Source organism: Chiloscyllium plagiosum, unplaced genomic scaffold, assembly GCF_037043375.1.
Source record: "Chiloscyllium plagiosum isolate Xiang-an unplaced genomic scaffold, Cpla_swu_hap1 HiC_scaffold_6, whole genome shotgun sequence".
Classification (NCBI taxonomy): Eukaryota; Metazoa; Chordata; class Chondrichthyes; order Orectolobiformes; family Hemiscylliidae; genus Chiloscyllium; species Chiloscyllium plagiosum.
Genome location: NW_028270144.1, coordinates 125,825,024 through 125,885,971, shown reverse-complemented (window position 1 = coordinate 125,885,971; position 60,948 = coordinate 125,825,024). Strand labels below are relative to the sequence as shown.

The following is a 60,948-nucleotide window of genomic DNA, read 5'->3' as shown; positions in this document are numbered from 1 at the left end:
CGATAAAAACGTGGAATTAAAAAGAACTAATCTAATAGTAACCATTATCAATTGGTGTAAAAAATACACCTGGTTCACTTAGGGGAGGAAATCTATTGTCCTTATCTGTGTGACTCCACACCCAAGGCAATGTGGTTGAGTCTTAGCTGCCCTCTGTGTAATTAGGGATGGATAAGAAAATACTAGCCCAGCCAGCAATGCTCATATTCTATGAATGTCATTTTTTTTCAAAACTAAAGCACTGACTGCTCAGGAAAAGGTAGAAACAAAAACAGAAGTTGCTGGAAAAGCTCAGCAGGTCTGACAGCATCCGTGAAGATATATCAAAGTTAACGATTCATGTCAAGTGACCTTTACTCAGCACCTTGATCTGAAACATTAACTCTGATTTTCTTCACAGATGCTGCCAGACCTGCTGAGCTTTTCCAACAATTTCTGTTTTTGCTTCTAATCTATAACATCCACTGTTTTTTCAGTTTTTATTCAGGAAAAGATAGAGTTTGTCTATTCCAGAGTAAATTGTTAATGCTAGGATTTATCTTAATGATTGCCAATCATTCATTGAAGTGCTTGGAGAAGCCGTTTCATTGACAAGCACTCTGACTGGCCATAAAAATTAATATTTACAGGTATGGAGTTTTATTCTTTCAGGATTTAATTAGTTTGGAAAGCATTTTGTTAGGAAATGTTTGGTGTTACAGATTCAATGGGCTGAAGGGCCTCTTCTGTACCATATGGTTCCAGGAAAAATAAGTCCTTTTGCTTCTTTTATTTATCTATCTCTCATAATCCAATATTTCTTTCTCTCTCTTCATTTCACTTTTTAAGCACCACTGACAATGAGGTAAATTTAGTTAAATATTCTAATTTATATTCCATGGTAGAGGTCCAGTGCATCTCAATATCTATAAATCTGATTGTCAATCTATGCGCACATTTCCCAGGTCCTCTGCATAGAGCTTTGCACTAATGTGGTTTTCACAATACACTGAGTTCCAATGCAAATTTCTACTAAAAATATATACATGTAATGAGTGGCTGATGCATTCAGCCATCAAGACCATACAGTAGATGTTTGGCCTTCCCTGTTGGTTTCTTTCTATTTAGATAAACGTCAATATCTTGATTTCAGTGCTCTGGGGAGAATAGGACTTTATGGAGTATTACAAAATGCATACTACCAAAGCAAGACATTTGAATCCACTCCACACAAACCTTTTACACTTCATATCAACATCTGCTAAATCTTTTTTTCATCTAATCTTAACAATGAAGCCAACAATTTCTTTCTTCCTCATATATTTACTTAGCTTCCCTCTTTGCTTTTCACCTCAATCATTCCTTGTGATAGTAAGCTCCAAATTTTCTTATGCAGGGATGTTGAAGAAGATGGAATTGCTTTCTTTGGAAATGAGAAGTTTGAATCAGGGATTAGATAGAGGAATTCAAAATTGTAGCATGTTTTAATGGAGTAAATTAGGACATACAGTATCTGGGGGCAAGAGGATCAGTAACCATTCAACAGACATTTAAGATGCAACATCAGAACTTTCTGGAAAAAACTTTGTAGAGAGAAAGGAGAGTTAAGGTTTCAGGTCCTGTGAACCTTCTTCAGAACTGCGGTTTATTTTTGTTGTTTAGAAGTTTAAGAAATTGGCAAAAGAACCCGAGAAGCTGAGGACAATTTTTTTTTATGTCATGCATTGAAATAGTCTGAACCACCAGTAAGATTGGGTAAGCAATTAAAAAAGGAATAGGATACAAAGTTGAAAGCAAAAATGTTGTAAAACTGATAGAGGAAAAGAAAACAGTGTGTGAGGTGAATTGAATAGAACTTCCAAAGGCCAGCAAAGGCTCAAAGGGCAAGTGTCCTTATTCTCTGTTTGTTTGATTCTATGCATCAATAATTCTATACCATCGAATATTAGGACTAAAAAAGCAGAACTTGTTTGAAATGCCCAGTAGATATGTGGATACCAGATACATGTACAATGGTGCTGTTCAAATCTATTAACATATAAGGGTTACCACTTGTTTTCAGGAATATATGTTTCCTGCCTGTTCTCTGTTAGTACAGTAATCTTTACCGTGTTAAGGAAGAGCTGCATTTTATGACAACACGCTAAGCCACTGTTATAATTTAGTGGTGCTCCAGGCAGCAAACAGTTAAGTAGCTTGTTTCACTATCTACTGTTCTCTCCTCCCTTCCCCCCACCCTTCATTTCTGCAGCCACACAGCGTGTGCTGACGACGGGGAGGGAAAGACTGTCTTTGGATCCAACTCCGTCCCGAACATCCTGAGACTGAGGATGTTGGAGCCAGAGAGGGTGTGGTTCTCGCGAATGGACAAGTCTCGCTCAGCCTCTGGAAGCGAGAGGAGACAGACCACACTTTGAGTGGTTTCCTCCAGTTCTCACAGCTGTTTTTTTTTTGTTGTTGATGGGAGACATTTCACAGCAAAGAGATTCGTAGATGTGATATTATAAATAGGCGAGAGAACAAAAATCCAGGACGTGAGAGCGGTGTCATTCTTCCTGAGGGGGGTCTTTGACCAGGTTGGAGAGGACGCAGGAGAGTTTCAGGACCCTGGACAGCAGAGTGGCGGGGAGCTAGCGGGAGTTTCAGCACCTTGGACAGCGATGGCGTGGCCGTGCATTAGCCGGGCGTGTTGCATCGCTCGCTTCTGGAACCAGCTAGACAAGGCTGACATTGCCGTGCCTCTAGTTTTCACGAAATATTCCGAGGTTACCGATGGGGCTACTCCCCACCATCAAATCCGAGCCCCGGGCATCGATGCACAGCCTACAGGGGGCGACCAGGAATCGGTTGCCAAGACGACCGAGGTACCCTTTCTATTATTGTTTTCGACAAAAAAAAACCCTGAAAGAATTCATGTCGTTACATTCTGCACTACAATTCATATCTCTGTTTGGATATTTGCAGGTTAATGCGAATATCAGGTTAATTTCTGGTTCAGTCTGTGTGGTCCAGCACTGTTGTGTAACCCTTGGCAACACAGGAGAAAGTCCCTGAACATATCCTTTATCCACTAGCATCCACTAGTGTTCTCCTCCATCTCCACCGGCCTACAGTCTCCAGACAGCAGACGTGGCTGTCTTTCTACCTGCTATCTGTAGCTCTCGACCCCTCCCTCCTCCCTTGTTGTCGCGCCCTTTCAAGTACTTGCTTTCTGTTTATCCTATCCTGGCATTCTGTAAATTCTGGATATATGACCCAGTGACCCCCCTTTAGCCCCTTCCCTTCCCTAAAGATAGATTTTAAACATTTATTAAATGCAGTTGCTGGAAGTGGAACGTGAAGCAAAAACTGAATTAAACACTGGACCAATGGAAGCGTAAATAATACATGCAGGGTGACCTATAGACAGCTGGATAGACAGGGAAGTAGATATATAAACAGATAAAAGTCATTCATTCTCGGAATTGATTCTCCCCTTTTCCATTTATTTAGACAACAATAATTAATTGGATACAATTTAATGTAAAAGTGTGAAGCCTAATGAACATCCCTACCTAAAAGTGATTTCCATATTTAATTATTTTAATTTAGTTTATGAGAGATTGCAGTACAATCCTGTTGGTAATCAATGTAAAATATTCTATTAGATCTTTTTCTAAATTGTTTTTTTCAAGAATCTAGTAAGTTGGAGGAGAGTCCACCTAATGTAATTCAAAAGAACAGAGGGACACAAAAGCACACGTAGACAAATCAAACACACGCCCTTTTTCTTTCCAACATTGCTAATCCCCTTCACCTTCCCTTTTGTTTTTGTTTCCGACACAGTCTGCAAGTTGAACAGGGAATACTTCGATTGTATGAAAACCATAAATGTCTAATTTTATTTCAGGTCCCGATCCCACACCCCTTTTTTGATCAAGACTCACACAAACTGCGTCATACCACCTGAAATGCAGTGCCTATGCAGCGCCAATATAGAGTCTAGTAATACAGGAAGCTGTCAACAGCACTGCAGTAAAGACTAGGATCTCTTCAATTCCAAACCAGTTCAGTTAAAACATTTATTACTGGTACTTATACAACCTTAATGGAATGAGTGGTCTTTGTTGTTCAAGCTCATCAGGGTTGGATGATGATTTTTTGAAACAAGCAAGTGTTAAAATAAGCATCTTTGAACAAAAAAACTTGTCCTCAGCATTAGAGTTTGAAATGCAAACATGGTTGGAAATGTTTACTCTGTATTCCTTTGCACAGAACTGGCCAGATTAAATAAATTATAGATTCCGCCCTAAATCAATACTTGTCAGTTATGACTCTGTGGGGCACATGCTCACCCAAGTCAAAGGATTAGAGCCTCATTTCAACAATTGATGCACAAAAATGCAAGATGACACACCAGTGCAGTATTGAGAGGGATGCTGCATTGTTGGAGGTGCAGACTTTTGGATGAGAAGTTAAGCTGAAGCTTTATCTGGATGATCAATATTTATATATTATATAATATATTCCATAATATTATATAATATTATTATTTGGGAAATTGGGTTCTAAGGTGAAGATTTTATCTGTTTCAGTGCTGCAAAGGTGACTTATTTTTAAGGGTGAGAAAATGGTTTTTCTGGTAGTTGGTCAAAACAGCATTTCCAGAAAACCATGTGACTCAAGCTCAGTGTCTAGCAAAATTAGCTGGTGAGATAATCAGGGAAATTAACATGGAGGCAGTGGCATAATGCTGGTGTCACTGGACTAACGATTCAGAGGCAAAAGTGAGGACTGCAGATGCTGGAAACCAGAGTTTAGATTAGAGTGGTGCTGGAAAAGCACAGCAGGTCAGGCAGCATCCGAGGAGCAGGAAAATAGATGTTTCGGGCAAAAGCCCTTCATCAGGAATAGAGCCTCTATTCCTGATGAAGGGCTTTTGCCCGAATCGTTGATTTTCCTGCTCCTCAGATGCTGCCTGACCTGCTGTGCTTTTCCAGCACCACTCTAATCTAACAATTCAGAGCCCCATGCTAATGATCTAAGGAATGGGGTACAAATTCTATCATAATAGATGGTCAAATTTGCCATCAATATAGTAATCACAGTTCACTATCATTCACCAATGCACATGAGGGAATGAAATTCGCCATCTTTACCTGATCTGCTCTACATTTGACTCCAGATGTATAAAGACATTGGCACTTAACTGATCATGGACAATTAGGGATAAGCAATAACTGGATTGTGCAGTAATGTCCATGGCCAATGAATGAATTAAGGACAAGTAAGTTAAATTGAGTTTTTACAACTTACAGAGTTTTTACAACTTATATGGCCTAGACATATAAGTGACTATAAGAGCAGGCCATTGTATTATACAGCACAGAAACAAACCATTTGGTCCAACTTGTTCATGCTAACCTGACATCCCAGTCTGACTTAGTCCCATTTGCCAGTATTTGGCCCAAATGCCTCTAAATGCTTCCTATTCATGTACCTATCCAAATGCATTTTAAATGTTGTAATTGTACCAGCCTCCACCACTCCTTCTGGCAGTCCATTCCATATACACTCTCTGCATGAAAAAGTTATCCCTCAGGTCCTTTTTAAATCTTTCCCTTCTCCCTGAAACCTATGCCCTCGAGTTTTGGATTCCCCACCCCAGGAGAAAGACCTTGGCTATTCACTCTATCCATGCTCCTGATGATTTTATAAACCTCCATAAGGTCAGCCTTCATAGTTATAAAGAAACTGTCCCTATAACTCTTTCCCTCCGCATGGCAACATCCTTGTAAACCTTTTCTGCACCCTCTCAAGTTTTGCATTAAGGCTTGCCTCTATTTTTAAGATACACACTCCCTGCTCAGAGGCTAGGAATACTGCCATGAGTAACTCACCTCCCGACTGCCCACTTATCTACAATCTACAATGTTCAAGTCAGGAGTGTGATGGAATACTCCCCACTTGCCTGGAGGAGTGCAGCTCTAAACAGCACTCAATAAGTGTAATACCATCTAGGACAAAGCAGCCCTCTTGACTGTTTCCAGACCCACAAACATCCACTCCCTCCACCATCAACACTCAACAGCAGCAGTGCATACCATCGTGAAGATGCACTGCAGAAATTCACCAAAGATCCTCAGATAGGATCTTCCAAATCATGTCCACTCCCACCTTGAAGGACATGGGCAGTAGGTATATGAGAACATCACCAGCTGCAAGTTCCCCTCTAACCCATTCACCGTCTTGATGTGAAAATATATCGCTGTTCCTTCACTGTCACTGGATTAAAATCCTGAAATTCCTCCTTAATGGCACTTCACATCAATCTACAACACATGAGTTTCAGCAGTTCATGAAGGCAGCTCATCACTACTCTCTCAAGTACAACTAGGGATGGGCAATAAATGGCCATTCAGAAGTAAAGCCAAGCATATTAAAAAAAGGCAGAGGCATGATTAAGAAAAGATCCATAGCAGCAATGGGCAGTTTAGTTTTGAGACCATCGGAACTGGAATTAAGTCTTAAGGTATTTTAGCAGTTTACGTAGACAAGCTGGCCCATATTGTGAGATTTTCTTTGGGATCAGTGAGGAAATGTCAATGAGTTAAGCTGTGCCTGTGTATGTTTGAGAATCATGGTAATGGAGAGAATTATACCTGGTGAATATGCAGAACTTCACATAAGGAAATGTTTGTGACTTTGTCAAAGGGATTGACTGCCTGTAAAGTACACTGCTGTGGAAAAGGGTCAAGTCTTTCATTCTGATGTTTAAAGTAAGATCTTTCCAGGCTTTTTATGTGTATATTTGTGATATTTTCTCATGTGGAATACACTTTTAAATGTTCTTTTGTTGCCTTTTATGAATAAATTCAGTGACAGACCATCACAGTAACCAAATTGCAAATATAAAACCTATGATGGAACAAGTCTGAGCTCTGACTTGTCCAGTATTACCATCAATTGGGATCTTAATGTTTACCATCTCAGTTGAATGGAAAAGCTGCCATGTCATTACTTTGAAGAAGAGTAGTGGAGTTCTCCCTGTACCCTGGCTAATACTTACTATCAGTGAACATCACTAAATCATAGAATAGAGTCCCTACAGCATGGAAGTAGGCCATTCAGCTCATTGGGTTGACATTAACCCTCTGAAGGGCATCTCACCCTATCCCTGTAACCCTGCATCTCTCGTGGCTAACCCATCAAACCCTACACATCCCTGGACATTCTGAGCAATTTAGCTCAGCAATCCACCTAACCTGCACATCTTTAGACTATGTGAGGAAACCCACACACACAATAGACAATAGACAATAGGTGCAGAAGTTGGTCATTCTGCCCTTCGAGCCTGCACCACCATTCAATATGATCATGGCTGATCATCCTTAATCAGTATGCTGTTCCTGCCTTATCTCCATAACCCTTGATTCCACTATCTTTGAGAGCTCTATCCAACTCTTTCTTAAATGAATCCAGAGACTGGGCCTCCACTGCCCTCTGGGGCAGAGCATTCCTCACAGCCACCACTCTCTGGGTGAAGAGGTTTCTCCTCATCTCTGTCCTAAATGATCTACCCCTTATTTTTAAGCTGTGTCCTCTGGTTCGGCACTCACCCATCAGCGGAAACATGTTTTCTGCCTCCACAGTGTCCAATCCTTTAATAATCTTATATGTCTCAATCAGTTCACCTCTCAATCTTCTAAACTCAAGGGTATACAAGCCCTGTCGCTCCAGTCTTTCAGCGTAAGGTAGTCCCGCCATTCCAGGAATTGACCTCGTGAACCTACGCTGCACTCCCTCAATAGCCAGAATGTCTTTTCTCAAATTTGGAGACCAGAACTGCACACAATACTCCAGGTGTGGTCTCACCAGGGCCCTGTACAGCTGCAGAAGAACCTCTTTGCTTCTATACTCAATCTCTCTTGTTATGAAGGCTAGCATGCTATTAGCCTTCTTCACTGCCTGCTGTACCTGCATGCTTACCTTCATTGACTGGTGTATAAGAACACCCAGATCTCTTTGTACTGCCCCTTTACCTAAATTGATTCCATTTAGGTATTAATCTGCCTTCCTTTCTTGCCACCAAAGTGGATAACCAAACATTTATCCACATTAAACTGCATCTGCCATGTATCTGCCCACTCACCTAACCTGTCCAGGTCACCCTGTAATCTTCTAACATCCTCCTCACATTTCACCCTGCCACCCAACTTAGTATCATCAGCAAATTTGCTAATGTTATTTCTAATACCATCTTCTATATCATTAATATATATTGTAAAAAGCTGCGGTCCCAGCACTGATCCTTGCAGTACCCCACTGGTCACTGCCTGCCATTCTGAAATGGAGCCGTTTATCACTACTCTTTGTTTCCTGTCAGCCAACCAACTTTCAATCCAAGTTAGTACTTTGCCCCCAATACCATGCGCCCAAAGTTTGCTCACTAACCTCCTATGTGGGACTTTATCAAAAGCTTTCTGAAAGTCCAGGTACACTACATCTACTGGATCTCCCTCGTCCATCTTCAGAGTTACATCCTCAAAAAATTCCAGAAGATTAGTCAAGCATGATTTCCCCTTCATAAATCCATGCTGACTCTGACCTATCCTGTTACTACTATCAAGATGTGTCGTAATTTCATCCTTTATAATAGACTCCAGCATCTTTCCCACCACTGAGGTCAGACTAACTGGTCTATAATTTCCTGCTTTCTCTCTCCCACCTTTCTTAAAAAGTGGTACAACATTAGCCACCCTCCAATCCGCAGGAACTGATCCTGAATCTATTGAACTCTGGAAAATAATCACCAATGCATCCACGATTTCTCGAGCCACCTCCTTCAGTACCCTGGGATGTAGACCATCAGGCCCCGGGGACTTATCAACCTTCAGACCTAACAGTCTCTCAAACACCAATTCCTGGCAAATATAAATTCCCTTCAGTTCATGTCCTTCAGCCATTGTTGCCTCAGGGAGGTGGCTCGTGTCTTCCCCAGTGAACACAGATCTGAAGTACCATTCAATTCTTCTGCTATTTCTTTGTTCCCCGTAATATATTCCCCTGTTTTGTCTTCAAGGGCCCAATTTTTGTCCTAACCATTTTTTTGCCTTGCACATACCTAAAAAAGCTTTTACTATCCTCCTTTATATTTTTGGCCAATTTACCTTCGTACCTCATTTTTTCTCTGCGTATTTCCTTCTTACTAATTCTCTGCTGTTCTTTAAAAGCTTCCCAGTCTTCCGTTTTCCCACTTATCTTTGCTATGTTATACTTTTTCTCTTTTAACTTTATGTGTTTCTTAACTTCCCTCGTCAGCCACGGCCACCCCTGCCTCCTCCTAGGACCTTTCTTCCTTTTTGGAATGAACTGATCCTGCATCTTCTGCATTATACACAGACGCAGGGAGAATGTACAAACTCCACACAGACAGTCACCTGAGGCTGGAATTGAACCCAAGTCCCTGATGCTGTGAGGCCACCCACAGTGATTACCTGATCATTATTATTGTTTGCTAAAAGCTGCTGTGGCAACTTCCACGGCACCTTCAAAAGCACTTTCCAAACCCCTGACCTCCATTACCTAGATAATCCATGCCAGCAGTTGTACGGGAACATCAATCACAAGTTCCTCTCCAAGCCACAAATCATGGCAACTTGAAGTTCCTTCAGTTTAGCTGGGTCAAAATCCTGGAACTCTCTCTCTAACAGCACTGTGGGAGTACCTGCAACACAAAGACTGCAGTTCATGGAGGCAGCTCACCACCACCTTTTCAACGGTAATTAGGGATGGCTCATAAAAATAGGCACCTTGCCAGCAACATGTCCCTTGAACATATCTTTTAAAACTCTTACATTAAAAACCTAATAGAATTTCAAAAGAACTCCTTTGTTATTAAAGTGATTTGGAGCATCCAGAGATTATGAAAGGCAATACACATGTAAGCGTTCCTTCTAACAAGTTTGGGTTGTGTTTGGAAGAGGGAGCCAGGGTGAACTATAGTTGTATCAATTCATGGGAGCAATTTTAAGTGGTGAACACAAGGGAAATTTCCAGACCAGAAATGCTGTACAGGATTGCAAAATTATTGCATTTATATAGTGCCTGTCATGACCAAGAATGCCTCAAGTTGCTTTGGACACAATGAAGTGATATTGTTTTAATACAGGAAACATAGCAACCAATTTACATGCAGTCAACTCCCACAAACAACTATGTTGCAATGGTTAGATAATCTGATTTTATGATCCTGATTGTGGGATTAATTTGGCCAGGATACTGGAGAGAATTTCCTTGCTCTTCCCTTAAATACTGGTGTAGTGTCTTTTACGTTCATCTTGCATAGTATTGGTTTATTGTCTTATCCAAAAGACAGCACTTCCATCAATTCCCCAGGTACCACACATCAAGTGTTAACCTAGGTTGTCATGCTCAAGGACTATATCAAGACTTGCTGCCATAACTCTATGACTCAGAAACAACTGTGTCAGCAGTGGAGTTGTAACTGGCACACATACTGGAGTGAAGCCTAAGTTACTTTGCTGATTTTTCAGGAGCACGCACTCTCAGTCATGACCTTAGTGGAGCAGGCTTGAATGGGCTGAATGGTCTAATTCTGCTCTTAATTAAAACTAGTGGACTGGCGGCACAGTGGTTCAGTGGTTAGCACTGCTGCCTCACAGCACCGGGAACCTGGGTTTGATTCCTGCCTTGGGCAACTGTCTGTGTGGAGTTTGCACATTCTCCCCGTGTCTGCGTGGGTTTCCTCCGGGTGCTCCGGTTTCCTCCCACAATCCAAAGATGTGCAGATCAGGGGAATTGACCATGCTAAATTACTAAGTCAGGGGTAAATATAGGGTAGGGCAATGGGTCTAGGTGGGTTACTCCTCAGAGGGTCAGTATGGACTTGTTGGGCTGAAGGGCCTGTTTCCATACTGTTGGGAATAATCTAATCTAGTTAGTGAGCTCATAAATTACACTGACCTCAATCCTTTGAGGTGGCAAATTCCATCTCTGTTGGACTATGAGCCAGGCATTTCATCCAATTGTTCCATCATAGGTGATAGGGAATTGGTGGAATGGGGCAGCACTTCTGGCAATTGAGAACTGCCAGTTCATTCCCAAACAATGTCTTGCCTTCCTGAGCTGAGATGCCTCTCCAGGCCATGTGAAATGCAAGTCCTGCTGCGGAAGTCAGCCATCTGCACTCTCTGCGATGACATTCCCCACCTTCTGAGCGTTCATTTGATCTATCTTGTCTATACCTGACATATGCTTCCCTCTTTTTCCTAACCAAAACCTCAATTTCTTTAGTTATCCAGCATTCCCTACACTTACCAGTCTTTCCTTTCACCCTAACAGGAATATACTGACTCTGGACTCTCATTTCTGAAGGCTTCCCATTTTCCAGCCATTCCTTTACCTGCAAACATCTGCCTCCAATCAGCTTTCAAAAGTTCTTGCCTAATACCATCAAAATTGGCCTTCCTCCAATTTAAAACTTCAACTTTTAGATCTGGTCTATTCTTTTCCATCACTATTTTGAAACAAATAGAATTATGGTCACTGGCCCTAAAGTGCTTTCCCACTGACACCTCAGTCACCTGCCCTGCCTTATTTTCCAAGAGTAGGTCTAGTAGGTACATCCACATATTAAATCAGAAAATTTTCTTGTGTGTACTCTTAACACTATGGCAGTCACAGTCTATTTTGGAAAGTTAAAATCCCCTACCATAACCATCCTATTATTCTTACAGATAACTGAGATCTCCTTACAAATTTGTTTCTCAATTTTGCTCTAACTATTAGGGGGTCTATAATACAATCTCAATAAAGTGATCATCCCTTTCTTATTTCTCAGTTCAAACCAAATAACTTCACTGGATGTATTTCCGGGAATATCCTCCCTCAGCACAGCTGTAATGCTATCCCTTATCAAAAACGCCACTCCCCCTCCTCTCTTGCCTCCCTTTCTATCTTTCCTGTAGCACTTGTATCCTTGAACCTTAAGCTGCCAGTCCTGTACATCCCTGAAAGACGTTTCTGTAATTGCTATGATATCCCAGTCCCATGTTCCTAACCATGCCCTGAGTTCATCTGCCTTCTCTGTTAAGCGTCTTGCATTGAAGTAAATGCAGTTTAATATATCAGTCCTACCTTGTTCTCTGCATTGTCCCTCCCTGCCCTAACTGTTTGACTCGCTTCTTTTCTCAACTGTACCAGTCTCAGATTGATATCTTTCCTCACTATCTCCCCAGGTCCCACCTCCCCCCCCCTCCATCTTAATAGTTTAAATCTTCCTGCGCAGAAAGGTAAGATGTGACTCTGAATGAAGCATCATAAAATCCTAAGCTGTCTTAACAGTTTGTTGAGGAAATAATGGTTCCTCTCATGGGAGGATCTAAACTAGGCCTTACAGTTTAAAAATGAGGAGAAACTTATTTGGAACAGAGATTTAAAACATTAAGAATCACGGGCAGAGGAGACTTCAGTGTGAGATGAGAGGTTGAGTGAATACACTCTTGGAAATTTGGTTCCAAGTGCAAATTCAGTGCAAAAAGGAATAGAGGTGCTTTCCCTAATGATAATGCAAGAGTCAAACTCTCCAGAATAAGAGATGAGCAAGAGAGGATAAAAGGGATGAATTGTGAGGCAGAATAATGTTGCAAACCACAGCATGACATGAGGGGAAGGAGGCTGATTGCTGAATATTTCTAGTCTTTAAAGTAGATATAAAATCTTCAGCTTGTATTCAGGAGACCAGTCTCCAGGTCTCTCTTCATTTCTCTCTTTTCTTAAAAATAGCTGCTTACATTTCCGATTGAAATTGGTCACTTCTTATTTGACAAAATTAAAATATTACAGTAAAACATAAAAAGCAGGAAAACCAGTCATTAACTTCCACATTAAATTAAATCCAACAGAAGTGGCAGGATGGATGATGTGTTGCTACTGCAGTATGTGGAAGTTGCTGGACACCACATGATCCAAAGTAAATACGTTAGTAGAAAGTATTTGAAGCTCAAAGAACTTTGAATTTGAGTTACAAGGCTGAAGTCTGATCTGCACATTAGGGAAGGGTAATGTGTATATTTCATTCCAGAGGGCAGTCACACTTCTCAGACTAAGTAACTTAAAATTGTTCTGTGACTAGTGATGGTGGGGGGTGTAACAACAGATGAAATATGTACAAGGCCAAAAGGGGTTGATATTTAGGGATTTGGTAGGCCTCATCCATGGATCATAAATAACAAGAATCCAAATTCAGTGAGTAATAGGGAAGACAAAAGATGTTGGCCTTTATTTCAAATGGAGTATTAAAATAGGGGAGGTTTTGGTAAAATCATACGAGGCACTCAACAGAACACAGTGGGAATACTGTGAGTAGTTTTCAGCCCCTTGTCTAAGGAAAGATATACGGGTATTGGTGGCAGTCCAGAGAAGGTTCACTCGGCTGATCCCTGATATGGAGGAACTGTCTTATGAGAAGAGTTGAGTAGATTGAGTTTTCACTCATTGGAGTTTAGAAGAATGGGAAACAATCTTATTGAAACATACAGGATTTTTAGGGGACTTGACAGGCTAGGTGTGAAAAAGAGTCTAGGATCAGAGAGCAAAGTCTCAGTGTTAGGGGGAAAAATTAGACACAAAACCAAAAGGACTGTAGTTATGGAAAATCAGAAACAAAAACAGAAATTGCTGGAAAAGCTCAGCATGTCTGGCAGCATCTGTGGAGATTAAAGTTTTGAGTCCAGTGACCCTTCTTCGGAATAGTTCAGAACAGTTAACTCAATTGACCAATAGCAGGATACGATAGTGTAGTGGTAAGGTCACTGGACTGGGAAAATCCAGAGCCTATGGGCAGAGTTCAAATTTCACTACAGCAACTGGTGGAGCTTTAATTAAATCAGTGAATGTGGAATCACAAGCTTCTCTCAGTAATGGTGATCATGGAATTACATTTATAGGTGGCTCAGCGGTTAGCACTGCTGCCTCATGGTGCCAGGGACTTGGGTTCGATTCCACCGTTGGGCTATTGGCCGTGTGGAGTTTGCACATTCTCCCCGTGTCTGTCTGTCTGTCTGGGTATTCTAGTTTCCTTCCAGGTCCAAAGACGTGCAGATTAGGTGGATTGACCTTGGGAAATGCAGGGCCAAAGCAGTAGTGTAGGGGCATGGCTCTGGTTTGGATGCTTTTGGGAAGATTTGTGTGGACTTGATCAGCTGAAGGGCCTACTTCTGCACTGTAGAGATTCTATGAAAAGTAGACGGGAATGTGGATTTCAACATACAATCAAATCAGCCATGAATCTATTGAATGGTAAAGCAGACTCGAGGGGTGGAGTGGTGTCCTCCTGTTCCTTGTTCGTGTGCTTATAATGATCCCATGTTTTCTCTCAGAGAGCTTTCAAGACATTTCCTTCATGAATTAAACAGAGTTGGTAAAACCTTGTTGCTTCAGCAAGCTTCCTGCTTGACTCCATTTTTCAGCTCACAGGGTTGGACTCATTGCCTACTGTTCAGAAAGTCCCACTCGTGAAAAAACTCTAATCTGCCATCCTTATCTGGCCTACATGTGACTCCAGACCCACAGCAATGAGGTTGACTCCTAACTGTCCTCTGGGCAATTAGAGATGGACAAGAATTGCTGGCCTAGGCAGCAACGCCCTCATGCTGTGAATAAATAAAACTTATTTATACTTATTCTAGTGGGCAGCAGAGTGGCTCAGTGGTTAGCACTGCTGCCTCACAGCACTAGGGACCTGGGTTTGACTCCACTCTCGGTGACTGTCTGTGAGGTATTTGCACATTCTCCCCGTGTCTGCATGGGTTTCCTCCAGGTGTTCTAGTTTCCTCCCTCAGTCCAAAAAAGTGCAGATTAGATAGATTAGCCATGGTAAATACAGGGTTAAAGGGATAGGGTGGGGAGCTGGGTCTGGGTGGCATGCTCTTTGGAGAGTCAGTGGGGACTTGATGGGCCAAATAGCCTGCTTCCACACTGCAGGGATTCTACAAAACACCAGGTATCGACCATAACCTGTGTGGAGGGGCAACAGCTTCTTACGTTTTAAAATTTATTCACGGGATGAGGGTGTCGTTGTCTGGGCCAGCATTTATTATCCCTCCCCAGGGTCATTTAAGAGGCACCACATTGCAGTGGGTCTGGACTAAATTGTAGCATGGCAGTTTCCTTCCCGCAAGGCTGTTAGTGAACCAAATGGGCTTTTCCAACATTCGAAAATGGTTTCATTGTTATCATAAGACTCCTAACACCAGATTTATATTGAATTCAAATTCCACCTTCTGCGTGATGAGATTCAAACCCAGGTCCTCAGAACATTAGCTGGGTCTCTGGATTAATAGTCCAGTGATAATTTCACGAGGACATCACCTCCCCCAGTTCTGTTTTCTGTACTGCACTCCATCCATAATCTTATTTTCAGTGATAATCATCAAATACTCCACGATGCAGACATGAAGTAATTCACTGACAAGCTTCTCAAAGACAATTTCCAAGGATTACAGGAAGCATGGTCATTAATTCTTAAGTAATACATTGCATTCTTCCTCCCCTGCTCTCACTGAACCACATAGGGTTCCTGATGAAGGGCCTTTGCCCGAAACGTCGATTTTCCTGCTCCTCGGATGCTGCCTGACCTGTTGTGCTTTTCCAGCACCACTCTAATGTAAACTCTGGTTGCCAGCATCCACAGTCCTCACTTTTGCCACATAGGGTAACAGCTTAATGAGACGTGAATTCTTAACCCTTCTGATATTATGACATGATACTTAAGTTGGTCAATCCCCTTAATTAAACCCCGCTTGTCTCTTGTGGAATCTTCCTGGATTGGAAGCAAGGAAGTTTGGGAGGGGGTGGGGTTGCGGCAACTTAATAGCATGAAAAGTCACAAGTCAGATTCCCAGGGCAGGATGAACATTTTTAATTTGGTTTCCAGGATTTTAAAGATGGTGGTGAGGTGGGGGGGGAGACCTATCTGCATATCATGCATGATAAAAACCTTCTGAATAACACTCACCAGACCCAAAACATTAATTTTTATCTCTCATCACAGATGCTGCTTGACCTGCTGAGCTATCCCAGCAATGTCTGTTTTTATTGTAAATCATGCATGCTCAATAAAAGGTCAACTTGCCAAAATTAAGGCCCCCTTCCCAATTATGTTCTCCATGAGCAAGTAATATGGTCTTTCTGACTCCCAATTGCTTACAAGAGCTGTGCAAAGGGATCTTGTGGTGCATTGGTAATGTCCCTACCGCTGAGAAAGAATAGGTAAAAACAATGACTGCAGATGCTGGAAACCAGATTCTGGAGTAGAGTGGTGCTGGAAAAGCACAGCAGTTCAGGCAGCATCTGAGGAGCAGGAAAATCTGACGTTTCGGGCAAAAGTCCTTCATCTGAGAAAGAATGCCCGGATTCAGATCCTACCTGAGGCACGTAGTACCTAGCATTTAGAGTCATAGAGTCATAGAGATGTACAGCATCGAAATAGACCCTTTGGTCCATATAGACCAGATTTCTGAACATGTTGATTTGAAAAGACATACGCAGCAGGCAAGGTACTGTTACTTGAGTTTGGAGTGAATAGCCAGTGCTTTGACCTCCTTTGGGACAGCTCGTCTAACCCATGCACTGGTAGTCAAAGTTGCACAAGTCATGTTAAATCACATGGGTAGGGGAGGCTGGATTATTATGGGCATGAGTCCAGAGATTTGCCAAGGTTGGATATATGCCCGCCAATGGTGGCAGCCTCACTAGGAGAAGGTGTAAGGGTCAGTATGTTCAATAGCACTGTGACCTCCGAGAGTCTGAATGATGCTCCTGATTTGCAGGGAATGAATGCCTCTGTGGGTCCCTTCAAATGAGGTGCGAGGACCTTTGGCCCAGTGAGACAATAACGGAATAGTCATCCTCCCACCTGCATATCTAATGAGCTGAAAACATGAAAAAACTGATCTCACCCCCTGCACCAAATTGATGGGAACTTCCATCCCCACTATCTGTCCTACTCTGCAAAATACAAGGTTTGATACATAAATCATCTGAACCCTTCATTACATCCTAGCTTGGTCAATCTGTGCTGGGTTTAAAACCTTTCAAATCCTGGAGGAAAGAAAATGCTCGCCGTTCCATCGAACCTTACAATATACTACCTTCTCATTTCAAAGGACATAGACACAAAGGCAGGCCATTCAGCCCCCATGAACATGTTAAGTTATTCAATCAGATGACTGAGGGATAAATTTTTCACTGGGAGGTGGAACATAAACATTATTGTTTTTCAAAAGTTTGGGCTTTCAAGTATGGAACAAGCTGCCAGAGGAATTGTGGAGGCTGGTACAATTACAGCATTTAAAAGGCATCTGGAAGGGTATGTGAATAGTAAGGGTTTAGAGGGATATGGGCCAATTGCTGGCAAATGGGACTAGGTCAGATTGGGATGTCTGGTCAGCGTGGATGAGTTGGACTGAAGGGTCTGCTTCCGTACTGTATGACTCTATGGACTATATGATATCTGATCTGTATCTTAACTCAATCCCCTGTAAACCTAGCTTTCTTATCAAACAATACTCTATCACCTTTGGGTTTGAGTTAATTCCCAGTTCTGACAGCTGGTTCATGGTGTTTGAGTTCCAGATTTCCATAGCTCATTTTGTGAGTAAGTGCTGCTGAATGGTCAAGCTGTAATATTCGGTTTATCTCCCTTGACCATCATTGGATGAAGTACCTTTGCTCTGTCTACTTTATCAATCCCTTTAACTATCTCAAGCCTCAATCTTTTAACTTTGAAGGTGTGCAAGCCTGGTTCAGGCAATTGGTAAGGGAAGTGATTGCATACTGGTAATGTCACTCAGTTAGAAATTCAGAAATGAAAACAAAAATTACTGGAGAAACTCAGCAGGTCTGGCAGCATCTGTGGAGGGAAAGCAAAGATAATGTTTCAAATTCAATAACTCTTTCTCAGAGCTGCGATAGCATTAAGTTTAGGGTAAGAACACAATTCCAACATCTGCAATTCTTTGTTTTATTCTAGAGATCTAGAAGTCCAAGCTAACGCTGTGGTGTCACAAATTCAAATACCACTGTGGAAGACCACAGAATTAACCTCAATTCATAGCTAGCAGGGTTAGTAATGTTAAGGACTATTGTTCAGATCCTGGTTAATGTTATTATGAAACAAGTCAGATTCAAGACTATAATGTTGCTTGATAGATTATATTTTGCTTGCTTTGAATATGATGAAGTATTCTCTCACTGCAACATAAACATTATTGTTTTTCAAGTTTGGTTTTAACATTAAAACAGAAGATTATTAAGCAGAGGAAATTAAGATAAAATAGATTGGACCAAAGCTTTATATGATATGCTTTTGAAAATATTGAAATGCACAGTAGAAATATAATCCATAAACCCTAAATTTGGAGTTGCCAGTGTTGGACTGGTGTGGACAAGGTCAGAATTCACACGACACCAGGTTATAGTCCAACAGGTTTATTTGAAATCACAAGCTTTCGGACCCTTCACCTGATGAAGGAGCAGTGCACCGAAAGCTTGCGATTTCAAATAAACCTGTTGGACTATAACCTGGTGTCATGTGAATTCTGACCATAAATCCCAAAGGCAGTCTTGCATAGTGCTCGCACCAGAGAACAACATTTTTGTCTTCTAACACCTCAATAGGTATACATTAACTGTGACTTCAACTCCCAAAGATACTTGTAGCTGCTTCCTAGAGCATTCATACACCTGAGCTTAAACTTTCTCAGCTTCAAATAATCTCTTAAGGGCTTTATCTAGAGAATTATGGTCTGGAACTATTACTTGTGAACCTAAGGCTGTGTACTTTCTGAATTTCTCCTTTTCTCAGTAGCACTGTTGTATACATCCATTGTTATCCAAGATTTCTGCAAAGCTGCCCCAAGCTGAAGAAAAAGTCTAAGCCATTTTTTTAGCCATGGGTGTTTCCCCAAGTTTAAAAAAGATCCAGAAACATTGACTAGAAAACTTGTGGTACTACTCAGTGTACCTTGATCATTTGTAAATTCTCCTAATGTAAATAAAACACCATTAGTCCAGCAAAGCATGTCCACATTATGTTTTATAGATGCAACATAGAAAGCATCCTATCTGGATGCATCACAATGTGTTTGGCAACTCTCTTCCCAAGATCACAAGAAACTACAGAGAGTTGCCAAATACAGCCCAGTCCATCACACAAGCCAGCCTTCCATCCATTGACACCATCTATACTTCCTGCTGCCTCGGGAAAGCAGCCAGCATCATCAAAGACTCCTTCCACCCTGGTTTCACTCTCTTCCACCTTCTTCCATCAGGCAGAAGATAGAAAGCTTGAATACATTTATGAATAGATTCAAGAACAGCCTCTTCCCCGCTATTATCAAACTTTTGAATGGACCTCTCAAATTTTAACTTAATGTTGTCATCGCTCTCTGTGCACCTTCTCTACAGCTGTAATATTGTATTCTTCTCTCTGTTCTATCATCCTAATGCACTTCATACGGTATGATCCGCCTGCAATACATGCAAAACAAAACTTCTCACTGTACCTAGGTACATGTTACAATAATAAATCAAAGAAAATCAGACTATCACTCTCAAGCTGTTTTGAAAGAAATCACCATGTTAATCATTAAACCCTTCAGGCACACAGCAAAACCCATATGTCACTAATGCAAATGTAAAAATCCAAAATTAAAAATAAATTAAAAGATTTATAAATCACACATCCTATGTCATATTACCATTAATTGTTGTGTTTATTAAAAACCCTCTCATGTTCTTTAGGAAAGGAAATCCACCATCTTTACCTGGTCTGGCCTACATGTAACTCCAGACCAAGAACAATGTGGTTGACTGACGGCCTGAAACCTGACTACCTCTGAAGGTGGCCAATAAGTCACTTAGTACAGGAGACAATTAAGAATTCACAGGAATTGCTGAATTTGACATTGATGTTCACGTCCCAAGAAAAAGAAGCAAAATGTCCAGTCAGTCTTGCACTTTTAGCCTCAGTGAGAAACTAGTGAAATAAAGAACTGTAAAAAGCATGTTTGCTGTTGATGTGCCAATGCTGCCAATGAGCTAATCTATGTCTTTTTAAATTCTGGGACACACAGGCATCTGAAGCAGCGACCGAAGTTGTGTCAGCATCTGTGAGTGCCAAGACTGCATCGCGGCGGGAGTCGGTCATGCGGCAGGATTATCGCCCTTGGAAGGTGCGCCCGGAGCCCAGCTGTAAGCCCAAGCAGGAATACACACCAACGGACACACCCTTTGAGAAAGAGACACAGTACAAGAAGGATTTCAAAGCCTGGCCCATCCCCAAGAGGAGCGACCACCATCCCTGGATACCAAAGGGGGAGAGGGGCAGCCAGACACCAGTGCCCACCAGAGAAGAGCCATCAGGTTCAATGGCAACTCCTGTAGCACTGCCAGCAGTGGGTCATGATCCAGCAAAGGGCAAGGTGGCGGATGCTCTAAACAGGCAGATCAAAGAGGAGAGAGGGACCAGCACCTCTTACAGGTAACGGATCAAACCGCAGTGAGATTCCTTTCACTGTGGGCGTTCTCAGTCATTCCAAAAGGGTCTTGTGATGCAGGTAGTGTCCCTACTTCCAAATCAGGATGCCTGTGTTCAAGTCACGCCTGCTCCAGAGGCGTGCAATAAAACCCCATGGAAAGGTTGATTCAAAAATATCTGCAAGCACCAGGCGGTTATGCTTCAGTTATACAAGCTGAGACCAGCTCTGGAGTACTCAGTACAGTATAGGACATCTTCTTTCAGGAAGCAATGGGAATGCACTGGAAGCAGTTCAGTAAACCTTTACCAGGCTAATATCCAGAATGGGCGATTGTATTGTCTTGCATTATTGTTCAGGATCAGCTTATACCTGCTGGAATTTAGAAGAGAAGAAAACTTTTTTAAAACGTAAAATCCTGAGAGGTCTTGACTGGATGAGGGTGTTTATCCTGGTGGGAGAATTGGCCTCTAAATTGGCTGAGTAAGCCACTCAGTTCAAAGGACAATTGGGATGGGCAACACATGCTGGCCTTGCCAGTGACAGCCATTGCCTATGAAAGAGTAAAGGAAAGTAATTTAATCCTTTGAATGAAGTGACAGAATCTGTTTGACGTTAAGTGCGACAATAGCAAATTCTAACTCCATTCATCCACTTTGACTTAATTCCCTTCAGTAGTCCTGTCTATCAGATTGAGGGTTAAACAATGAAATCATGAGGACACCATTCATAAACCTGTGTTTTGTTTCCTAGAGCAAACCGAGAGGTGATCTAACTAAGGTGTGTGTGGAAAACGTGTTGAGAGGTCAGAGACAGAGAAGGCATTCACCTGGTGGAACTAGAAATCTAGATTGACACTCAGTGCAGTACTGAGGGAGTGCTGTACTGTCCGGCTGCTTTGTTAAACTGAGGAGAAGCTGGGCTTAAAATTAAAGTGAGGCCACTGTCCCTAGAGCACAGGAAATTAAGGGGAGTTTTAATGGGGCTGTTCAAAATGATGAGGAGTTTCAACACAGTAAATGAAGAGTAATTGATTCCATTGGTGTGAGACATGGTTATAAGAATAACACTGACATAAATAATTGGCAAAAGAACCAGAGGAAGTCAAAGAGAATGATTTGGATCATCAATTGGATGCTCGGAGCAGATTGCAACTTTGAAAAAGGTTTGCACAGTTCAGGGAAAGAGCAAGGAAGTGGAACTAACTGGACAGGTCTTGCAAAGAGCCAGCAGAGATGCAATGGGTCAAATGGCCTCCTCTGTGCTATACCAGAGGATCACAGAAGTGTTGCAGCACAGAAGGAGGCCATTCTGCCCATCGTGCTTGCACCAACTTGCTACATGGGTGTACATACGATTCAATGTTTCAGTGCATCTGCTGGATGTTTGAAAGGTGCCTCACTCTCCTTTCATCACTGAGGGATTAATATAAATGACAAACATGAAGGGATAAATGAGTTTTCCTTGACAGATGGTCCTTTGTAAATTACATTTTGAGCTGCTTCTACCGACTTAGCAGAGACTGATTGTCTGTCAATGTTGACCAGCTGGGCCCTAGTTATGAAATATGGGTCTGGATGCTGAGAATTCTACTCTGTGGGTAGTTCCCTCAGCTCAAAATGTTTGGGGGTTTGAGCTTCACTTCAAAGACTAGAAAATAAAACAAAATCCAGGCTGAGGATATGCTATACTGTCACCAATGTTGTCTTTCCAATCAGGCATTAAACTGAATAGACATCTCCTCTTTCAGGTCTGTGTAAAGGATCCCACTGCAACACTCAGAATAAAGTATAAAGGAGCTCTCCCTGGTATTGTAGCTGATATTTATCTCAACGCCACTAAAACAGTCATTATTGCATTGTTGGTTGTAGGGTCTTCCTGCATTGAATCAATCTAGTTTAAACCCATCTGCAGTAATTACATTCAATCCTGGGCACCATACCTTCTGAAGAGAAGGCTGCACAGATACAGGAGACTGTTAAACAAAGATGCTGGAAATCTGAAACTCAAGCAGAAAAGAGTGACCACTGAACCCAAAACTTTGACTTTACTTGTTCTCTCCACAGATGCTGCCTGACCTGCTGAGCTTCTCCAGTAATTTCTATGAGGGTGCAGGGGAATGTTACTGGAGTTTCTCAGAGTTATCTTATGAGGACAGATTGTGTAGTCTAGGCTTATATTCCATTAAGGTTGTACAATCGCTTGGCTAGTTTTTTTTATTCATTCATGAGATATGGATGTCACTGGCTGGGCTTTTATTGCTTGTCCCAAAGTTGTCCGTATGAAAGTGGGGCTGAGTTGCCTTCTTGAACCACTGCAGTCTACCTGCTGTGGGTTGACCCACAATGTCCTAAGAGAATTCCAGGATTTTGACCCTGCAATACTGAAGGAACAATGATATATTTCCAAGTCACGCTGGTGAGTGAATTGGATGCATACTTGCAGATGGTAGGTTTCCCATATCTCTGCTAGGCTTGTCCTTCAAGCTTGAAGTTGTCATGGGTTTGGAAGGTACTGTCTGAGGATCTTTGGTGAATTTCTGCAGTACACACTGCTGCAAATTGACTTTCGGTGGGGGAGGGAGTGGATGTTTGTGGGTATAGGGCCAATCAAGCGGGCTGCTTTGTACTGGATGGTGTCAAGCTTCTTGAGTGTTGTTGGAGCTGCACCCATCCAGACAAGTAGGGAGTATTCAATTGCACCCCTGACTTGTGCCTTGTAGATGGTGGAAAGACTTTGGGGAGTTAGGAGGTGAGTTACTCACTTATACTCTGACCTACTTTTGTTTATGTAGTGTGTCCAGTTGGATTCCTAGTCAATGGTAACTCCATAATGTTGATAGTGAAGGATTCAGTGATGGTAACATCATTGAATGCCAAGGAGCAATGGTTGGATTGTTTCTTACTGATGATGACTATAGCCTGGCATTGGTATGGTACAGTAATCCCAAGGCCCAGGCTAATGTTATGAGAGCTGGGGTTCAAATCCCATGTGGCAGATGCTGGAATTCTAATTCAATGAAGAAATCTTGGAATGGAAAATCATCATAGAGATTTGTTTCAAAAACTCATCTGGTTCACAAATGTCCTTCAGGAAGGGAAATTTGCCGTGGTTACCTGGTCTGGTCTATATGTCACTGCAGCCCCACAGCGAGGTGGTTGACTCTTAACTGCTAATCGAAGAGATTCAATCAGTTCCAGGACTGGGCAACAAATGTTGCCAATATCAGTGATGCACATCTCCCTTGAAAGAATAAAAAAGAATATATAGAGAAGATTAAGATCTAAGACATTAAGAATATTTTCAGTAAGAGTTCAGGCAAGGGACCAATGAAAGTTGGGTCCTTCAGGCTGCATTCCTCACTTGGTTAAAAATCACAAAATTTTACAGTACAGAAGGAGGCCATTCGGTCCATTGTGTCTGTACCGGCTCACGAAAGAGCTACTCAGTTAGTCCCATTTCTCTGTCTCCGTAACCCTCTAAATTCATTCCTTTCAAATCTAGACCCAGCTCTCTTTCTGAACCCTCTTATAGAATCTGCCCCACCACTCTCCCAGGCAGCGCATTCCAAATCCTAACAACAATCTGGGTAAAGAAATTTCTCCTTATCCCACCCTAGCTCTCTTGCTGATCCTTCTTTAATCTATCGAAATTGATCAAAATATTGAACACCTCACTAGGGTCTCCTCTGAATTTTCTCTGTTCCAAGAAGAATAAACCCAGTTTCTCTAATTTTGCCTTGTATTAATATCTCTTATCCCTGGAATCATTCTAGAAAATCTCCTTTGCACTCTCTCTGGGGTTTTATCATCCATAGTTCTGAGATGAGGACAGATTATTTTTCTTTGAGTTTACTGAACCTTTGGAATTCCTTAATACAGAGGGCATGTGGAAGCTGAGTCTTTGAGTATGTTTCAGATAGAGACTGATAGATTTCTGATCACTAGTGGGGTACAGGGTTATGGAGATGGAGTGGGTAAAACCATTGACATGTTCAATCAGCCATGATCATATGATCATATTGAGTGGCAGGGCAGGCTCAATGGACTGAATGGCCTACTTTTGTTCCTTTGATCACACAAGTTGTGGAAATCCAGAACTTTCTACCTCCAGAATATGTGTGTGTGTGTGTGTGTGTAGGGGGGTTGGGGTGATGCAGCAAACTACTGACAGTACAAGTCTGGGGGAATCATGGTAGCGCAGTGGTTAGCACTGCTGCCTCACAGCACCAGGGACCTGGGTTTGATTCCAGCCTCTGGCGACTGTCTGTATGGAGTTTGCACATTCTCCCTGTGTCTGTGTGGGTGTGCTCTGGGTGCTCCAGTTTCCTCCCATAATCCAAAGATGTGTTGTTTAGGCGATGCTAAATTGCCTACAGTGTCCAGGGATGTGTATGTTAGATAGGGGTAAATAGGTCGGGCTGGGTTACTCTTCAGAGGGTTGGTGTGAATTTGTTGGGTTGAAGGGCCTGTTTCCACACTGTAGGGGTTCTATATCATGCTAAAGGGTATAAACTCCACTGGGTACACAGAATTGAGATACAGATTAGCCACAATTTACCTGAATGGCTGATTGAACAGGCTCAAGTCTGAATGACCAATGTTCCCCTGACAGAAAATAGAGAACAAAATTAATTTTAGAAAAAAAAACACTTTAATAACAGAAGGGGAAATGCTGTGATGTAACAGATGCTTCATGTGGCGCTCTGCCTGAATCTATTTCAAGACTTGGTGAATGCGTGAGGATTCCTGAGATACATGCGTATGCAGCAGTGAAATAGACAGCCCATCACACCCACTTATTATCCAATCAGACCCCATGGGTTTAATTAGTGGTCTTGTTCAGGCAGCCCAGCAACTTGTTGTTATTTTGCCCATGTGAATAATTTTTTTAAAAAACTCTTGAATCTAGGATCAGAAGGCCTCCAGTGCTCCAGCTGGACAGCGTGGGATTGGGAAGAGCTGTCCTCAATCTTATGTCAAGGCACCGAACTCTGTCTTTGACGATGTGTACAGAGCAAATGTTTAGAGGAAAGAGTTGCAGCCTTACAGGTGGTGGTGCGGTGGCTCGGGGACCCGAGTTTGATTCCACCCTCGGGTGACTGTCTGTGTGGAGTTTGTACATTCTCCCCGTGTCTGTGTGGGTTTCCTCTGTTTCCTCCCACAGTCCAAAGATGTGTAGGTCAGGTGGATTGGCTGTGCTAAATTTCCCCTTAGTGTCCAGGGACATGTAGGCTATGTGGGACATGCAGGGTTACAGGGTTACTGTGGGATGCTCTTTGGAGGGTCAGTATAGACTCGATTGGCTGAATGGCTGGCTCCCATGCTATAGGGATTCTACAGGCCTCCTGACTTTATCAGGGTCAGTGTTCATACATCTGAGAGCACCCTCATTATATTCAATCACAGGTAAAACATCGCTGACCAGGCCAGCATTTATTGTCTATCCCTAGTTGTCAACGCTGAGCCTATGGTTAGACACAATCAGAGTGCAGGGACAAGTATAGCTAATCACCACAAACAAAAACAGCGATTTCTGGAGAAACTCATTGGTGTGTCACTGGAATCCAAATGTTAACTTTGCTTTATCTCCAAAGATGCTGCCTGACCTGCTGAGTTTCTGCAGCAATTTCTGTTTTAGATTCACAGCACATCAGCTGCTTCCTAGTTTGATATAAAGACAGTAGTGTTTCCTTCCTTCAAAGACTTTAGTGAAAGAATGGGTGGCATTTTTATCGAAATCAACAATGATCACTAATTTATCTCCAGATTTTGTTGAATTGAAAATTTGCCCTCCACTGTGGTGAGACTTGAACCTACATCCCAAGAATATTAGCATAGACCTCTGGATTAGTAGCCAGCCAGGTAATAACTGAGTGTTGTTGGTTTCATACCTCCTTTGTACCCGGATATTAATTTGTTACATTTTCCATTGTCTGGTATAGATGCTAACAGACAATGACGGAGGTGAGTACAATTTTGTCATTGAAGAAACATTTGGACAGATACGTGGATAGGATAGGTATGGAGGGATACGGATAATATGCAGGGAAACGGGAATAGTTTAATTGTGAAAACTGGGTGGCATGAACAAGTTGGGCTGAAGGGCTTGTGACTCAGATAAACATGGGAGCATTTTTAATAATTCCATTTCTGCATCAACTTTTATGACATTTTATCGAGCATCATTGACGAGGCCAGTATTTGTTGCCTTTCCCCAATTGCCCCTGAACTGAATGGCTTACTAGATCATTTCAAAGGGCAGTGAGGTGTCAGCCACTTTGCTGTGGGTCTGGAGTCACATGTAGGCCAGACCTGGAAAGGACGGCAGACCCTCCCTCAAGGGACGTTACTGAACTAAATGGGCTTTTAACAACAATTGATGACGGTTTCACAGTCACCTTCAAGAGTGAGATTTCCATTTCAGATTTTATAATTAAATGGCTAGTTGACAACTCCAGGATCAATGGAGGAATTTGAAACTTCCATCTACAGGGCAATGGAGTGTTGAGGAATGAGGGAAGATCTCATAGAAGCTCATAAAATTCCAACAGATCTAGGCAGGAAATGCAGGAAGGATGTTCCCAATGATCAGGGAGACTAAGGATATGGTACAGTGGCTCAGTGGTTAGCACAGCTGCCTCACAGCACCAGGGACTGAAGTTCAGTTACAACCTTAAGTGACTGTCTTTGTGGAGTTTGCACATTCTCCCCGTGTCTGCGTGGGTTTGCTCTGGGTTCCTCCCACAGAATAAAATCATGCAGGTTAAATGCATGGGCCATGCTGAATTAACCAGTGTCCAGGTATGAGCAGGTTAGGTGGGTTAGACATGGGAAACGCAGGGTTACAGGGTTAGGATAGGAGGGTAGGTCTGGATGGGATGCCCTTCGAAGCGTTGGTGTGCACTAATGGGCTTGTTTTCACACCGTAGGGATTCTATGATACGGGGTAGGACATTTCGGACTGTGCTGAGGAGAGATTTCTTCACCCAGCGAGTGGTGAGTCTGTGAAATTCTCTGCCACAGAAAATGGTTGGGGCCAAAACATTGAGTATTTTCTAGAAGGAATTGGATATATTTCTTAGAGAAAGTGAGGAAAAGGTTTTATAATCAGCCACGATCATATTGAATGGTGGAGCAGGTTTGAAGAGCTGGATAGCCTACTCATCGTCCTATTTTCTTTATTTCTACAGCAGGATTTACTGGATTAACTAATCCACTAACATTATCATGTTATCATCATCATCTCGCTTATATATTTGAACTTGCCATTGTTTGCCTGAGTATTGCTTAGGATTTTCACTGAGCATCTCAGATCATTGAAGTCTGGGATCAGATCTCTTGTTTCTTTTTCGCAAAATTTGTTTCTACTTTTTGTGAATATCATTTGGTTTTCCAAAGCCCATCAGGTTGGGATTAATATCATTGAACGCTAAGCTTATGGGTTCAGATGGGCTTGCATGATTATGAGCAGTGGTGAAGGATGTTTTTGAGGTCCTGGTGAATGGAGAGATCTTCATTTTCCTGAATGCAGTGGAGTTCACTCAGAGCAGCAACATCATGGCAGATGGCTGGCAGTGGACAGTGAAGAATGACAGCCCAGGCAGTGAGGATGCTGAGGGTCAATTTGAAAATTCCGGTCACCCACTACCTAACTCAGCCCATTTGGAGATCAACAAGTCAAGTGCAGTTACTTCACTGTCACACCAGTGCACTATACTCAACTGCAGAGCTACAAAGAGCTCTCGCTGATGATTAGCTGCTCCTGATATCTCTTTCTTTATTGACTGGTTTCTGGGAGAAAGTGAGGTCTGCAGACGCTGGAGATCAAAGCTGAAACTTTATTGCTGGAACAGCACAGCAGGTCAGGCAGCATCTAGGGAACAGGAGATTCGACGTTTCGGGCACATGCCCTTCTTCAGGACTGGTTTCTGGGTCAAGTTCAACATTGACTTCACTGCAGTGGCTACCTTCTTAGGGTAAACATGGAGATGGGAGATGTGGTGTTGTGGTAGTACTGTTATTGATCTCATGACCTAGGGACATGAGTTTAAGTCTTACCATAGCAACCACAGATTCAAAATGCATTTAATTAGGTGCAAGTAGAATTGCATTTTTTTTTTCATGGGTTTGGGTGTTGCTGGCAAGACCAACAATTTTTGTCCACCCCTGATTGCCCTTCAACTGAGAGGTCATTTCAGGGAGCAGGTAAGAGTTAGATGCATGGAGGACATTGGTGAATCAGATGTGTAATTACATCAGCTGATGATTGGATCACTGTGTGCAGGCAATGACCGCCTCTATCAAGAGAGCATCTGACCATCGCCCTTTGGCATTGGGCCCACACACTTAACCGTCAACCATGCCACTCCTATTCTGCTGAATCTCAGAAAACTGAATGGAATTCAGAGTTATAGAGTCATACGTCATGGAAACAGACCCTTTTGGTTCAACCCGTCCATGCCAATCAGTTATCCTGGAGAAGTCTAGTCCCATTTGCTAGCATTTGGACCAAATCCTTCTAAACCCTTCCTACTTATATGCCCCGTCCAGATGCCTTTTAAATGTTGCAATTGTACCAGCCTCCACCACTTCCTCTGGCAGTTCATTCCATACACATACCACCCTCTGTGTGAAAAAGTTGCTCCTCAAGTCCCTTTTAAATCCTTCCCCCTTCACCTTAAACCTATGCCCTCTAGTTTTGGCCTCCTCCACCCTGGGGAAACGACCGTGTCAATTTACCCTATTCATATCCCTCATGATTTTATAAACTTCTATAAGGTCCTCTCTGAGCCTCCAGCACTCCAGGGAAAATGGTCCCAGCCTAACCAGTCTCTCCTTATAGCTCAAACCCTCCCATCCCAGCAACATCCTTGCAATTCTTTTCTGTACCCTTTCAGGTTTAACACCATTGTTCACACAGCAGTGCGACCAGAATTATAAACAGTATTCTAAAGGTGGCCTTAGCAATGTCTTGTACAGCTGCAACATGACATCCCAACACTCAATGGTCTTACCAATGAAGGCAAGTCTGACAAACGTTGTGTTCACCATCCTAATTAACAAGAATCCCTCACTATCAACATTCTGGGGTTACCATTGACCAGAAACTGAATCAGACTAGCTATATAAATACTGTGGGCACAAGAGCAGGTCAGAGGCTTTTATCCTGACTCCCCAAAGCATGCCCACCATCCACAGGAGTGTGATGGAATACTCCCCACTTGCCCTGGATGGGTGCAGCTCCAACAGCACACAAAAGGTTTGACATCATTCAAGACAAAACACCTGCTTAATCCACCACCTTCACCGTTCACCACCCACCCCCTCACCTTAGCAGCGGCAGTGTGAACCCTCTACAAGATGCACTGCAGAAATTCACCTTGCTTCCTCTGATAGCAACTTCCAAACCCACAACCAATACCACTGAGAAAGACAAAGGCAGCAAATACATGGGAATACCACTTACCTCCTGTAAGTTCCCCTCTGAGCCACTCACCATCCTGACTTGGAAATATATCATCTTCCCTGCACTGTCACTGGGTCAAAATCCTGGAATTCTCTCACTAAGGACATTGTGGGTCTACCGGCCGCACGTGGACTGGAGAGGTTCAAGAAGGCAGCTCACCTCCACCTTCTCAAGGGACGGGTAGGAAATACTGGACCAGCCAATGACACCACGTTCTGTGAAAACATGGAATAAATAAATAATCAGTCTGTTTGAACAGATTCCAGAGCCACTCTTAATCACAAACCCAGCCACATATGTAAGGAGGAACTCAAACACAATCTCAAATAATACAGCCTCCCCAAATACAAATATCCTTTTTTGAGACAGGTTTAATTCCAACCAATTTTGACTTTGACCCTTAGTTGGTCACAAAATCTTCACAACTGTTGAGACTTCAGTACCAATTGAAAACTAAGTTTGATAAAGTTTTGGTGGAGTAATGCCAGCTAAATTACTCATCCAGGGAGCCAGTACAGACAAGATGAGTCAAATGGCCTCTTTTTGTGCTGAAACTGTAACTACAATGCAGGAGGTGGTGGTGTAGTAGATCTCTGAGCTGGTAATCCAGCGAACCAAACTAATGGTCTTGGGAGGAGGGCACTGGAGCAAAGGAGGTTGGGGGGTAACCTTATTGAGGTTCATAAAATTAAGAGGATCATTTATAAGGTGAACAGCAAGGGTCTTTTTTCCTTAGGGTGGGGGAGTTCCAAACTAGGGGGCATATTTTTAGGGTGAGAGGAGGAAGATTTAAGAAAGGCATGCGGAGCAACATTTTTACACAGAGAGGGGGTCATGCATGGAATGAACTGTCAGAGCAAATGATGGATGTGGGTACAGTCACAATGTTTAAAAGACACTTGGATACGTTCATGAATAGGAAAAGGTTTAGAGGGATATTACCCAAGCACGGGCAGGTGGCACTAGTTTAATTTGGGAACATGGGTCAGCATGGACTGGTTGGACTGAAGAGGCTGTTTCTGTGCTGTATGACTCTATCATGGCAAATGGTGAAGATAGGAATTCAGTCAAATTTGGCTGTTTGACTGTAGTAGAAACCCATTAGGGAAAGAAGTCTGCCATCCTTACCCAGACTGGCCTACATACAACTCTAGAACCACAGCAATGTGGTTGACCCTTAACCACCTCTGAAATAGCCCCCAGCAATTAGTATTGGCAACAAATCCTGGCCTTTTCAACCACACTCACACTCCTTACAAGAATTCCAGGTGTCAAGCTCAGGTGAATGCTGTCATGGTGTTGAGGGAGTTGCTGTCAACTGGTGTGACCCTGTCTGGATTGTTGCAAACATTCAAGTGTGGAGTGGTGTGGCGCTGTTGTCTTCTGAACTGAGTCTTGACGGACAGTTTATTGGTGAGCTAGTGCTATACAACAATATGATGGTTTTGGAGAAGGGGAAGGAAATGGCCATGTTAGAGTTATCCTGTGATGTTGCACTCACACACAACTGGTCAGTTTTACACAGTCGGGTAGACGCCAATGTGGCATGTGGAGGGGTGGGAGTCAGGGGGTAGGGGGTGAGGGAGGAGTCGGCGTGGGTTGCACGTTCTGGTACATAACAGCGAGAACCATGCCAGGTCCTTTAGATTTTACAATTGTCTGCTTTTGATCTTAATGTGAGGTTCCACAGGCATAGAAAATTTATGGAACCTCTGGGCTAAAGAAGGCCTGAATTAAAGATCCACTTGGCCCTTGAGGTGTGACACTTCTTGCCCAAACACACTGATTAAAAATAATTGAGAAAAATTGGATTTAAAAAAGAAACCAACTGTGCCACCAACCCACCCAATGCTGCATCTTACAAGGTATCAGACCTGGTGCTGGATGGTAGGGTTATAATGGGTGGCTCTCTTCTTTGGCCAGCACAGAAATGAAGGGACGAATGGCCTGTTTCTGTGTTGTAACTTTTCTTTGGTTCTGTCACTGTGATGGAAAGACCATAATTAAACACTTTTCACATTTCCCCTCTCTCCTGTCTCCAGCCCTCTTTCTCTCTCTCCTCCTTTAAGACACCCTTGAAATCCTACCTGTCTGACCACCCAGGCTCATAGTTCTTTAAGTGACCCAATGTCAAATGTTGTTGAATAATGCTCCTGTGAAGGGTATTGGTTTGTTTTATGGCATTGAAGACACTATATAAATTCAAGTTATTGTAGTGAACGGAATGGTCGACTTCCTTAGATTTAGGGGGAACATTGACTTCCTCTTGCTGCCCCAATACTCTCATCCTCTCTATTGTTGTTCACAGTCACGTTCTCCTGAAGTAGTCATAGATTCATAGAGGCTTACAGCATGGAAACAGGCCCTTCGGCCCAACGCGTTCCTGCCGTATAGTGTTCACAATAATCTTGTCTCATTTGCCTGTGTTTGGTCTATATCCCTCCATCCCTATCCCATCCATATATCTGTCCGAATGTTTCTTAAATGACAACATTATACTCACCTCCACCACTCCCTCTGGCAGCCTATTCCAGATACCCTCTGGACTCTATTATATCTCTCCCCCCGACCTTGAAAAAATAGCATTAGAGAATACAAACTTGCTCCTCCTCCTGTCTGCACTATATTCCTTCCTGGAAACAGGTAAGTACCATTTGAGATGCTGCTCATTTCAAAGATACATCCATAATGTCCTACTACTCTTCTGATATCCCAATTTGTTGCAATTGTCAGAGATTTAGCATTCTTGCAGTTATCCTGATGAGTGCACGATGAAAAGTTTTAGCAAAATGTCTCTCTTTTCAATAATATGCAAATTCTGCACCATAAAATGTCTCAATGCTTTTTTGTTAGTTATAAAAATAATTGAGAAAAATTGGATTTAAAAAAGTACAGTGGATGAGCACCTCCTTCTTCATCCTAATATTCTGTGACTCTGGTTATAATTTTGCAAAATTGCTCAGATTCAAGAATGCTCCCAGCAGACTAGAAGTTCGAAAGAGTAACTCCAAGAGTTAATTGAGAAATGGGGAGGAGAGAAAACCAAGAACTGCAGGCCAATTAGACACCTACTTCATTGGAAAATGCAGGAACCTCCTTTAAGGAAATCGTAATAAGGCACCTAAAATGTTATAGTCTGATCAAACAAAGTCAACTTATTTTCACCGAAGGGAAATCATGGTTAAGTAATGTATTTGCATTTTTGAAATAACTGACCAGAGGTCAATATTCTGTCACCAAGTCACCCTTTGTTTATATGCCCACAGTACATGGGCTCTGACCAGTCAGGCCCTAAATTGAGTGACCTCCTGAATCTCCTGTATATATCTGTCAGCCAGGGCTCCCTGATTGACTGAGGTTAACCCAACCAGGGGTCTCATAGTTAATGAGATCCACCTTCCTGCACTCCAATTTCTACAGTTTTTTTTAGGGATGAAACTAGTAGGGTATATAAAGGGTAGGTTAGCTGTAGAGTATTCAGATTTCCACAAAGTATCCAATAAAGAACCACACAATGAGTGTTCACAGTAAGGGCTAATGGAGATGAAAGAAAACTTGTTTAACAGACAATAAGCAGAGAGTAGGGATGCATGGGTCTCTTTCAAGCTTGTAGGCTATGGAATTCTGTCTGGTTGAGTGCTGAAATTCCTACTCTTTACCTTTATCTGTGTTCATGGCTTGGAGGGAGATACCAAAATGATATATCTAAGTATGATGATGACAGAAAGATGGATGAGAATGTGAGGTGTAAGGAGGAGACAGAGAGGGTGAAATCTGGTGTAGTCAGGTTAGAATAGGCAACAAGTGGCAAATGGGGAAGTTTTTTTCACTTTTGTAGTAAGAATAGAAAAGTAGAAATTATATTTTGCAAGGCCTCAATACGAGTGAAGATTGATGTTCAAACAGACTTCATGTACTTGGGTAAGAAACACAGAAAGTCAGTGTGCAGGTACAACAAACATTTTGGAAGGCAAGTAAAAGCATATTGACCTTAATTGGAAGGGAATTTGAAGACAAGAATAAATCAAAGAATCCCTACAGTGCAGAAAAAGGCCATTCAGCCCATTTAATCTGTATTGACCCTCCAAAAAGCATCCCACCCAGACACACGCCATCCCTGTAACCCCACATTTATCATGGCTAATCCAGCTAGCCAGTACATTATGGACAATTTAGCATGGCCAATCCACCTGACCTGCACATCTTTGGACTGTGGGACGAAACTGGAGCACCCGAAGGAAACCCACACAGACACTGGGAGATTGTGCAAACTCCATATAGTCACCCAAAGCTGGAATCAAGCCTGGGTCCCTGGCGCTGTGAGGTAGCAGTTCTAACCACCATAAGACCATAAGACCATAAGACATAGGAGTGGAAGTAAGGCCATTCGGCCAATCGAGTCCACTCCGCCATTCAATCATGGCTGATGCGCATTTCAGCTCCACTTACCAGCATTCTCCCTGTAGCCCTTAATTCCTCTAGACAACAAGAATCTATCAATCTCGGCCTTGAAGACATTTAGCGTCCCGGCTTCCACTGCACTCCGTGGCAATGAATTCCACAGGCCCACCACTCTCTGGCTGAAGAAATGTCTCCGCATTTCTGTTCTGAAATGACCCCCTCTAATTCTAAGGCTGTGTCCACGGGTCCTAGTCTCCTCGTTTAACGGAAACAATTTCCTAGCATCCACCTTTTCCAAGCCATGTATTATTTTGTACGTCTCTATTAAGTCTCCCCTTAATCTTCTAAACTCCAACGAATACAATCCCAGTATCCTCAGCCGTTCCTCATATGTTAGACCTGTCATTCCAGGGATCATCCGTGTGAATCTCCGCTGGACACGTTCCACTGTGCCACCATGCCACCCCTAAGTCTTACTGTAACTGTACAGGGCTTTGGTGAGACCACACCATAAGACCAGAAGAAGTAGGTACCAGTTAGATCATTGTGCCCTTGAGCCTGCTCAGCCATTCAATAATATCATGACTGATTCAATATTCCTCACGTCCACTTTCCTGCCCTTTCCCCAATACTCACAATTCCCCAACTAGTCAAGAATCTATCCATCTTAGCTCTAAATATACACAAGGACTCTGCCCCCACAGCTCTCTATGGCAAGGTGTTCCATAGACATTTGGTATAATGTGTGCACATTTGGTCTCCATATTGAAGGAAGGTTATCAATGCAGTGGAGGTGGTACAGTGAATGTCCAATAGATTGACACCTGAGATAATGTGGTTGTCTTACAATCAGAGACTCGGTAGTGTTGAGCCTATACAATATGTTGCATGGAAGAGTAGAGTTAATTATGATATTCAAGGTTCTGAAGAGACTCAGCAGGATGACACTGAAAGGTTTCTACCCCATATCTGGAGAATCTAGAACCTGGAGTCACAATCTCAGGGAAAGGAGCTAAGGATTGAGTGTAGAGATGAGAAGAAACTTCTTTGTTCAAAGGGTATTGTGACTCTATGGATTTCACCAAAGTAGTCATTGTGAATGCTGCATTATTGAATAGATTTATGGCTATATATTCCACTCTCCCAGGGAAAAGAAGGATATGAGGTAACAGATTAGAAAGCGGAATTAAAATTAATGATCAGTTATCATAATATTGAAGGGCAGAGCAAACATAGAGGCATGGAGTCAGTCGGTCCAACTCATCCATGCTGACAAGATATCCTAAATTAATGTACTCCCATTTGCCAGCACTTGGCCCATATCCCTGTCAACCCTTCCTATTTATATACCCATCCACATACCTTTTAAATTTGTAATTGTAGCAGCCTCCACCATTTCCTCATTCCATAAACTCACCTTGCTCTCTGTGAAAACGTTGCCCCTTTAGGTCCCTTTTAAATCTTTCCCCTCGCACCTTAAACCTAGGCCCTCTAGTACTGGACTCCCCCACCACAGGGAAAAGACCTTGTCTATTTACCCTATCCATGCTCCTCAAGATTTTATAAACCTCTGTAATGTCACCCTTCAACCTCTGATAAGGGAAAACAGCCCCAACCCATTCAGCCTCTCTCTATAGTTCAAACCCTTCAGCCTTGCCAACATCTTTGTAAATCTTTTCTGAACCCTTTCAAGTTTCACACATCCTTCCTATAGAAGGGAGATCAGAATTGTATGCAGTATTCCAAAAGTGGTCTAACTAATGTCCTGTACAGCTGCAACATGACCTCCCAATTGCTATACTCATATGGTCTACACCTATGCATTGTGTTCTTTTTTCCCTGGCTTTTAGAGGAGAGATTGTGTTGACTTGGCCCATCCCTTACTGGTCAGAGTATTGAGTACAGGGGTTGGGAGGTCATGCTGTGGCTGTACAGGACATTGGTTAGGCCACTGTTGGAATATTGCATGCAATTCTGGTCTCCTTCCTATCAGAAAGATGTTCTGAATCTTGAAAGGGTTCAGAAAAGCTTTACAAGAATGTTAGGAGAAAGTGAGGACTGCAGATGCTGGAGATCAGAGCTTAAAAATGTGTTGCTGGAAAAGCGCAGCAGGTCAGGCAGCATCAAAGGAGCAGGAGAATCGACGTTTCGGGCATAAGCCCTTCCTGAAGAAGGGCTTCTGCCCGAAACGTCGATTCTCCTGCTCCTTTGATGCTGCCTGACCTGCTGCGCTTTTACAAGAATGTTGCCAGGGTTGGAAGATTTGCACTATAGGGAGAGGTTGAATAGGTTAGGCCTGTTTTCCCTGTAGCGCCGGAGGCTGAGGGGCGACCTTATAGAAGTTTATAAAATCATGAGCATGGATAGGATAAATAGACAAAGTCATTTCCCTGAGGCGGGGGAGTCCAGAACTAGAGGGCATAGGTTTAGGGTGAGATGGGAAAGATATGAAAGAGACTAAGGGACAACTTTCTCATGCAGAGGGTGGCACGTGTATGGAATGAGCTGCCAGAGGATGTGGTGGAGACTGGTACAACTGTAACATTTAAAAGGCATTTGGATGGATATATGAATAGGAAGGGTTTGGAGGGATATGGGCCGAGTGCTGGAAGGTGGGACTAGATTGGGTTGGGATATCTGGTCGGCATGGACGGGTTGGACCACAGTATCTGTTTCTGTGCTGTACATCTTTATGACTCTATGATTTTAATGAGCAGTAGCCTTTAATGCCTGTAAAATTCTTAACGGTCATGACAGAGACTTGACAATGGGTTTTCTCCAGGTGCTCCGGTTTCCTCCAACAGTTCAAAGATATGCAGGATAGGTTGATTGGCCATGGGAAATGCAGGGTTACAGGGATAGGATAGGGGAATGGGTCTGGGTGGGATGCTCTTCGGAAGGGTGTTTTGGACTTGATGGGGCTGAGTGGCCTGCTTCCGCACTGTGGAGATTCCATGATTTGATGACAACGTAGCATGTAAAAAATTATTTCGTCCTTGCTTGGGAATTAGAACAAAAGGGTCACAAATTCGCAATAAAGAAAATCAATCATTTTGGATTGAGATGAGGAGAACTGACCTCTCTCAAAGATTTATGAATCTTTAGATGCCTGTATTGCAGAGAGCTGTGGATGTTAGGGCTTTGAGCTGATTCTAGACAGAGATGGAGAGATTCTTTGGAGACCGATATGTGGGGAGAGTGCAAGCAGGTGAGAGGGAGAAGGTAAGTCCTTGCCTTAGTGAGTGGCAGTGGAAGCTGGTTGGCTCCAGCTCTTAATTCCCAACATCCTCATATTCTTTCCTTAAATTCAACTGCAACAAATGGAAATTTCTCTGTCTCTACAGGAACGAATTCAGACCCTGGACGGTAGATGTCAAACCTACAAAGATAGTCAAAGCGAAGCAGCTGTACCACCCCCCAGAGGCCAAGGTGGCTCATGAAACCAGCTATAACACCACCTTCCGGGGGCAGTTTAGCAAGCGGGCAGAGATTATCAGGCCCGGGACAGCAGATACCAAGGCCCCTGAACGCAGGAAAATGCGAAGCCTCTACAGTGAAGCCTATAAGGAACCTGCCAAGGTAAAACTAAAGATCCCAGCACTTTTCGCCTCTTTTCCAATGTCATTACCTCCATGAGAAAGGGCATCAAGGGAAATCACTATCAATTGGCCAATGTCTTTATTCAGACAAATATTTTCAATGAGAGGAGACCTTATTGAAGCATGCTAGATTCTTAGGGATTTGAAAAGGTAAATGTGAATGACTTATTTCCTTTTGTGGGAGAGCCTAGCACTAGAAGGCATTATCTCTGAATAAGGTGTCACACATTTAAGATAGACTTGAAGAGGAATTTCTACTCTCAGGGGATAGTGAATCTATGAAATTCTTTACTACAGAGGGCTTTCGAGACTGGTCAGAGTATTGAGTACGGGAGTTGGGAGGTCATGTTGCGGCTGTACAGGACATTGGTTAGGCCACTGTTGGAATATTGCATGTAATTCTGGTCTCCTTCCTATTGGAAGGATGTTGCAACATAGTACAATTGCAACATTTAAAAAGTACCTGGCTGGGTATATGAATAAGGAGGGTTTGAAGAGATGTGGGTCGGGTGCTGGCAGGTGGGACAAGATTAGGTTAGGATATCTGGTCATCATGGACGAGTTGGACCGAAGGGTCTGTTTCCATACTGTACATCTCTACAACTCTATGACTCTAAGTATATTCAAGTCTAAGAATGACAAATTTTTAATCAGTCAGTGAATCAAAGGTTAGGAGGAAATGGTAGGAAAATGGAGTAGAGGATTTTCAGTTCAACCATGATCTCATTGAACAACAGAATGGACTCGATGGACCAAATTGCCGACTGCTGCTGTGTCTTATGATTTTCTAATGCCTTATTATTTGAGTTTTGTTCTGAGCCCATACACCTCTGGAAGGTAAGACCCAGCTTCGAGGGAATGCAAGGCAGATTGACACTGGAGTTTAAAGGTGTAAATAAGGAGACCAGATTACACAGATTAGACTCTACTCTCTTTTGTCCAGGTGCCTGAAAATTGATCTAACTGAGATGTTGGAAATGATGTTGGAATTGTAAACAATAGATAATAGAGAAATTATTTTCTCTGCTGGGTCAGGGGGTGGAGGTGTTGGGGGGTGGGGAGTGGTGATGTGGGGAGGAGTGGGGAGGTACAGGTCAAGATGGGAGTCAGGAAACAGTCACAAACCACAGAGTGTAATCTTGAAATTGAATCCAGAACTGAAACTAGACAACATTATATCACACAAAGGGGAATGGAAATCTGGTTCTGTCACCCTCCAAAAGATGCACGGGAACAATTGCATCCTCAAACATAAGGGCAATAAACACTCAAATAAAACCAAAGTGCTGAAGATACGAGTGATTTGAATTGAAACAGAAGTGCTGGGGAAACCCAGCAGGTCTGGTAGTATCTGGGGAGAGAGAAATAGATTGAACGTCTCAAATGCAATGATTGTGCTTCGGAACTGAAGGTGGGGTTGGGTGGCGAGACATTGATGGTTTCTATAATGTTGCCAAAATGGGAGGAGGAATAAATGGAACAGATGGTGAGAGTTCCCAAAGCAGAAGCCAAAGGAAGTGCCAATGATAACAGAGGAATAATCTAGGTGAAGAATAGGTGTCAAAGATAGATGTCACTATTAGGAAATAGGTGACCTCTGCTGAGAGCACATCCATGCCAACAAAATACTGGGCAGGGAATGTAATTGAAACAGGGGCACAGTGTTTGTGGCCCAGAGTTATTGAACTCAATGTTGAATCCCAAAGATTGTAAAGTGCCTAAATGAAAAGTGAGTCAATATTCTTCCAGTTTATGTTGGGCTTCACTGGAATGCTAAAGTAAGTCCAGGGGTATGCTTTCCTTTATTGGTCAGTGCATTGAGTATTGGAGTTGGAAGGTCATTTTGCAGCTGTACAGGACATTGGTTAGGCCACTTTTGGAATATTGTGTGCAATTCTGGGCTTCCTCCAATAGGAAGGATGTCGTGAAACTTGAAAGGATTCAGAAAAGATTTACAAGGATGTTGTCAGTTGAGATTTTGAGCTATAGGAGAGGCTGAATAGGTTGGGGCTGTTTTCCCTGGAGCATCGGAGGCTGAGGGGTAACCTTATAGAGGTTTATAAAATCATGAGGGGCATGGATAGGGTAAATAGACAAAGTCTTTTCTCCAGGGTGGAGGAGTCCAGAACTAGAGGACATAGGTTTAAGGTGAGGTGGTAAAGATTTAAAAGGGACCTAAGGGGCAAATTTTTCACACAGAGGGTGGTGCGTGTATGGAATGAGCTGCCAGAAGAAGTGGTGGAGGCTGGTACAATTACAACATTTAAAAGGAATCTGGAAGAGTATATGGATAGGCAGGATTTAAAGGGATGTAGGCCAAGTGCTGGCAAATGGGACTAGATTAGGTTAGGATATCTGGTCAGCAAGGATGAGTTGGACCGAAGGGTCTATTTCCATGCTGTACATCTCTATGACTCAATGACAAAACTTTTAGCATGAGAACAAGATAGTTTATTGAAATGACAGGCAACTGGAAGGGGTGATGAAAGGTTTATGCCTGAAACATCAACTGTCCTGCCCCTCAGAAGCTGCCAGACCTGTTGTGCTTTTCCAGAGCCACGTTGCTGACTCTCCAGCATCTTAGTCCTCACTTCCTCCTCATGCCAACTGGAAGAGTCATTCTTACAGACAGAGCATCACTGTTTCACAAAGCGTTTGGTACTACCAATGTAGAGAAGACTGTATTATGAGCAGCAAATATAGTAGACTAGATTGAAAGGATTGCACGTAAAATGTTGCTTCATCTTAAAGGTGTACTGGGATCCTGGACAGTGAGGAGGGAGGAGGTGAAACGACACATGTTGCCTTGCTTGCACTCAGCAAAGTGGACCTATTTTCTGCTGTTGACACCTTCCATTAATACCATTAACACCTACTCTTTATTTATATCACTCATAGAGTCATAGAGTTATACAGCACAGAAACAGAATCTTAGGTCCATTTGGCCAGATATCCTCAATATATCCAGCCCCATTTTACCCATATCCCTCTAAACCCTTCCTATTCATGTACCCATCCAGGTGCCTTTCAAATGTTGTATTTGTACCCACTTCCACCACTTCCTCTCACACACTTCCTCCCATTCCATACACACACCACCCTCTGTTGTCGCTTACGGCCTTTTCAAATCTTTCCTCTCTTTGTTTTGGACTTCTCTACCTTGGGAAAAAGACCTTGTCTATTTACCCTATCCATACTCCTCATGATTTTATAAGCCTCTTCAACATCACCCCTCAGCTTCTGACACTCCAGGGAAAATAGCCCCAGCTTTTCCAGCCTCTCCCTATAGCTCAAACCCTCTAACCCTGGCAAATTCCTTGTAAATCTTTTCTGCACCCTTTCAAATTAAACAACATATTTATTTTAGCAGGGAGACTATAATTGAATGCAGTTTTCTAAAAATGGCCTAACCAATGTCCTGTACAGCCACAACATGACATCCCACTCCTATACTCAATGCACTGACCGATAAAGACAAGTGTACCAAACACTTTCTCAACTACTCTGTTTGGCAACACTCCCCAGGACCCTACCATTAAGTGTATAAGTCCTGCCCTGATTTGCCTAACCAAATGCAACACCTCTACTTTCATTAACATTCTCTTTGTCGTCTTCTTTGTGCACCCTCACTATCTGTTCCACTTGCTCCTCCTTCCCTTGGTATGGATGCGCACCTGAGATTGGGAACTGAAGTTGAGATGCACTTCAGTCATCATCTAGTTGAATAGTTGAACAGGCTCAATGACCTGTTAGCCTCCTCCAAACCTAATTAAATATTATCAGCTCCATCTGCTTTTCGGTTTCTGAAAACCACATTGTACCAAACATTTAACCATCCTCTCAGTTCTTCTCTTCCCTTGCTCTCTCAAGCATCTTCAGAGACATATCTTTCCATGATAAAATGGTGCAATTTAAATGCAACTAGTTATTGTCACACATACATACACACAATCTGCAAAAGCATACAGGAGCTGTTCTCCTTAGAGCAGTGTTAGTTAAGGGGGGAAGCTTCTTTCAATGGCAGGAGGATTGGTAACTGCAGGTCACAGATTTAAGATAATTTATGAAGGAACTTTAGGGAGATGAAAAGTGGATTGTAATGATTTGAAATTCATTGCTTGGTTATGTAGTGAGGGCACATTCAGTGACGATCTCAAAAGGTCATTTTAAATAATTTACTTTAAATGTATAAGGATAATTAATTAAAAGGAAATATTTGCAGCACAATGGGGAAAGAGCAGGGTGAAGTGGAAATAATTAGATATGATAAGGTGGAACTTGAGTAGTGCTAACAAAGAGACACATTGGGGAATCTTGCATCTTGCACTCATCTGGACACACAGACAAGAATGCCAAATTTCAAGGGAAGCACGATTAGTCCATTGAAAATTATCAGTCGAGCTCATACCATGGCTAATTACAAATTGCATGTTTTCATGCATTCGTTCTTATGTGTGCACTGATGAGTACAAGATGAGAGCTTTGTCAATGTGTCTTTTTTCCAGCTATATTCAAATTCTATTCAATTTAACTAGACCATATATGTATGGAACTCTCTTCCCCAGAGGGCAGTTAGGCGGACTCATTGAGTATTTTAATGGCATAGGTCTATTAACTTCTGACTGCCCTGTTAGTCAATAATTAATAACAGCAGGAGTGGAATTATCGCTGGGCTGTTAACCCAGAGATCCAGGTAATGTTCTGGGGACCCAGATTCAAATCCTACCACAGCAGATGTTGGAACTTGAATTCAATCAATATCTGGAATTAAAAAATCTAATGATGACCATGAATCTGTTGTTGATTGTCAGGAAAAAACCCATCTTGTTCACTAATGTCCTTTAGGGAAGGAAACAGCCATTCTGGCCTACACGTGACTCCAGACCCACAGCAATGTGATTGATTCTTAACTGCCCTCAGGGCAATAAATGCTGTTTGGTCAATGACACCTTCGTCCTGTGAATGAATAAAAAGCAAAAAAACAAGTGAATTTAAAGAATCTGAAATTAAGAGCCTAATGAAGACCATGAAACCATTGTCGATTGTTGGAAAACAATCAGGTTCACTAATACGCTTCAGTGTCATTCTTGCCTGGTCTGACCTACATGTCATGCCAGATCCACAGCAACGTGGTGACTCTTAAGTGACCTCTGAGCAAATAGGGATGGGAAATAAATTCTGAATTAGCAATGCCAACATCCTATAAATGAATAAAAAAACCGACCAGAGAAAGTGCAGTTGGGAACAAAATGAAATCAGCTGCCATCTCACTGCACGATGGAGCAGGCCTGAGGGGCTGAATGACTCCTTTTGTACAGTGTAAATTGTTGTCTCCTGTTATGGACCAGGCCGGATCCCCACAAAATGTTTTAAGAAGGTAGCCCAGACTGTAACTTGTCTAGTTGTTTTGGGCAGATGTAAGGTGGATTCCCCAGGAGTGGTCAAACCACTTCGCTTTTAGTAGAAGAGAATTTATTCACACACTGCCGAAGGAAACACTAACAAAAGTAAACAGAATTTCGAATAACAATTTGAAAACCTGACTGACATAATATCTCCCTTAAGTTAACACAGAGCTGTTCCGAATTCCTGCAACATCCCATAAGTGCAACCCTTGACAAAAAGGCAAATTCAAACATTGGTTCTTACAGGAGAGAGAGAAATTGCAGAGAGGATCAGCCAGGGATCATTTGCTGAAGCACTCAGCTTCTCTGCATTCCCAGCTAAAACAAAACCAAACCGAAAAAATCCCTGAACCGGCAGAACTGGCCACTCCACTTTCATTGCACAAATGTTTTTTAAAAAAAAGTAAAAGTCCTTTTCCCTGATTATTGTCTTAGGCTGTATCTGTTAGCCATAATCCAAGTGATCTTATCCCAGACAAATCGGAACCTATGCCTTTTACAACCCCTTTTGAGAAAACCAAGGACAATATTACCTTGTTAAAGGAGCAGCATTGTCCCACCTGCTTGAGAGTTGCATTCTTGCATCCATCCTAGTAGGAGAAAAACAAAATACTTCCCCAATATGTTTCTTTTTTTCCAGCATTACTAATTGCAAAGAGCTGGTACACACAGGAAGGTGGCCTCCTTCTGTGCTATATGATTCTAACTTCAGTTGCATGTGGCACTTGTAAATAATTCAATATTTTCCTCTCTTCCTCCCGCCCTCAGCCGGATAAACCAAGCACCCAGAGTACGAAACCAAAAAAACCGTCAAGTCATAAAGTGCCGAAAAAGGCCAAAGAGAAACAGAGCACATCGGGACGGGCTGTGAAGAAAAAAATGACGGATAGTGCTCCTGCCCCCAAGCCAGAGGAAGAAGCGAAGAGCCAGGAGATGAACAATAAACTCGCCGAGGCTAAAGAGTAACATTCTGTAAATGGGGCCACGGGAACAAGTAATCAGACTCTTCCTCATCAGCCGGGGACACCACCATGCACAAGGTCAGAGGTCACGTTTAGTCCATGCAGCAGCCCTTCTGAATAATACAGATCAATTCGCTACAATACCCCATTTCACCTATTTACTATATACAGGATAAAGAATGTCCAACAATCCTGCTAACCCAATAACCAAATACAGCTTCTATAGCACAGAATCCCATAGCTACAGCAATATACCTAGATTATTCTCGGTGATGACCGAGAATTGATAATCACCATCTTGGGCACTGTGAGAGTAATAGCTGCAACACTAATCATCTATATAACAAGACAGCAACAAGAAGTGACTTCACTTTATTGATCTACTGGATCCAGCTGTTAACCATCTGATCTCCTGCACCTAATGTGTGCAGAACAACCCAAAGTCACCACTTTGATTCTCCACATAAATTACTTGCTCCTCTTGATTTGGTCCATCCCTTAGTTTACTCCTGGGTAGCTCTTAGGTTTTTTATAATAACCATCCAAATTTGAATAGATTCCAGTCCGCAATTTCAGTCCTGGGTGCTGATCATCCCCTACCTTCCTCATTCAGCATTCTGAAGGTCTTAAAGCTGAGTCCAGGGGGTGGACTTTGGCACCAACATTAAAATTAAGAATCACCCTCATTCAAATCCTCTGACATCTTTCCTCCCCCTCCTCACTGCCCCTCGAAAAACACCATGAGGGCCTCCTTTTATGTCTAGTCAGTGGCAAAGAGAGAAGACCCAACAAAAGGTGGTTTGGAATCTGATTGGGGTCTTTTTATGGGTCTGTGTTTATGGCCCATTCATCTTTTAGTACAGAAACCAGACAGAAGTGAGTTGGAGGTGAGAAAGATGTTGAAGTCAGAGAAAGAATGAACCGCTTCTGTAATTAGTAAAATAAATCCGAGTAGTATATATTAGTAGGCTGCTGAAATTGACAAGGGAGAAGTAGATTTATTTATGATTCATCCTGGAGGTGGTCGTATAAAGGGTCTGATTGAGCAATGACTGATGCAACACACATTTCCCACTTTATATATTTTTAGATGTCCTCTCTCTCACTCACTCACTTACTCACTCACTCATTAGTGCCGAAGCCTGTGTATGTGTGAGATCTTTACAATTGGGCCTCCTGGCTCAGAGATGGGGACATTACCAATGTGCCGCAAGAGCCCTCCTGTGTGTGTGTGTGCCCACACACAGGTAACATTCAACACATGTAAAACTAATGTGAGCATGGAAACACATGAGCACATGGAACAGTTCTATTGCATATGTCTCCACTCCTGCAACACTCCCTGTCACCTCAGCAATGAAGGACTGCATTATACATTTTTTACCATTGGTTCCTCGACATGATGGGAAGTTTCTCCTCAATGCCACGTGGCCCTGACCCTGTTGCGGACACGCCGATAGTTTTCCGTTGATTGTGCTGGGGACACCACACTTGGTGCTATTTCATTCATGTTGTGGCAATGGGAATGATCAATTAACGTAAGTGTAAAGCTCCTGATTGTGATGTGCTTTGTGACCTTTGCTTGCAGTTATTTACCAATAAATGCAAATTGTGAACACTTTCAATGCGTTCTCTCTTAATCTCCTTCTATCAGTGTCTTACTCTCTGTAGGTTTCTGTGTTTCCATTGTTTCCCTGTGTCACTTGTCTATCTCATAATCTATGTCTCTCACTGTCCATCTTTTTCTCTCTATCTCATTTCTCAGCCTACCACTCTTTTTTTGAGTCCCTGTGTGTACATTCCTCCAACTGTGTGTTACTCATCATTTTCTCTCTATCTGCCTCTCTCTTTCTTTGTATCTACCCTTCTCTCTCTATAATTCTGTGCTCCTCTCTCGTTCTCATTTGATCTGTTTCTCTCTATCTCCCCTCCTAAACAGCTTGCCATGGATACTCTCCAGATTGGGAGGCAATTCTCAGAAGAAGGCAAGGCTGATCCATAATCATAATGTCACTGAACTGGTATTCTACTGGCCCAGGTGAATGCTGCAGGCACGAATGCAGCTGATGAAACGTAAATTCATTGCTAAGACTCAAATAATAAAGCACTAATGAAATGTTTGTCTCAGAATAGAACCCATCTGGTTCTCTAACATCATAGAGTCATAGAGATGTATAGCATGAAAACAGAACCTTCAGTCCAACCCGTCCATGCCGACCAGATATCCCAACCCAATCTAGTCCCACCTGCCAGCACCCGGCCCATATCCCTCCAAACTCTTCCTATTCATATACCCATCCAGATGCCTTTTAAATGTTGCAATTGTACCAGCCTCCACCACTCCCTCTGGCAGCTCATTCCATACACGTACCACCTTTTAACTTTCCAAACATAGACTGGGACTGACATAATGTTAAGGGTTTAGGCGGAGAGGAATTTGTTAAGTGTGTACAAGAAAATTTTCTGATTCAGTATGTGGATGTACCTACTAGAGAAGGTGCAAAACCTGACCTATTCTTGGGAAATAAGGCAGGGCAGGTGACTGAGTTGTCAGTGGGGGAGCACTTTGGGGCCATCGACCATAATTCTATTAGATTTAAAATAGTGATGGAAAAGGATAGACCAGATCTAAAAGTTGAAGTTCTGAATTGGAGAAAGGCAAATTTTGACGGTATTAGGCAAGAACTTTCGAAAGCTGATTGGAGGCAGATGTTCGCAGGTAAAGGGACAGCTGGAAAATGGGAAGCCTTCAGAAATGAGATAACGAGAATCCAGAGACACGATATTCTTGTCAGGGTGAAAGGAAAGGCTGGTAGGTGTAGGGAATGCTGGGTGACGAAAGAATTTGAGGGTTTAGTTAAGAAAAAGAAGGAAGCATATGTCAGGTATGGACAGGATAGATCGAGTGAATCCTTAGAAGAGTATAAAGGCAGTAGGAGTACACTTAAGAGGAAATCAGGAGGGCAAAAAGGGGACATGAGATAGCTTTGGCAAATAGAATTAAGGAGAATCCAAAGAATTTTTACAAATGTATTAAGGACAAAAGGGTAACTAGGGAGAGAATAGGGCCCCTCAAAGATAATAGACTATAGACAATAGGTGCAGGAGTAGGCCATTCTGCCCTTCAAGCCTGCACCACCATTCATTATGATCATGACTGATCATCCTCAATCAGTATCCTGTTCCTGCCTTGTCTCCATAACCCTTGATTCCACTATCCTTGAGAGCTCTATCCAACTCTTTCTTAAATGAATCCAGAGACTGGGCCTCCACTGCCTTCTGGGGCAGAGCATTCCACACACCCACCACTCTCTGGGTGAAGAAGTTTCTCCTCATCTCTATCCTAAATGACCTACCCCTTATTTTTAAAGCTGTGTCCTCTGGTTCGGGACTCACCCATCAGCAGAAACATGCCTGCCTCCAGAGTGTCCAATCCTTTAATAATCGTATACGTCTCAGTCAGATCCCCTCTCAGTCTTCTAAACTCAAGGGTATACAAGCCCAGTCACTCCAATCTTTCAACATTAGATAGTCCCGCCATTCCAGGGATTGACATCGTGAACCTACGCTGCACTCTCTCAATAGCCAGAATGTCTTTCCTCAAGTTTGGAGACCAGAACTGCACACAGTACTCCAGGTGTGGTCTCACCAGGGCCCTGTACAGCTGCAGAAGAGCCTCTTTGCTTCTATACTCAATCCCTCTTGTTATGAAGGCCAGCATGCTATTAGCCTTCTTCACTACCTGCTGTACCTGTATGTTTACCTTCATTGACTGGTGAAAGTGAGGACTGCAGATGCTGGAGATCAGAGCTGAAAAATGTGTTGCTGGAAAAGCGCAGCAGGTCAGGCAGCATCCAAGGAGCAGGAGAATCAATGTTTCGGGCATAAGCTCTTCTTCACACCTTCCTCATTCCTGAAGAAGGGCTTATGCCCGAAACATCGATTCTCCTGCTCCTTGGATGCTCTTCATTGACTGGTATACAAGAACACCCAGATCTCTCTGTACTGCCCCTTTATCTAACTTGACTCCATTTAGGTAGTAATCTGCCTTCCTGTTCTTGCCACCAAAGTGGATAACCATGCATTTATCCACATTAAACTGCATCTGCCATGCAGATCAGCAAGGTGGAATTTGTGTGCAGCCACAGAAAATGGGGGAGATACTAAATGAGTATTTTGCATCAGTATTTACTGTGGCAAAGGACGTGGAAGATTTAGACTGGAGGGAAATAGATAGTGACACTTTGCAAAATGTCCATATTACAGAGGAGGAAGTGCTGGATGTCTTGAAACGCATAAAGATGGATAAATCCCCAGGACCTGATCAAGTGTACCCTAGAACTCTGTGGGAAGCTAGAGAAGTGATTGCTGGGCCTCTTGCTGAGATATTTGTATTATCGATAGGTGAGGTGCCGTAAGACTGGAGGTTGGCTAACGTGGTGCCACTGTTTAAGAAGAGTGGTAAGAACAAGCCAGGGAACTACAGAGCAGTGAGCCTGACCTCAGTGGTGGGCAAAAATCTTCGAGGAGAAAGTGAGGACTGCAGATGCTGGAAATCAGAGCTGAAAATGTGTTGCTGGAAAAGCGCAGCAGGTCAGGCAGCATCCAAAGTCCAGGAGAATCGACGTTTCGGGCATAAGGATGTTCCTGAAGTAGGGCTTATGGCCGAAACGTCGATTCTCCTTTTCCTTCGATGCTGCCTGACCTGCTGCGCTTTTCCAGCAACATATTTTCAGCTCAGTGGTAGGCAAGTTGTTGGAGGGGATCCTGAGGGACAGGATGTACATGTATTTGGAAAGCCAAGGACTGATTAGGGATAGTCAACCTGGCTTTGTGCGTGGGAAATCATGTCTCACAAACTTGATTGAGTTTTTTGAAGAAGTAACAAAGAGGGTTGATGAGGGCAGAGCAGTAGATGTGATCTAAATGGACTTCAGTAAGGCGTTTGACAAGGTTCCCCATGGGAGACTGATGAGCAAGGTTAGATCTCACTGAATACAGGGAGAACTAGCCATTTGGATACAGAACTGGCTCAAAGGTAGAAGACAAAGGATGGTGGTGGAGGGTTGTTTTTCAGACTGGAGACCTGTGACCAGTGGAGTGCCACAAGGATCGGTGCTGGGTCCTCTACTTTTTGTCATTTACATAAATGATTTGGATGCGAGTATAAGAGGTACAGTTGGCAAGCTTGTAGATGGACAGCGAAGGTGTAGTGGACAGCGAAGAGGGATACCTCAGATTACAGCAGGATCTGGACCAGATGAGCCAATAGGCTGAGAAGTGGCAGATCGAGTTTAATTCAGATAAATGCGAGGTGATGCATTTTGGCAAAGCAAATTGTGGCCGGACTTATACACTTAATGGTAAGGTCCTAGGGAGTGTTGCTGAACAAAGAGACCTTGGAGTGCAAGTTCATAGCTCCTTGAAGGTGGAGTTGCAGGTAGATAGGATAGTGAAGAAGGCGTTTAGTATGCTTTCCTTTATTGGTCAGTGTATTGATTTCAGAAGTTGGGAGGTCATGTTGCGGCTGTACAGGACATTGGTTAGGCCATTGATGGAATATTGTGTGCAATTCTGGTCTCCTTCCTATCGGAAAGATGTTGTGAAACTTGAAGAGAGGAGATTTACAAGGATGTTGCCAGGGTTGGGGGATTTGAGCTATAGGGAGAGGCTGAGCAGGCTGGGGCTGTTTTCCCTGGAGCATCAGAGGCTGAGGGGTGACTTTATAGAGGTTTACAAAATTATGAGGGGCATGGATAGGATAAATAGATAAAGTCTTTTCTCTGGAGTTGTGGAGTTCAGAACTAGAGGGCATAGGTTTAGGGTGAGAGGGGAAAGATATAAAAGAGACCTAAGGGGCAACGTTTTCACACAGAGGGTGGTACGTGTATGGAATGAGCTGCCAGAGGAAGTGGTGGAGGCTGATACAATTGCAACATTTAAGAGGCTTTTGGATGAATAGGAAGGGTTTGGAGGGATCTGGGCCGGGTGCTGGCAGGTGGGACTAGATTGGGTTGGGATATCTGGTCGGCATGGACGGGTTGGACCGAAGGGTCTGTTTCCGTGCTGTACATCTCTATGACTCTATGACTTTGTGTGAAAAAGTTCCACTCTCACCCTAAATGTATGCCCTCTAGTTTGGACTCCCTCACCCCAGGGAAAAGACTTTGTCTATTTATCCTATCCATGCCCCTCATGATTTTGTAAACCTCTATCAGGTCACCTCTCAGCCTCCGATGCTCCAGGAAAAACAGCCCCAGCCTGTTCAACCTCTCCCTATAGCTCAAATCCTCCAACCCTGGCAACATCCTTGTAAATCTTTTCTGAACCCTCTCAAGTTTCACCACATCTTTCCGATAGGAAGAAGAACAGAATTGCACGCAATATTCCAACAGTGGCCTAACCAATGTCCTGTACAGCCGCAACATGACCTCCCAACTCCTGTACTCAATACTCTGACCAATAAAAGAAAGCACACCAAACGCCTTCTTCACTTGTCGAATGCATTCAAACCTTGTTGAACGCCTTACTGAAGTCCATATACAGATCTACCGATCTGCCCTCATCAATCCTCTTTGTTACTTCTTCAAAAAACTCAATCAAGTTTGTGAGACATGATCTCTCACGCACGCATGTTGAGGTATGTCCTTCAGGAAAGGAAAACTGCTGTCCTTACCCAGTCTGGCCTACACGTGATTCCAGACCCACAGCAATGTGGATGATTCTTAACTACCCTCGGGAATGTGTTGAGCAGGAAATTTCAGGATTGGCAACAAAATTTGGTTTTGCCTGCGATAAACACAATCAATTCTTTGAAATGGTTTCAGTTGAACTGGTTGATCTTGGTTGGGAAAATTTGGAGGGGGGAGTCTTGGGGGGGATGCTGGGAACTTAGAAGTCAAGTATTGCAATTAGTGTCTAGCCTGTCCAGGTTTGAAGGGAAGAGAAGCAGCAGCCGTGGTTGAAGAATCAAGTTTAATCTTTAACGCATTTGATGAACACTCACTTTAATTGCTGGCTTTGAAAAATCTTACAGCTATAACATTTTTAAGGTATGCCACTGTGGAAATAGTTGGGTTATAAACAGGTTATGAACTGCATACTTACCAAATTTATTTGTTCTTTCACTGGCATTGTGCTTTCAGCTACCTCAGGCCCAAGCTCTGAGATTCCCTCCCTAAATCATGGAACCCCTACAGTGTGGAAACAGGCCTTTCGGCCCAACAAGTCCACACTGACCTTCCGTAGAGTAGCCCACCCAGACCCATTCCTCTACTCTACATTTTACCCCTGACTAATGCACCTAACCTACACATCCCTGAACACTATGGGCAATTTAGCATGGCCAATTCACCTAACATGTACATCTTTGGACTGTGGGAGGAAACCAGAGCACCAGGCGGAAAGCCACGCAGATACAGGGAGAATGTGTAAACTTCACACAAGCAGTCACCCAAGGCTGAAATCGAACCCAAGTCTCAGGAGCTGAGAGGCAGCAGTGCTAACCACTGAGCCACCATATCGCCAGTCTTTCAGCTTCTCTATCTCTCTTTCCTCCTTTAAGACCATTTTCCAAAACGATCCTGTTTGAACAAGTCTTTGGCCCTCAAAACTTTGTAGAGGACTCGGAGTTACATGTATTCCTTAGACAGCACCTTCCAAACCCATGACCAATTCCATTTAGAAGAACAAGGACAAAGGACAATTCTCTGCACACTCTCCAGTGCAATCACATGCCTCCTACAGTGCAGTGACCAGAACAATGAGGGAAAGGAGGTGGAGGAGATGAGGGAGAGCATCAGGGCCCAGCGGTGTCACTGGTGAGCTAGCGGGGATGTATAAAAGACCGCACTCGCCCAATGTGGAAGAATAGGCGAAAGTGAGGACTGTAGATGCTGGAGATCAGAGTCTAGATTAGAGTGGTGCTGGAAAAGCACAGCAGGTCAGACAGCATCCGAGAAGCAGGAAAATCGACGTTTCAGGCACAGCCCTTCATCAGGAATGAGAGAATGTGGAAAAATGCTGAGTTCTTGGAGGGTAGCGTTCATTAGCAGAGGGATTGAATTCAAGAGTCGTGAAGTGATGTTGCAACTGTACAGGACTTTGGTTAGGCCACAGTTGGAGTACTGCGTGCAGTTCTGGTCGCCTCACTTTAGGAAAGATGTGGAAGCTTTGGAGAGGATGCAGAGAAGATTTATCAGAATGTTGCCTGGAATGGAGAATAGGTCGTACGAGGATAGATTGAGAGTGCTAGGCCTTTTCTCGTTGGAACGGCGAAGGATGAGGGGTGACTTGATAGAGGTTTATAAGATGATCAGAGGAATAGATAGAGTAGACAGTCAGAAACTTTTTCCCCGGGTACAACAGAGTGTTACAAGGGGACATAAATTTAAGGTGAAGGATGGAAGGCATAGGGAAGATGTCAGGGGTGGGTTCTTTACCCAGAGAGTGGTGGGGGCATGGATTGCGCTGCCTGTGGGAGTGGTAGAGTCAGAATCATTGGTGACCTTTATGCCCTGCAATTGGATAGGTACATGGATGGGTGCTTAAGCTAGGACAAATGTTCGGCACAACATCGTGCGCTGAAGGGCCTGTTCTGTGCTGTATTGTTCTATGTTCTATGTTGTAGGGCTAGAGGAGGTTACGGAGATAGTGGGTGATGGGAGTTTCGAGAGACTGGGAACTAACAATGAATATTAATGCACCAGGGGAAGGTTGGGGAAGCAAAGAGTTTAGGGAGGCAATTTTGAGGTAGATCATAATCCTTTTGGGACATGAGGAGCAAATATAATCTGAAGAGGTTCTGCTTTATGAGCAGTGTGAGATCAGTTATTGCTGTGTAAATTAAGCCATCTGGACTTACAAGGCTATTCATCACCCCTTTGGGTCATTCACTGACCCAGCAAGTACAGACGCCTGGAACTCTTTGCATAGAAAGGATTAATGATTAGTGGCGTTGTCATGGAGATGAAAAGGAATCAATTGGATCTGTACTGAGCCGATCAATACCGTGATGTTATTCCAGGAAGCGAGGGGCAGTAATTAGCAGCTAAATTGAATATTAAAAGCAGAAATGATGAAACCCAGTGAAGTGTAAATGTCACAGTGCCCGTTGCAGATACAATGCCAACCCAATGACAGGGAGTGTACGACAAGTCTACAAGGAACTCTGTGTCATTACATTATTTGTACACCTAACCATTACTTGCGAGACAACAAAAATAACTCCTGCATTTATATAGCAGCATTCACAATGTCAGGACATCCAAAGTACTTTTGCCATGTAGGGTGAAATCATGCGGGGGCCTGAATGACAGCATGAAATGTGATAGAATCATGTGACAAGTTCAGCGAAGATTGTCTTGGCATTGGGAAACAAGTTGCCGCATTTATTGACTACCTTCTGGCCGTTGAGGTTAGATTCTCACTGGGCAGCAGCGAGCTGCATTTTGGGATGGATTGTTGCTCGTTAATTACCTTATTAACCGCACATCCTGTCTCACATAAATGCAGCTTCCAATCCTACCATCAGCCATCAGTTAAACAGATGCCAAGAATTCTTGCCATGGAATTTGGAGTGAATACAGAATTAATTCAGCTCCCTGCCATCTGCAAACACCCCTCACATTGCAGGCTATGTGAGAGCATGCAATCCACAAGCACACCCTTCATCCACGGACACTGGCATCTGATATTTGCAAACACCTAGGCTGGGGCTGTTTTCCCTGGCGTGTTGGAGGTTGAGGGGTGAACTTATTGAGGTTTACAAAATTATGAGGGGCATGGATAGGATAAATAGGCAAAGTTTTTTTCCCTGGGATGGGGGAGTCCAGAGGGGATTCATTTAGGATGAGAGGGGGAAGATTTAAAAGGGACTTGAGGGGCAATCTTTGACGTAGAGGGTGGTGCATGTATGGAATGAGCTGCCCTGAGGAAGTGGTGGAGTTTGGTACAACTTACAACATTTAAAAGGCATCTGGATGGGTATATGAAACAGTAAGAGTTAAGAGGGAAATGGGCCAAGTGCTGGCAAATGGAACTAGATGAGTTTAGGATATCTGATCGGCATAGATGGGTTGGACCAAAGGGTCTTTCCATGCCGTACAACTCAATGACTTCATGATCTTCATGGACCTTTCTCCAATCCAGTTGGAGAACACGTAGGAATAACAGAGCTGCAAACCAGCATTGAGAAGTTGCAGCAAGGAGACTTTGTGCACAGGCACAGACACCCAACTCACAGACAGGATCAGGCAGCATCTCAGGGCTGCTTGCTTGCTCACTTGATGCCTACCTTGCTGACAGTGTCCTTGCTTGCCATGCTATGCCAAGCCTGTTAGTGCATTGGTACTTCAGCCAGAACCAAGGATATTACTGCTGCCATATTGATGTGCTCTTCTGTACCTCTCAATAGGGATCTTGCTGTACAGCAGGTGCTGGTATCGTGGTCTTATCCAGAGAGCTAGGTGATGCTCTGGGGACTTGAGTTCAAATCCCAAGCAGATAGTGGGTATCAAATTCAATAAAAAGCTAGAATGAAAAGTCCAATGATGACCATGGAACCATTGTCAGGGAAAAAGACCCATCTGGTTCACAAATATATTTTAAGGAAGGAAATCTGCGCTCCTTAATAAAAACTGAAAGAACTGCAGATGCTGTAAATCAGAAACAAAAGTAAAAATTGCTCGAAAAGCTCAGCAGGTCTGGCAGCACCTGTGGAGAGAAATCAGAGTTAACATTTTGAATGGAGTAACCCTTCCTCAGAACCTTAACTGTTGTCTTCACCTGGTCTGGCCTACATGTGACTCCAGACCCACACCAATGTGTTTGGCCCTTAATTGCCCTTTGGGTAATTAGAGATGGGCAATAAATGATGTTCACATCCCAGGAATGGATACAAAAATGCCAGCAGACTCAGACATCACTGTAAGACCGTCAATGCACTGCACTGCCATCCAATATTAGGACCATGTTGGAAACTGAGTGGGGGTTAGTCCTTAGATTAACCAAGGGGGAACGTACTGCTGTTCGTCAGGGGGTCGAATCAGTCCCAGGCATAGTCTAGACACAGTCCCAGAGCTAAGCCCTGGTCTATCATCTACATGGACCCAGCAAGGGATCTGTCCAACTGCATGGGCATGGGCAGTACTAGCAGCAGTAGTCAGGGGAATCATGCATCGTTAGTCTGGGATCTGCAAGGACGGGGTGGGGGTAGGGATCAGGTCAATCAGTCATGTCCGGGGGCTGGTCATCAAAGTTGGCCAGAGCTCTGGGACAAATACAGCCCTGCTGGTGGCTCCATTCAGGAAGGTGCAAGGGGCACTGCAGGGGTCCGAGGGACAGGAAAGTTCATTGCTGAAAGCAGGTCAAGGTTGGAGGGTGGGGAATATTTTCAGGTGGGTTCAAAGGATGGGAGTTGGGGGTTTAGAAAGTCAAGCTATGGGGGGGGTGGTATGTTTAACAGCAACAGTGAACACTGTAGGCAATAGGTGGGGGGGTCATTCTTGGTACTGACAGCCACAGGGGGCAGCATAGGGGACAAGATTGGACATCATCAAGATGTTAGGGGCAGAGAGGACAGTTGGATGCAAAGTTCAATGAGGTGGGTCTCCCAACAGAGTTGGAACAGGCCATTCGGTCCATCAAACCCACACTGACCCTCTGGAGGGCATCTCACCTCAACCCAGTTCATCTCTGTGACCCTGTATTTCCTATGGTTAATCCACCTAGCCTGCACATTACAGGGTAATTTAGCATGGCCAGTTTCCCTAATCTGCACATCTTTGGACTGTGGGAGGAAACCAGAGCACCCAGAGGAAACCCATGCAGACACTAGGAGAACGTGCAAACTCCACACTGACAGTCACCCAAGCTGATGGTAACTAGGAAAAGGTGGTATTTTTGCTGATGACAGAGGGTGGGAGGGGATAGGAGTGAGTAGGTAGGTGGAGGTGGACTCCAGAGAGATGGAAAGAGAGTTTGACAAACAAAGGGATGTTTGATATTAAGACAGGGAAAGATAAACAAAAACAGAAGTTGCTGGTAAAGCTCAGCAGGTCTGGCAGCATCCGTGGAGAGAAATCAGAGTTAATGTTTTGGGTTGAGTGACCCTTCCGCAGAACAGGAAGTAGAAAAGCTGATAATGGGACAATGAGGAGGTGAAAATAGGTCGGCTGTGCTGAAAGCAGCCCACATCATGACAGGGCCTGGGGTATTGGGGTGGCTAAAGGACATGGACATGTTTAGGCTCCACAATTATTGAACTCAATATTGAGACCTGAAGGCTGCAAGTGGAAAATGAAATGTTGTTCTTCCAGCTTGTGCTGAACTTCACTGGAGCACTGCAGCAAGCCTGAGACATAGGTGTTGGCCAGGGACCAGGGTGATATGTTAAAGTGACAGGCAACAGGAAACTCAGGGTCATTTTTACAGACCGAGAGTTGGAGTTCTGCAAAGCAGTCACCCAGTGAACACAGTTAAGCTTCAAACTCTGGCAAGAGGGGATTTGCACCATGTCATTGGTCCTTGCAAATTGAACATTGGCATCTCAATGATGCTGCAATGATTTAAAAAGAAGTGACTGTTGGTCAAAGGCCATCCATTATTTGTCAAACTTGCAAGAGGGCTGTGGGTGATGAGCACCAACGCTGCTTCCTCAAACTTTTTAAATTTATTTATGGGATGTTGGCAGCACTTGCTGGGTCCAGCATTTATTGCCTTTCCCTAGTTGCCCTTGAGAAGGTAGGGGAGAGCTGCCTTCTTGAACCGCTGCAATCCATGTGCTGTGGGTAGACCCACAATGCCCTTAGGGAGGGAATTCCAGGATTTTGACACAGCAAGAGCAACCATGCAAGTACTACAATGGACTGCACTGAATTCAGTGAAAACCTGAATGATTGTGGGCTTGGGACAGTACGTGGGACGCAGCACAGCAGGCACTCCCTTCTGATGTAACGTTACTCAGTCCTCATGGCACCTTCACCAAGATTGCGCACATTCTGCTAAAGTATGTGACTCCCTCCAGGGAGGAGTGGGTGGCTTGTGTGGTATCTCTCAGTCATGCTCCCATAAATGGGGCACTCAAAATTCTGAACAATTTTTACAGGGTAAAGAAGGATGCTTGATTTCCATTAGTTGATATGGAGTCACAGAGATGTACAACACAGCAACACACCCTTCGGTCCAACCAATCCATGCAGACCAGATATCCTAACCTAATCTAGTCCCACTTGCCAGCACTTGGCCCATATCCCTCTAAACCCTTCCTATTCATATACCCATCCAGATGCCTTTTAAATGTTGCAATTGTACTAGCCTCCACCACTTCCTCTGGCGCCCATTCCACAAATGCACCACCCTCTGCATGAAAAAGTTGCCCTTAGGTCTCTTTTATACCTTTACCCTCTCACCCTAAAACCTATGGCCTCTAGTTCTGGACTTCCCCACCCCAGGGAAAAGACCCTGTCTATTTACCCTATCCACGCACCTCATGATTTTGTAAACCTCTGTAAGGTCACCCCTCAGCTTCCGGCGCTCCAGGGAAAACAGCCCTAGCCTATTAAGCCTCTCCCTATAGCTCAAATCATCCAACCCTGGCAACATCCTTGTAAAACTTCTCTAAACCATTTCAAGTTTCACAACATCCTTCTGATAGGAAGGAGACCAGAATTGCACGCAATATTCCAAAAGTGGCCTAACCAATGTCCTGTACAGCCACAACATGACCTCCCAACTCCTGTACTCAATACTCTGACCAATAAACGAAAACATACCAAACACCTTCTTCACTATCCTATCTACCTGCGACTCCACTTTCAAGGAGCTATGAATCTGCACTCTAAGGTCTCTTTGTTCAGCAACACTCCTCAGGACCTTACCATTAAGTACTAGTCCTGCTAAGATTTGCTTTCAAATGCACAACCTCACATTTATCTAAATTAAACTCCATCCGCCACTCCTCAGCCCATTGGCTCATCTGATCAAAATCTTATTGCAATATGAGGTAATCTTCTTCACTGTTCACTACATTCCAATTCTGGTGTCACCTGCAAACTTACTAACTATCTCTTATGCTCACATCCAAGTCATTTATATAAATGACAAAAAGTAGTGGACCCAGCACCAATCCTTGTGGCACTCCACTAGTCATAGGCCTCCAGTCTGAAAAATAATCCTCCAACACCATCCTCTGTCTTCTACCTTTGAGCCAGTTCTGTATCCAAATGGCTAGTTCTCCCTGTATTCCATGAGATCTAACCTTGCTAATCAGTCTCCTATGGGGAACCTTGTTGAATGCCTTACTGAAATCCATATAGATCACATCTACCGCTCTGCCCTCATCAATCCTCTTTGTTACTTCTTCAAAAAACTCAATCAAGTTTGTGAGACATGATTTCCCACGCACAAAGCCATGTTGACTATCCCTAATCAGTCGTTGCCTTTCCAAATACATGCACATCCTATCCCTCAGAATTCCCTCCAACAACTTGCCCACCATCGACATCAGGCTCACTGGTCTATAGTTCCCTGACTTGTCCTTATCACCTTTCTTAAATAGCGGCAGTTTGATTTCCTAGAATTTGTCCTATATCCCTCTAAACCCTTTCTATTCGTATACCCATGCAGATATTTTTTAAATGTTGCAACTGTACCAGCCTCCACCACTTCCTCTGGCAGCTCATTCCATACATGTACCACCCTCTGCATGAAAATGTTACCCTTCAGGTTTCTTTTAAGTCTTCCCTCTATCACCTTAAACCTATGCCCTCTAGTTCTGGACTGCCCTACTGTTGGAAAAAGACCTTGTCTCTTTACCCTGTCCGTGCCCCTCATGATTTTATCAACCTCTATAAGGTCTCCCCTCAACCTCTGACGCTCCAGGAAAAAACAGCCAGAGCCTGTTCAGCCTCTCCCTCTAGCGCCAATAGCTATAGGATCATTACTTCAAGAGCTAGGAGTGAGATGAGAAGAAACTTCTTCACTCGGAGACTTGTTAGAATTTGGGATGCGCTCCCTGAGTGTGGTGGAGGTGGATTCCGTAGGAGGGTTCAAAAGGAAGCTGGACATTTATTTGAAAGTGATTAATTTAGAGGGTTACGGAGAATGGGACTAGCTGGGTAGGTCTTTCAGGAGCAAGTACAGACACAATGGACTGAATGGCCTCTTTATATACTGCAAAATTCTATGATTCTAAGTCCATCAGGATAGTGACCGATGCTATCTGTGCAAGATTACACTGGGCCAATGACATTTTGCAATCTGAGATTCAGAAACATCCTGGTGCTGGGTGCACACACATGGCACTTAGAGGCCCCTATCACAACACTTCATTAATGTTCAGGTGATCTGTAATCCCCATTACTACTTCCTGGGAATGTGTGCCTACTACCCTTACAGCTGCCAGGACTCCTACAACCGGGAGGACTTTGATGTTGTCAGGAGTGAGAGCTAGTGGATTCTTCTACAAGAGAAATGAATCCTACCAACTGAGCCAAGACTGATATCTGGACCCTTAAGGAAATATTGGCAAAAGTGTGCAAAAGGACAAAGTTGGGAAATTCCACTCTATTATCAGATTAGATTAGATTACCTATAGTGTGGAAACAGGCCATTCAACCCAACAAGTCCACACCAACTCTCTGAAGAGTAACCCAACAGACTCATTTCCCTCTGACTAATGCACCTAACAGTATGGGCAATTTAGCATGGCCAATTCACCTAATCTGTACGTCTTTGGATTGTAGGAGGAAACCGGAACAGCCAGAGGAAACCCATGCAGACACGGGGAGAATGTGCAAACTTCACACAGGCAGTCACCCAAGGCTGGAATCGAGCCCAGGTCCCTGGTGTTGTGAGGCAACAGTGCCACCCTCAAAATTAGCATCCACAATAACAGATAAGCTCACTGTTAATGAGACAAACATTTAGATCCAATGTGATGAAAAATAGAAAATGTTGGAGACAGACAGAAAGAGAGAGAGAGAGAGAGAAAGAGAGAGAGAGAGAAAGAAGCAAAATGATCATTGCAGCATGTATCATTGGTAGAAGATCATTTATAAAGCCAGCCCTGAGTTCAAAGATCAGGAACAAGTACTGTTCGAGATTTCTCCAACTACAATTTATCAATAAATCTCATTGGTTGCATCTTTTGTCGCCAAGCAACCCAAGGGAGTTGCAATAACTGAAGGATGAGGAAGGTTAGTAAAAAGAACACTTTGTGCTTTCTCTTAGAAACCAGCAGGATTGGACAGAAATGGAGCAGATACTAGCACACATTGACATTCCAAGAATATTTCCTAAAAGACAGCAGGCCTTGGATTACAGAGCAGTCACGATGCTTTCTGGACATGAAAAAGCATGCTTCTGATACATTCAGCTGCTTGGATATACAAGAGTTTACGGACGGTTTAGAGATGAAGAACCAGTGAGAGTGGGAGGAGAGTTCACTGGGACTTCAAGGCATCTGACACACTTTCCTCTCAGTGTCTGAGATTAGTGTCTGAGACCTTTAATAGCCACCATGCTATTGGCTGGAGTCTCACTCTGTAAATACCAAGGGAAAGACTAGGTCTCCTTGTTTTCAGGCTTTGTTGGT

General features: G+C 43.3%; 1 protein-coding gene across 1 annotated transcript; it reads left to right on the top strand.

Annotated features, from left to right (window-relative positions):
* Positions 1–2,247: 2,247 nt before the first annotated feature.
* Positions 2,248–45,975, top strand: map6a (microtubule-associated protein 6a). Its single transcript, XM_043692483.2, has 4 exons — positions 2,248–2,843; positions 20,118–20,524; positions 37,733–37,967; positions 44,161–45,975. Exons 1-4 carry the CDS (start codon positions 2,640–2,642, stop codon positions 44,356–44,358), a joined length of 1,044 nt encoding a protein of 347 aa, XP_043548418.1. The 5' UTR covers positions 2,248–2,639; the 3' UTR covers positions 44,359–45,975.
* The last annotated feature ends 14,973 nt before the right edge of the window (positions 45,976–60,948 follow it).

Bases quoted from the DNA above. Each gene is read 5' to 3' on its own strand.
- map6a (XM_043692483.2), top strand. From the start codon at position 2,640: ATGGCGTGGCCGTGCATTAGCCGGGCGTGTTGCATCGCTCGCTTCTGG. The intron at 2,844-20,117 runs GTACCCTTTCTA...TGGGACACACAG, and splicing joins CGGTTGCCAAGACGACCGAG to GCATCTGAAGCAGCGACCGA. The intron at 20,525-37,732 runs GTAACGGATCAA...CTGTCTCTACAG, and splicing joins GGGACCAGCACCTCTTACAG to GAACGAATTCAGACCCTGGA.